We start from the raw sequence: 71,525 nt of genomic DNA, 5'->3' as shown, positions 1-71,525 counted from the left end.
AACTCTTTGAAAATTCAATGAAAAAGATAAACCCTCTCCTCAGAAGAATTCATTTTCTCACACCTACACAATGCAACACAGTTTCAAGAGGGTCACAGACCTCTTGATGCCCCTGAGGACCCTTGAGGAATCTCAGGCCCCGGTTATGAACTTCTGGTTTATACAGTCAAGAAAAAAACGGAAGAAATGCTTTCTGAAATTGGACCGTGACAGTTGCCTGCTAATTCTGGCAGTACATTTTGGGAAGTCAGAATAAACCCGACTTACGTTGGCCATATAGTTGCTCAAGCCTCTGCTGCAACATGGATTCAGTGGGTGGACCTCAGCTTCCCCGATGTCCCCACCTCCATGCCAACCCAAACACAAGTGAAGATCCCAGAGGAGGAGGGGGAGCAGGAAATCACTCGAGACTTTTAATTTTCTGAAATTATTGCTCAAGACTTTTAATTTTCTAACGTTAATTCTCCCTGGCCTTGGAGTTAAAAGAAGACCTGGTTTTAATCTTAGCTTTGTCACTTTGTATTTATGTAATCTTGCCAATTCATTTACATTTTTTGAGTATCAGCTTCCTCATCTGTAAAATGGGAATAATTTTAATACCTACCTCTCAGGGCTGTTCTGAGGACTTAGTGAGATAACACATGTGAACGTATTTACCAGACATCTGGCTCATAGATGGTGCTTGACAAAATGTTAACTGAACTTCAGTTCTCCTAGGGCAGAGTAAGACATTTTAGAGACCCCTCGGTATTGAAACATTGATGGTGGAGGACTTCCCAGTTTCCTGTCTGGCCTGGAAGGAGCTTAGAAATTGCTGCTCTGTGCTAAGAGCAAGTGAAAAGCTGAAACAAAATCAACTTTTCTTAGATCTGTCAAAGAAATGAGGTCACAGGGCAAACCACCAGATCAGTGGATACTGAGATTCACAACTCATGGGAGCAGAAACCTTCATGGGAGCCAGTAGTGGGAAAAGCTGTAACAGACAAAGTGCTGGAGACTCAGTGTGGACAAGACTGAGCGCTGAAAACCCCACGAGGATCCAGTCATAAGGGCACCCCCCCACCCCACACTTTTTCACCAGCGTTCCTCACAGTGAATATTGCAAGAAGGGTACGCATATTTCCAGAAGGTGGAGGGGAAAGAGGAACCACTTTGAAATATGCTAGAGCATTCTGTTCTTATCAAGGCGTGCCCTCAGGAGAAACCGTTTCACCAGAGCTTAACCCACTGGGGTTTTGTCAGAGCCCAGCTTTCCTTGGGGAAGGGAACCACCTAACTGTAGCCCCCTCTAGCCTTCTGTGTGGGAAGAGGGAGATACACGACGCCAGCTCCTCCAGCCATCCTGGCCCAACTGCGAAGCGGGTGGGCTGGGTGAGTGTTAAGAGCACTGGTGAGGTTTACAGTCCATGACCAAGTGTGATTTATTCCAGGTGTGCAAGGCTGGTTCAACACCTGGAAGTCAATGAATGTAATCCATCACATAGCAGAATACAGAAGAAAAATCACATTATTATATGACTAGAGGCAGAAAAAACATTGACAAAATGCTACACTCGTTCATGATAAAAACTCTTGGCAACTAAGAACAGAGGGGAACGTCCTCAGCTTGATAGAGGATGTCTACAAAAACCTACATTTAGTGTACTTAATGGTTAGAAACTAGAAGCATTTCCACTAAGATTAGGAATAAGACGGAGATGTCCCCTCTCACCACTGTTTTTCAACATCATACTGGAAGTTCTAGTTAATGCAGTAAGACCAAAAAAAAAAAAAAAAGGGAAATAAATGTATACAAATTGGGAAGGAAGAAATAAGACTTTTTCAGCAGATGACATGATTGTCTATGTAGAAAATCTGAAAGAATTGATAAAAAAAAGAGTCATGGAACTAGTAAGTGATTATAGCAAGATTGCAAGATACTAGGTAAATATAAAAAAGTCAATTGCTTTCCTATATACCAGCAATAAACAAGTGGAATTTGAAATTAAAAAGATAATACCACTTATATAGCTTCCCCAAACTGAAATATTTAGGCATAAACCTAACAAAATATGTACAAAATTTATATGAGGAAAACAATGAAACTCTGATGAAAGATATCACAGAAGAACTAAATAAATGGAGAGATAACCCATGGAAGGATAGGAAGACTCAATATTGTCAAGATGTCAGTTCCTCCCAGCCCAATTCAATGTAATCCCAATCAAAGTTCCAGCAAGTTATTTGTGGATAAACACAAACGGATTCTAAAGTCTTTATGGAAAGGCAGAAGACCCAGAATAGCTACCTTGATGTTGAAGAACAAAATTGAGAACTGACACTGTCGAATTTCAAGACTTACTATAAAGCTATAGTAATCAATACAGTATGGTATTGGTGAAAGACTAGACAAATAGATCAGTGGAACAAAAGAGAGAGCCCAGATATAGACCCACATGAATATAGTCAGTTGATCTTTGACAAATGAGTAAATGCAATACAATGGAGCAAAGACAGTCTTCTCAACAAACGGTGCTGGAACAACTGGATATCCACATGCAATAAAATTAACCTAGACACAGACCTTAAACCCTTCACAAAAAGTAACTCGAAGTGGATCATAAAGAAATATTAAAAAGTCATCATAGACAGATGTGTAACAGAGAATTTTTTTGTATATGTTGGGAGTCTGTCTGGGATGCAGAGTTTTCCCTCAATTCAGCATCTTCTTTTTTTTTTTTTTTTTTTTTTTTTTTTTTGCACACGGGCTTAGTTGCTCCGCAGCATGTGAGATCTTCCTGGAGCTGGGATCGAACCCGTGACCTCTGCATTGGCAGGCAGATTCTTAACCACTGCGCCACCTAGGAAGCCCTCAATTCAGCATCTTAATTAAAAAAATTAAAAATTCATCAGAAGAAAAATAAGCAGACAAAAAAAATGGATCATAGACTTAAATGTAAAATGCAACACTATAAAACTCCTAGAAGATAACACAGGAGAAAACCTAGATGACCTTGTGTATGGCAATGACTTTTCAGATATATTGCCACAGACATACTCTATTAAAGAAATAATTGATAAGATGAACTGTATTTAAATTAAAAACTTCTCCTCCAAGAAAGACACCATCAAGAGAGTGAGAAGACAAGCCACAACTCAGGAGAAAATATTTGCAAAAGGCACATATTATAAAGGATTATATTCCAAAACATATAAAGAACTCTTAAAAACTCGACAATAAGAAAATGAACAACCCAATTAAAAAATGGCCAAAAGACCAGAATGGACACTTCACCAAAGAAGAAATACAGATGGTAAGTAAACATATGGAAAGATATTCAGCAACATATGCAATAAAGAAATTGCAAATTAAAACGACGAGGTACCACCACACACCTATTAGAATGGCCAAAATTCAAAACACTGACAGTAAAAAGGCTGGTGAGGATGTGGAGCAACGGGAACTCTCATTTGTGGCTGGTGGGAATGCAAAACGGTACAGTCCTTTTGAAAGACAGTTTGGCATTTTCTTACAAAGCTCAACATATCCTTAATATATGATCCCTCCATCACACTCCTTTGTATTTACCCAAATGAACTGAAAACATGTGCACGCAGAAACCGGCACATGAATGTTTACAGCAGCTTTTAACTCATTGTCAGACCTTAGAAGCAACCAAGATATCCTTCAGTAGGTGAATGGATGTATTGTGGTACATCTAGAAATGGACTACTATTCAGCTCTACAAAGAAATGAACTATCAAACCATGAAAAGACATGGAGGAAACGTAAATGCTTATTAGTAAGTGAAAGAAGCCAATCTCAAAAGGCTACATACTGTATGACTCCAACTATATGACATTCTGGAAAGGGCAAAACCATGGAGAGAGTAAAAGGACTGGTGGTTGCCAGGGGTTTGGGGGAGGAAAGCAGGTGAACAGGCAGAGCACAGAGGATTTTTAAGGGAGTGAAACTCTTCTGTACACACTGCCGTGGTAGACACATGTCATTATGTGTGTGTCCAAACCCAGAGAATACACAACACCAAGAGTGAACCCTAGTGTAAACCATGGACTGCAAGGGATACTGATGTGTCAGTATAGGCTCACTGATTGTAACAAGGGTACCACTCTGGTGGGGATATTGATTGTGGGGAGGTTGTGTTTGTGTAAGGAGCAGGGGGCACGTGGGGTCTCTGTACTTTCCACTCAATTGTGAACCTAAAACTGCTCTAAAAAGTAAAGTTTATTAATTAAAAAAAAAAGCAAAAGTGTGGTCCACCTCCACTCCTACAAGTCACTTGAACTAAGAACAACATATAATACATAAATCAGAGGGAAAATATTATTTTTCCTTATGATGGCATCAGAGCTTTTTAAAACAGTATGTCAAATTCCTTTTTTCTTTGTGTGTGTGTGTGTGTGTGTGTGTGTGTGAGAGACTGCCTTGCTGGTATCCTAGGAGACTGCTTCATCTTCCAGCCGGGTAACCCAAGCACTGAATTCCCCAGCTACACGGCTCAAGGTCATAATCGAGGGTGTCGGGAAGGAATAATCTTTCGGGAGGTGTGGGCATGGTAGTCAGGCTCAGAGACACCAGAACAGTCTCCTCCGAGGGCTCATCCTGAGGCCTCCTGCCCACGGGTCGCTCTCCTGGGCTCAGGCTGCCCCTTCCCTCTCCGCGCATCCTGGTAGCAGCCGTATCCGCGGATTTAGAGCGCTCGCACAACCCCGTGTAGCTCACCCCTTGGATGTGTCGGTCACCTTACCTCTCAGGTGGCCTTTCTCTTTCTAAAGCAGAACTGAAATTTCACCTGGGCAGTCAGCTTGAGCAACCACAGAATTTTCATTTCCTTTTCCCCACAGGGAGAAAGTTCTGAGCACTGTAATTTCCCCAGGAGATACCGGGTGCTGGGGGAGTAGAGGCTGAGTGGGGCACCACTCGAGTCACCTGGGGGACTCGTGCTGACGACAGTCCCTGGCTCCACCCGAGACCTGCTCTGGGCAGGAGTCTGTAACTTCCCAAGAGCGCCTCAAGTGATTCTGGTGATCTTCTAGGCCAGGGAACCACTGGGGGTAGAGAAATAAAGCTACCTGCCCAAGAGTATTCAGCCTTCCCTAAACCGGTCCCACGTCTCATGTTTTACAACCTTTGATCACATCTCCTTTTCGCTGCTCCTTTCCGTAACATTTGCACATACCTTTATTTGTCACTTATAGGATATCATGTGTGGTTTTTTCCCCCTTGGCCAGAGGAGCTCCGCAAGGCAGAGATCATGCCTCATTCATCTTTGTGTTTCCTGTACCCAGGGTCGCCACGTGTCGTTGAGAAGATCGTTCACTGTGCAAAAGAGCTCAGTGTGAGGGGTAAGTGGACCTGGAAGTAGTTCTGAGACGCAGCCTGACTCACCAAATCACGAACCCTGATTTTGACCTCTGGGTGTCTCGAGACGGGATGCCTTTTCTAACGGAATAAAGGTGCTCTATGAGCCATTGCTGGCCCTGTCTGCACCTAGCATCACAATAGCATCACAAAAGCTAGTGTTCACTGAGCACCTGCTCCAAGAAAGGCACAGAGTTTAGTGTTTTTGCTAGAGAGGAGGGGATTAAGTCGTGCTTGTTAAACTGAATTACAAGCGTCTTCATCATCTCTCTCTCCTAATCTTCTCATCCTGCAAGGCCCTGCCAAGTATTACTTCTGGGCGAAGTCTCCCTCCAGCCTCACTTCATTGCCCAGATTCAGCCCTCCTTGGAGACACAGCAGCACCTGGTTTATATCTCTAGAACAGCACGTTCTGTGGTCTTACATTGCAGCCGGGGTCTCCCACTGCCCAGGGAGCCCCTCATAGGCAAGGGCTACCTTATTCAGCTCCTAGATCCTGGGTGTCCAGACGTCATAATGAAAGTTTATTAGATGAATGAACACCCCACCCCCGAGTGGCCCTTTAGACTCTGGGTTTCACTGGATCACGTAAAGATACAGTAGCTTTCATCTCTAACCCCTGAAACTGGGAGCCAAGTTTCAGAAATGAGTGTTCATTCAACTCATGGTAGATATGTGTGACTGTGTGTATATATGACACGTCTGTATACGTGTGTACATGCACATGTATGTTAACACCGGCTTTGTGGGCGACACTGGGCCAAGTTAAGGAGATGACGGGCCGACAGCTCTGCTGTTGCTCACGCCCTGGTGGTATTTGAGCGTATGTATTAGGTTATAGCGGTGTGTCAGGAAGTCTGCATCTTGGTTTCATTGATACAGTAGACAGTTCTGGAGTTGCCCTAGGTCCGAGATCTAAAAATGAGCCCTGCCCTGGGCTAATCTTTTTCTCTTTTTCCAGGAGGGAGGTGCAGAAGATGGGGTGACTTCCATAAATGCATGAGTTCCTCCTCATTGATCTACATGAATCCCGAGGTGTACAGATAATGTGCAACATGATAGGAGGAGGTGAAACTTACCCAGATATGGCCAGATTAGGGCATGCTGTCAGGAAAGGTCCGTGTCCACCTTTGGCGTAACTTTATCGATTAGATTAACCTGACAGGCATATAAGCCTCTGGAAGATAAAGGAAGCTCAGGATTCTTCTGTCTTCTGTAGCTCCTGATAAATGGAAATATGAAGGAGGTCTAAATCAGTGGGATACACATTGTGGTATATTTAAAATGTTTACATTTAACAAATTAATATTTCTACCACAAAAAAATTTAATTTTATAATGTTATTCACAAGTTATTCCAGAAGCTCTAAATCAATTCAGAGTAGACTCTAAGTGCTATAGTCCAGAATCAGGTGTAATTGCACTGGGGTAGCACGGTGACTCCAAGTGCAAGTTCTTTCGTACGTGATGCCAGAAGTGAATCTGAGGTTTCTGTCGATGTAGGGGGTCTGGATTAATTGGCTCTCGTCCCTTTCCCCAGCTTGCCTCGTGCCAAAGAGAGAACTTAAGGCCGACTTTAGGACCTGTCTGCTGAGTTAATGGGCACTGAAGGTGCCAGGTATAGAGGTTCTCATTGGTGGATTCAAGTTGCTGTGAGGGCATCAAAAAGGCTGTGCTGGGCAGAGAAGCATGGACTGTGGGAACAGAACCCTGGCCGTTCCATACGCACATCTGCTCGGTCTCCCACTGGAACTGCAAAGGAAGACTGGTTTCAAATTCAGGCTCAGCTGGGAAAGCATGGGACTCGTATGTAGGTATGTACGTAGGTATGTATGTAGGTAGGTATGTAGGTAGGTATGTAGGTAGGTATGTATGTAGGTAGGTAGGTATGTATGTAGGTATGTATGTATGTAGGTAGGTAGGTATGTATGCATGTAAGTATGTATGTAGGTATGTATGCATGCATGCATGCATGCATGTATGTAGGTATGTATGTAGGTATGTATGTATGTATGTATTTATTTACTGGCTGCGTTGGGTCTTTGTTGCTGAGCGCGGACTTTCTCGAGTTGTGGGGAGCAGAGGCTACTCTTCGTTGTGGTGCGTGGGCTTCCCAGTGCGGTGACTTCTCTTGTTGCGGAGCCCGGGCTCTAGGCATGTGGGCTTCAGTAGCTGCAGCTCATGGGCTCAGTAGTTGTGACTCACAGGGTCTAGAGCGCAGGCTCAGTAGTTGTGATGCGTGGGCTTAGTTGCTCTGCGGCATGTGGGACCTTCCCGGAGCAGGGCTCGAAACCCGTGTCCCCCGCATTGGCAGGCGGATTCTTAACCACTGAGCCACCAGGGAAGTCCCAGCCCAGGATTGGTCTTAGAAAGTCATTTTGACTTTTGGACTAAGTCCAGTGCACCCAACTGCATTCTTGGGTAGCCTCCTCTCGGGTTAGATGTTACACACAGAGAATGGAATGTGCCGTGACTATAGAATGGAGTTAATGAGGGTAGTTTTCCGGCAAATCAAGTCCTTGTGTATGCACAATATTTCCTCCCTTGGATATGAAGTCATGTGCTCTTCTGGGGCCCTAAGTCTGCCAGAAGAGGTAGGGATACCTGGTAAAATTTGAGGACAAGCAGATGGAGAAAAGCCCTACGAATGGTGGAATGTGTGGAACTGTCATCTAGGATATAGCCCTAGGCTAACCACTGATCCTGGTGTCAGAATGACCCGCGACCCTGGCCAAAGATAAAAATCAAGGGGGACTTCCCTGGCGGTCCAGTGGCTAGGATTTTGCGCTTCCCCTGCAGAGGGCACAGGTTTGATCCCTAGTCGGGGAACTGAGATCCCACATGCGGTGCAGCACAGCCAAAAATAAATTAAAAAAAAAAATCAAGGGAAGACAAATTATATTGTAGTCAAGGGTCAGCAAACTTCTTCTCTAAAAGGCCAGAAGTAGTGTGCTAGGCTTTGTGTGCTATACAGTCTCTGCTGCAACTGCTCAACCCTGCCGTTGTAGCATGAAAGCAAGTGAATGTGTGAAAGTCATGTTCCAATGAAATTTTATTTCCAGAAACAGGTGGCAGTAGGTTTGGCCCACAGACCATGGTTTGCTAACCCTTACTCTGGACTACCATAAGCAGAAGATTGTGCGTCTTCAAGAAGTATCAAGCCTAAAATACGATCAGAGAGCACTTTTGACTCTATAAAAGGGACCACTAGATTGAGTGGGCTTGAATCTCAGATCTGTGATTCACAAGTTGTGGGACTTTGGGACAAACACATACCTTCTCTCACCCTCAGGCTTCTCATTTGTAAAGTGGAGAGTGTACAACCGGCCCTGCCCACCCCACGATAATCGTGGTGCTCAGGTGAGCTGTGGTGCATCCGCAGAAAGACGCTCTTGCTAGTACCTGTACAGAATTTCAGAAACACCTGTGGAGTTAAAGACTAAATAAATCTGCTTCATGGAGGAGACGGTATTTTTTAACCCGTCATTGACTCTTTAGTACCTGCCACATATTGGCACTCAGAATAAACTTACTGACTTCATAAATGAAATAGATAAAATATTTCCTTCTTTTAATTGGGTCATTTGTAGAGATGTGGATGGACCTAGAGACTGTCATACAGAGTAAAGTGAGTCAGAAAGAGAAAAACATCGTATATTAACACATATATGTGGAATCTAGAAAAATGGTACAGATGAACCAGTTTGCAAGGCAGAAGTAGAGACACAGACGTAGAGAACAATCGTACGGACACTAAGAGGGCAAAGCGGAGGTGGGATGAATGGGGAGACTGGGACTGACACATACACACCGATACGTATAAAACAGAGAACTGCTGAGAACCTGCTGCACGGCACGGGGAGCTCCCCTTCGCTGTACAGTAGAAACTAACACAACGTTGTAAGACAACTCTACCCCAATTAAAAAAAAAAACATTTAAACCAGTAAAAAAAATTTTTTTTTCTTTCAAATCAGTGTGGTATTATTTGAATAGACTGGACACATAAAAGCCCATCATGAAATAATTTGAAACTAAGACATGAGCCATTTAAATTTTGGAGTGTCGCGACGTCTGGGGAGTGTTTCTGGACCAACTTGCCTAAACAACGTGGGACACGGAGGGAAGTGCTCCCATCAGGATATTACATAGACATTTCCAACTGCACTCGGAGGTGTTGGAGGGGTTCCATAGGCAAGGGAGGGTTTTGCCTCAGGCCTTTAAACAGTTCTCCTCCGTGATATCCTCATCGCAAGAGAATCCCGACTCAGGACCCCTGGGTCCTGCTTTCAACGCTGTGGCCCGCGGCCGGACGTGGCCGTGCGCGCAGCCTGCTCAGCCTCACGGTGCCGGCTTGTTAGGCAGGCCAGGGCTCTGTGTGGTGTTTCACAGACGTGTCGTTGCCAGGATAGAGGCTCAAGATCACAATGTCACGAACACCGCTGAGGCCAATAGGAAGAAAATGAAGCCGAACCCTCATGCTTGTGCCCTGCGGTGGTAGCCTGGCCTCACTCGTCTTTCCGTCTTGGGGGCCGCAGTGGACGGCGGGAGGAGGGTGAGCTTTGGAGGCGCCAGACTTGTGTCGAGACCACGACGACAGCACGTTAGAGATTCGAGGCCTCGCGTGCCTGCTGAAAGTCAGTTTTACATCTCAAGGTTATTGTGGGAATAAGACAAATCAATGTGTGTGAAAGCAGCTAACGCAGTGCTGCTGGGATCCGTTCTTGGGTGGGAGTGGGGGAGCATTCTGAGAAGCGGGGGTTGCTGTGGACGGGGTGGCCTCCCCCAAGGGGGGCTCCGACCTCGGCCTTCTTCCAGGGCTTTGCCTTACGCTCATCGTGTGTAGGGTCAATGAAGATGAAAAGCGTTCCTGATCAGGGTAAGATGTGGGGGAGAGGTTCCTGGACCATCTTGAGAGAAGTGACCGAAAGACTGATGGGCAGGAAGAGAGGCCCTGGGTGACCATCCCAGGGAAAGGGGCCACCCCTAATGACCCCTTTTTTCATTTCCTTTCAACATTTCCCTCTGTCAGCTGGTGTAATGGTGTTTGTCTGCATCGAATGTGATGTAGTTGCTTTGGGTAACAAGTTGAGAGGGTGGTGTACCGGCTGGGAGGGTAGGCTCTAGAACTAGACGACGTGCCGGGCAGTTAGTTAGCTTCTCTGAGTCTCCACTTCCTTATTCCTGAGGGTAACCGTCTTCCTTCTCTGTGCTCCAAGCGTTTTCCCTGCCTTCTGGCTTCTGTTACACACAGCTTCTGCCTGCACATCACTGCGGCTCACTCAGGGCCGTCAGGCTAGTTACTGAGGGACCTGAGGAGACCCGTCCGCTTCAGACCCTCAGGGGCTGCCGGCCCGCCTACGGCTGCCTGCCTGTGGGTCAGTTGCCCGCCCCAGGCCCAGGCAGCATGGCCAGCGGGGAGAAGGGTGGACATGGTCACATAAAGGGACTCGGGGCTGGTGCTTCGCTGGGGACAGTAGACGGGGCCTTTTCTCACGGGAGACCGTGGGTGTGATGCGCGCCGTGGTGGGTGCCCGGGACACAGAGAGACGACAGAGCGCTCCCATGCAAAGCAGACAGTGGTAACTGCAATAGAAGAAATGCTGACAAAGAGCTTTACACGGTCAGCGGAGAAGGAAGCTGCTTTCTAGCTGGGGGCATAGGGGAAAGACTGTGCAAGAAAGGGCCTCCGGAGCACCTACTACCCTCAGTCAGTCAGGGCTCACCCCTGCACTTAAAGGCAGGGGTCGGTCCCACCCAGACCTCATGGCTGGGAACTTCCCGGAGCTCCCACGATGGACGTATCCCATTCTCCAGCCACAAGCACTGATTAAAGGGCGGGGGTGTGACAAAGGTCCGGCCAGTCTCGGACAATGAGATCTGCCAGGAAACAGCTGTTCCTCTTGTCCGCGGGATTTGACAGGGAAGCACGTGGTCCTAGAGGCGACTGGCAGCTATCTTACAGGCGCACGGGGACAGGCTTCTGAGAACAGAACCCTCCCTGAGGAAGTGGAGCTGGGAGACAGAGGTGGATACAGAGAAAGAGGGAGGGCGGGAGAGAGAGGGACAGAGGGGAACTGGGTCTTGGGCACATCATTGGGGGAGCATACGGGGAGCAGAGGGCAGCAGGGGAAAGTCACCATTCCCCGGGAGCACTGGAGCAGGGATGCTGTGATGGGAAAGAGATCACTGAGGTCTTGAATGGGGGATAAGAGGCTTTTTTTTTTCTCCTCTATAGGCAATAGGAAGCTACTGTGATCTGGATGGGGTTGTGGGTAAATTAACCAGCAACGTGCGCAAAATAAATGGAAACGGAGAGCGGCTGCGGGTCCGGGGGCCACTGAGAGTTTATTGGGAGAATCTGGAGAGTTGAACGCGAGCAGGTGCAGCGGGGCTGGAAGGAGGAGAAAGGTGTGCGAAAACAGGACCCCCGGTTCCAGTGTCCAGAGTGGGATTCTGCCCCTTTCTAAAGGCTGCGAGAGTGAAGGAGGAGGCCCACACAGCAGCCAAGGCTGAAGAGCGCCACGCCCAAGCTCCGGGGATGGCCTCCTCATCGCCGTAAAAGACGAGACAGCAGATTAGACGAAAGATCTTGGGGAAGATGTTTGTCACAGTGAGCACGGGCCACGATACGATTTTACAACACGGAAAAACGCCTTGTGGTGCTGGGTCGCCCGCGTGCTTCAGGAGCTGCTGCTCGGCAGTGCTAGCCAAGTATCTTTGCAGGGGGTGGCATCGTGAAACACACGTGTCGGTTTGCTGAGATTTGAACTTTTTCTCCAACTAGCTGTGTGACTCTGGTAAACCACCCTCTCTGAGCTGCAGTTTACTTAGCTGTAAAAAAATAAAAAATAAACAAAGAGGGTAAAGCTCTTCCTGGGGGGTACACCCCACCTCGTGAGCCCACAGGAAAACTCCTTGCCAGGACTTCCCTGGTGGCGCAGTGGGTAAGAATCCGCCTGCCAGGAAGCTGGGGCAAAGTGAGAGAGTAGCATAGACATAGATACACCACCAACTGTAAAACAGACAGCCAGTGGGACGTTGCTGTATAACAAAGGGAGATCAACTCGAGGATGGGTGATGCCTTAGAGGGCCGGGATGGGGAGGGTGGGGGGGCGTCGCGGGAGGGAGGGGATATGGGGATATGTGTATAAATACAGCTGAGTGACTTTGGTGTACCTCAAAAACGGGCACAAGAGTGTAAAGCAATTATATTCCAATAAAGAGCTTAAAAAAAAAAAAAGAATCCGCCTGCCAATGCAGGGACACGGGTTTGAGTCCTGGTCTGGGAAGATTCCACATGCCGCAGAGCAACGAAGCCTGTGCGCCACACCTACTGATCCTGTGCTCTAGAGCCCTCGAGCTACAACTACTGAGCCCACGTGCCTCGACTCCTGAAGCCTGCGCGCCTAGAGCCCGCGCTGCAACAAGAGAAGCCACCGCCACCAGAAGCTGGCACCCCATAACAGAGAGCAGCCCCCGCTCGCCGCAACTGGAGAAAGCCCACGCGCAGCAACCAAGACCCAGCGCAGCCAATAACTAATAAACAAATAAATAGATTTATAAAAAACAAAACCCAAAAACTCCTTGCCAGTTCCTAACAAATAAAAAGTAAAATAAATAAAAATATTAAAAATAACAAACAAAAGGCAAGTCTTTCACGGTCCCTCCTTTCTTTCCTTCCTTCTTTGCCGAGACCAGCTCGGTGACTCGAGGTGAGTGACGGGTGCCGCAAGCTTGAAGAAGACACAGACACAGACTGAAGAGAAAGATGGGACCGGGGGACTCAAGACCTCTAGGATCAAGAGCCCCGCTGACTCATCCCAGGCTGCTTTTATTGAGTTCGTGGGCTAACATTCTCAGGTTACACTCATAAACAATCAAAGGCCTCACATGACTGAGGCAATTATCTTTGTTTACTTCCTGGGTCCGAGTTGAGCAGGTGTGGATCTGAGCTGGGGGTGGAGAGCAAAACAGCCCTGGGGGCAGGAGACCTGTCTCAGATATTGGGGGTCTGTGCCCCACCCCTGTTGGCCCCTCTGCGACTGTGCCTGTCTTAGGTTGATCCTCCCTTGAGGAATCTTACCCGTCTCTGGCTAACCAGTCATCCTCCAGGGCCAAACACGGTGATATAAGGAAGGTTCTATGCCCCACCCCTGTTGGCCCCTCTGCGGCTGTGCCTGTCTTAGGTTGTTCCTCCTCTGAGGAATCTTACCCGTCTTTGGCTAACCAGCCATCCCTCAGGACCAAACAGGGTGATATTAGTCTCCACGCCCCGCACCCTCAGCTCCTCCACTGCTCAGGCAGGACATTCTGAATCCCATCGCTCGGCTCCAATACTTCAACATTTTCAAGGTTTCAGAAAGGTTCCCGAATGTCTTCCCACACTTCTTCTCTAGGTATGCTCTGCATGTACGGGCTGCCCTCCCGCAGGTGCCATCCGCGTTGTCACAGCTTGTTTGATAGGTTTCCTAGAGCTCGCATGGTTAAATCAGTAGATTCTAGCGCCATCCGCATTACAGAGTGGGATGGCCTGTCTTCGTCCTGTGTTGTTACAGCCCGCGGTTCCACGTGGACGAACTGAAAGACGGTATTTTATTACGAAGATTTGCTTAAGGGGCTAAAAACTGCCTCTGATGTGTGACAGGGAGGGGAAGGGCGGCGCTTCTCGGCACGGGGTGCGGCGGGCTCTGGGACTGACACCTCGAGCCGGGGTGGGGGGGACACGGGTGGCTGAAACGCCGGGGAAAGTGATGCGGGCCCTAGAAGGAGCTCGGCGGCGTCCCGTGGCCGGGGGAGAGCCGCCACGGTGCATCCGGGGTCGCAGATCTGTGCGCCGCTCCCCGGGTCGCCTCCACCGCTATTCACGGAGCGCTTACGGTGCGCTGTTGGAATTATTCCATTCCGTTCTTGAAATAACCCTACGACGCAGAAAAAGCATTGCTGTTGATCTAAATGAGCGTACTCTGTTAAGGGGACCGATGAGGAGGCTGAAGCTTAGGTCGCTTGTCCAAGGTCACGAAGTAAGTGGCAAGCAGGGCCTGAACCTGAGCTTTAAGGAGTCTGGAGCCCAGGGGGTTAACCGTTGCCGCAGACTGCCTGTGCTGAGATTCCCTGGGAAGAGCTCTCTTATCTTTCCTTTCATAGGCTCGTGGTTTATATCACCCATCTGGAACGGGATGGAGCGAAAAAGGCGATTTGGGAAATATCGTCTATTCAAGATGACTCAGCTCTTTGAGTTCTCCCCTGGGAGCCACGCTGACTGTCAGCTAGAAGGTGCTAGAAAAAAATTAGATTTGCTCCAGTGTGTTCACTTGTATGCAATTTATTATTTCTAAAGATAAGGCCTAAAGAGACCTCACTGCGTTATCTTTCTTCCAACGAATGAAAGCAGAAGGGCATCTGTTTAGTATTTGAGACATGTACCTGCTTCATTTGGGTTAAAAGAGAAAAATAGATATTAAAACACAGCAATCCAAAGAAGGACTCCCTCTGAGGCTGGCTTACCCTCTGCTTTGAGGAAGGGCCTCAAAGGCGATCATTTACATTTGGGGCTGCCAGAAAAGGATGTCTTTGCTCTTGGTTAACTGGGAAGACTACAGATCTTCCGGGGAGAGGGCTTGGATTCCCAGCTAGGGTCCAACCCTTTTAGATCTGGATCTGAAGCTTAGAAAAAGTACTGAGAATCTATCAGAGGGTGAGTTGGAAGGAGAGGTCATCTTCTTCAATACCTTCCTTTAACGGTGGAAGAAGGGAATTTCCTGGCGGTCCAGTGGTTAGGACGCTGCGCGCTTACTGCTGAGGGCCTGGGTTTGATCCCTGGCCGGGGAACTAAGAGCCCACAAGCCGTGCAGCCAAAAAAAAAAAAAAAAAAAAAATTGGGAATTCCCTGCAGCCCAGCGGTCAGGTGGTCTGTGCTTTCAGTGCTGAGGGCCCAGGTTCCGTCCCTGGCGGGGGAACTAAGAGCCCACAAGCTGCATGGCACGGCCCTCCAAAAATAAATGAATCAAAATAAAAAACTGTGGAAGACGTGGACGCCCATTGTGCTGGACACCTGCCCGTTACCCCTCCAGACCTTCTCTTCACCCTCTGCCACTCTGTGCTGTGTCCTGGGAGGCCACCCTGGATGTCCTGTACCACTGGGTTGCCTTATGCCCTGGCCTCCAGTTTGATTCGGTCAAAGGCAAGCACCTCCAGGAGATGAGACGGCAGGAGGAGACCTGGGTGAGCGCGTCACTCCAGCGCCCTGCCCTCCGAGGACCCTCTGCCTGGGCCGCACCCCTGCTCTGTGGCAGCCTCCCATCAGGCCGCCTCTCAACACAGCTGCCCTTTCTGGTCCCAGGGACTTCTTCTTTGCTCCTTCACGGCCGAGCGGTCGTAAGGGGCTCTTTGGGGTCACGAGCCCTGATATACCTACTATCCATGTGTGCACCTATCTTTGTAAATGATTACAAAGCCCTGTTTTTATTCTCTAATCAAATTACCCAGTTTGGATGTGCTGTCTGTTGCCTGCTGGGACGCTGACTGGTACACCCAGGGAGGGTTCATGGCTTGCCCAAGGTCTCAGGAGGATCTGATTACATACCAGTGTGTGCTAATGAGAAGAGATGACACCTGCGATTTTCATGGTTTACAAAGCACATTCGTAGCCATGTTGGGTGCAGGAAAGGCGTTCCGCTTTCCACTTAGAGACTAGGAAATTGAATCTCAGAGAAGAGGAGGGATTTGCCGCAGCTGGTGAACATCAGAGTCATCCTCATATCCAATGCGTGGGCTCTGCCAGTCATGCCACGGCCCGCCCACAGGTCAGGGCTGAGCCTCTGCGTCCTCACCAGCACAGCTCTATAACTTGAGCATCAGAAAAGCAAACACGCTCTGAGTCCCATCTTCCAGGGCCAGAGCTCACGGTGTTACGTACACAGTCCAACAACGTGTGGGGCCGGTGGCATCATCCCTATTTTACAGATGAGAAAAGTGAGGCTCAGAAGGCTGAATATCCTCCTTGAGTCACGCAGCCAGCAAGTGGCTGCAGGTTGAACCCAGATCTGTCTGCCTGCTCTTTCCACTACCCTACGCTGCCTCTTTGTGCAGAGATGTGGATTTCTGAAGGTTCTGCAGGCTGCAGGCCTAGCACACCCATTGTATTTTTCTCTCATCAAACCCGTCCCAGCCTGGCCTTCACGCTAACTCCGGGACCTTGGCCTGGTTTTCCTGCTGGGCAGCCAACGAGGCTTTTGTGGATAAACCATGATAGAAAACGGAGTGGAGCTGATTAAGACCAAGAGATAACAAGGCCAGGCCAGGCCAGCCCTTTGTCTGAGACAGCCTGGGAAAAATGCAGCCGGGATCAGGACCGCCTCTGTTGTTACTACTGAGGGGGTAGGGATGCCAGAGGCCGTTCTTCAGCTTTGGTGAGTGTCCCAGTCAGCAGGGCTGAAGGGTGCGTGTAATCTACCAAGTTAGTAGTAAAAAATTTCCCTGGACCCACTAGCTTTCACGACACAAAAGCAGAGTCAGAGGTTGCTGCTGACTAAGTATTTGGTCACCTACACTCCGTGTGGTCTTAAGGGCTCACTTCTCCCGTTTGGACATCCGTTTCCTTACCTGAGATATAGAGGACACGGGTGAATCCAGGGCTCTGCTACTGTCTTACCAACCTGTCTTTTGTGAGCCAGGAGTCTGCGGACGTATGTGAAGCCTTCCAGGGCCTCCCCGTTCACGCCCCGTCCTTTAGCAGGACATCAGGGCCGCACTGCTAATAGATTTGCATCAGTCAGTTCACATCTTGCCTATTTACTCACATCCAGAACAGCTGCTGTAAACCGGGCAGTGGCCTGTGCTTGTGGAGGGGCGGGATCAGACCCAGGACTTCACCTGCACCGCATTTTCACCAGCCACCAAACCCTGAGTGGTGTTTGTTACAGTCTTGGGTGGTAGTATAGGTGAAGAGCTGGCCCGGCTTCCCCCAATTTTACAACAGTGAAAAGCAGACCCTGGGATGCTAAGTGACTTTCCCAGGACGTCCACTGCCCTGGTATTGGAACAGGACCTCTGTGCACCGCACTGGGATCACCAAGGAAAACCATTGCAGGGCTTGATGAGAGTCTCCATCTGAAGTTACCGCTTTGAGGATTAAACAGAAATGATAAACATCCAACTTAGGGGGAAAAACAGAAAATGTAGACAAGCAAGAAGAGGAACATGGAATGGGATGATTTGATGTCCTGCTGTTTTGGCTTAAGCAGAGCAGGGATTTTGTGAGATGTACTGGAGCCTGGCTTAAGACCCAGCAGAGATTGAACTTCTTGTTCTTGCTGGCAGGTTCAAGGGCTAGTGGTCACTCTGTTTTCTGTCTTGGGAGGGCCCTTGGCCAGAGTTTCTGAGTACTCAACTCAAGCCAAGCAATGACATACTCACCAGTAGACAGAGAAAGGGAAGTGTTTCTCCTGGCTGAGTGGGGAGGTGGTGCCTTGGTGGTACAGCCAAGAGGATGGGGTGGTCCCCAAGACAAGTGGGTACATCTATAGAGACACTTGCCCTGTGGGAAGATTTGCTACCCTCTAATGCCCACTTTTAGGGGGTGGTCCTCCTTTCACATATCCTAAGAAATAGTTGCATGCAGCTGCGTTTTGACTCTGAAGACTGTGCTTCCTATGGCCAATTTAAAAAACTCGGTTATAGGCTTAGACTTAGAATTGCAGAGTGTCTCAGCCAAGAAGGACCTTACACCCCATCTGGTCCCAACCAACTTACTTGACCCATGGGGAAACTGAGGTTCAGAGGTAGACACTGGCTCACGGCATGTCATACGGTAAATTATTGGCCGTGCCAGGCCTGCGACATAGGTCTCCTGGTTCCATTCTGTGAGCTAGACATCAACTTCAGACACGTGGGAGATGTGTTCTCAGCCAGCATGGGCTGGTGAAAGGGAGTCAGTGCTTATAAATAAGTAACTAGCAGCCGTGATCCCATAAACATGATGACAGGGCGCTGAAATTTACCCAGCGCTGGCTGTGCGCCAGCGACCCTATGGTCAGTGTCCACAGTAACCTCTACAGGAGATGCTGTTATTGCAAGTTTTTCAGAGGAGAAAACTGAGGCTTGAGGGGTGACATCATTTGCCCAAATCCACGCAGCGGGCGAAGAGCTCAGAGAGGGTTAGAGCTCAAGTCTCACGCCGCCCACTCCCTAGATCCACCTAAAATGATCCCGTCAAGTGTGGTCTGAAATGACACAAATTTAAAGCATCTTTTGTCTTCATATGTGAATGTTGTAATAAGCCCAGATGGGACTGAGTCAATGGTTTAAAGCAGTAGTTCTCAAGCTCTAGCAGGCGTCCGAGGGAGCCTCTGCAAACCCCAGACGGCGGGCCTCTGCCCCCGAGTTCCTAATCCAGTAAACCTGGGCGTGGCCTGCGGATCTGCACTTGTAGAAGGTTTCCAGGTGATGCTGGTGCTGCTGACGTGGGGACCACACATCGAGAGTCGCTGATTTAAAGGGATCATTGAACGATTTTGTGTCAGCTGAATTTTCTTGCCCTAGGTCTCATTTTCCAAGTAAATACTCAGGAACAAAGCTCTACATCTCAGTAAAAGATTCTTGTCAGGTGATACAAGAAATGATATTATCACTTGATTTCCTAACTACCCTCTCAAAAGGGCTGCTGAGAGATCATCAGCTGGGATGAATTGTCAGGAAGGTTAAAGATTTAGGTTAGAAAGCACAGGCTGGACTTCCCTGGTGGCACAGTGGTTAAGAATCCGCGGGGGACAAGGGTTCGATCCCTGGGCCGGGAAGATCCCACATGCCACGGAGCAGCTAAGCCCGTGCGCCACAACTGCTGAGCCGGAACTCTAGAGCCCCCGAGCCACTAGTGAGCCCACGTGCCACAGCTACTAAAGCCCACGTGCCTAGAGCCTGTGCTCTGCAACAAGAGAAGCCTGTGCACTGCGAAGAAGGGTAGCCCCACTCGCGGCAGCAAAGACTCAGCGCAGCCAAAAATAAATTTATTTAAGACAAAACAAAAACAAAAAAGAAAGCACAGTCTGCGGCAGCAAAAACAAATATCTCCAGGCATTTCTTCTGTGCTGGAGGCAGTCTTCTTAAGACTGAGGGTCCGGAGGGAGAGCGTGTGCGTGGCTGAGCTTAGGCCACACGTCCATTCCTGAGCCAGTCGCTGTGGCCAGAGAAACGTGATGCTCTGATTGGCCAGACCTGAGCCCCATACCTGAGTGGGAAGCGAAATGGACTCCTGGAAATGGATTCCACCCAGGTGCGAACCTGAAGGGGGGTTGGGAGTAGTCCCCCTGGAGTGAGCCTGGGGGTGAGGATACAAGAAGGAAGGGTAAACGGAGGCCAGGTGCACACACGCCCACCTTTCTGGTTGCCAAGCAACCTTTTACCTTTTCGTTCTGGTTATTCTTGTTTCCCACAAAGTTTCCTAGCCCAAGGGCTGGCTCTTCCGTGGATGGAAGAAGGCCAAACCCAGGAAGCCTTGAGTGAAGTGGAAAGAGATCTAGGCTAGAGATTTGGGTTTGAGTCCTGTTCTGCCACGAACTTCCTTCCGTCTGTGAGTCTGTTTTCCTGTCAGCTGTAGAATGAGGAGACTGGATAGGATTTCTACGGGCGCTTGCAACTCTAGTAGACTGTGACTCTGGGCAGTGTCTCAGGCAGTGGGGCCCTCCCAGTGCCTTTCAGTATCTCAGAAATGAAGGCGGTTTTCTCTAAACATGGGCAGTGCCTGCCATGAAATGACACAGCTTGCTAGAAAGAGCCTCAGTCTTGGCTTCAGACAGACTGACCCCTCACTTACCTGTGTGACCTAGGCAAATTAGATTAACCTCTCTGAACCTCCTTATATAACGTGGTGTTAATGATAATCCCTTGCTGGTATCAAAGGCTGTTGAGAGAATGAGACAGTGATGTGAAGGTGCTTTGTAAGCCCCCATGTGCCGTGTAGTTGGAGTTGGAGGGCCTTACCCACCCAGGGCTCCAGCCTCCCAGCCAGTGTGGCTCAGGGACTCAGGGCCCCGAGAAAACGCTCGTGCCCACGTTCACTGAGCAGGAGCCCTTCCACAAGGCACGTCTGCTGCTCATAGGGCGTTTGTCCTAAACCCTTTCCTTCCGCCCGTGACCGCCGCAGCGGGTGGTGCACGGGGGCACGTGGGAGGGTGGAGTCGGGGTCAGAGCGGGCGAGGCCTCTCATGGCTCCAGATCTGGCAGGAGGGCCTGTCCTGGCGCCTCCGTGTGGGCCCCGGGGCCCCGCGGCTCACGAGACTGGGGAGCCAGGCTCCGCCCTCTTTTCTAACCATCACGTCCCTCCGAGGGGGCCCGTGCACAGGAGCCTCCCTCGTGCTTGTGTCGGGGAGAGTGGGTTAGCCACCTCCGCCCTGACACCGCACAGTCGCCTCAAGTTAATGTGTTCAGAATCGGTTTCTTCATCTCACCACGGACGCCCCTCCCTGAGACACTCATTCCAGGAAAGGAGGACATCTATCAGGCCAGCGTAAACGTGCCAAAATGCAAACCTGATGGTATCACCATCCCTCTTACACGTCTTCGGAGACTACCTGCTGCGTTTGGAATGGAAGCCGAGATCCCCGGTGGGTTCTCTCGGTCCTGCAGGAACGGGCCTGCGCCCACCTCTTCCGCCCCCTTGTTCTCTGGCCTTCGTCCGGCTCGTGAACAGGCCAGGCTCCCGCACACGCCAACACCCCGATGTCCTTTCCCAGGCTGTTCCCCTCCCTGGTCTGCCCTGCCTCCTTTCTGCACACGTCGCTGCTTCCGTTCATCCTTCAGGTCTCAGCCGAAGGGTCATGGTTTCAGAGAGGCCTGCTCGAACGGCCCCGTCGCCGTTTCCCACCCGTTACTCTCTCTTGGCGTGCACGCCCTCTGGGACACGTACTGCCATCCATATGTGTCATTGTGTCCACCTAGTTGCTTACTGCCTGGCTCCGCTGCCCTGTACGCTCATGAGGACTTAAGGGCAAAAGCCTTCCTGTGGTAGGTCCAGCACCTATTTGCTCAATAAATATTTCTGGAATGAAAGGACATATGCAAAAATGAGAGGCCTTGCCCCTGCGTCTTCTTCAGAAGACTTTCCTCAGATGGGCTGCCCCGTGAACCAGTGACTCTAGGCGCCCTACGCGAGCCAGGAATGAAAAGAATTGCCGGCGGCGTCTGGCCATACGACTCAAGTTGTTGGAGTGGCCCACCCTGCCCCTTGACCTTGACCTCGCCCTTCCCCTCCTGCATGGCCACTGTTGCACGTATCTGGTCCCTCAAGCTCTCCTACAATGGCTCTCAGGAAAGGATCTGATAAGCCCAGGTACACTGGCAAATGAGAACAGACACGGTGCATTTCACAACAGACAGTGAGCTGGGACGCCTGAGAGGACAAGGAGGTTTGTGACCCTTCCTGTAGGACTGACTGAAGAATTTGCAGAGTTCAGTACAAAATGCAAAGGTCGGCTGCTTGTTAAAGAATTGTAAAGAATTTCAAGATGGTGACAGCAGAGCCCTGGACCGAGGGCAGGGCTCCTACGTGTGGGTTGCACACCCGCGAAGCTGGCCCTGCTTTCTGCCTTTAGAAGTTGGGACTGGATTTGGATTCTCCGAGCTGGCCTGGCTCTTTCTGGATCCTGTGGCTTCGGAGAGACCCTTTTTCCATGAGCTCAGGAATGAGACGGAGTGCAGACAGGACTCCCTCTGTCCGCGGCCAGGATATACCAGGTGCACAAGAGGCTGCCGCCACTCCTCCCTCCCCGTTTCCCGCAGACTCTGTGGTTTCAGCTAAGCCAGCTGACTCAGAGCACAGCCACCTTTATTTGCTCTTATCTAGTAGTTCAAGGAAGCAGGAAAGTTGTTTTTGTAAAACTCCCTGGAAGGTAAACATAACGACGTTCTTTTATTCTGTTTACACGAACACCTCGGCAGGGAGGGGATCTCTGTTGCACCACACGCCACTGTTCACCTGTCCTCCGCACAGCTCCAGGGAGAGCGCCAGGCAGCTCCTGTGGGGGCCCAGCTTCAGGATGGCGGCCTCACGTAGTGGAGGGGAGAGCTGGGGAGGGGACGGCCGAGGGCGGCCCGGGGTCGCGCCTGTGAGTGAAAACGGGAGGCACGTTGGCCTCATTTCCTGAACGCCACCGAGAGAAGCTGAACTACATTCATCAGTTTATTCAGTCAATATATATTTTAAATAAACATAGTTGCGAATTTAATTGATTTTTTTTTGACTAGGTGACACGTTCTTATGGTTCAAAACTCAAAAGTTATAAAAAAATTCATGGTGAAAAAATCTTCCCTGCTGCCCAGTAATCCAGTTCCCCTCCCTGCAGGTTGTCATTCTAACTGTTGAAGAGTTTTTGGGTACCTGGTAGAAATGCTGTTCGTATAAACAAGCAAATATAAATATATTACCTCTCTTTTTTTTCCCCACCATGAATAGCATACTTTAACACTGTCCTGTACTTTGCTTTTTCACTTCAGATTAGATTAGATCCAGGAAAAGGTGAAAGCTTTAATTTGAAAAGATACATGCACCCCAGTGTTCATAGCAGCACGGTTTACGATGGCCAGGACACGGAAACAACCTAAATGCCCATCAATAGATGAACGGACAAAGAAGATGCGGTACATATTTACGATGGAATATTATTCAGCCCCAAAGAGGAATGAGACAATGCCATTTGCAGCAACATGGATGGACCTAGAGAAAATCATACTCAGTGAAGTACAGGCAGAGAAAGACAAATATATGATATTGCACATATGTGAAGTCTACAAAAAAAAAAGATACAAATGAACTTATTTACAAAACAGAAATAGACTCACAGAGGTAGAAAACAAACTTATGTTTACCGGGAGGGAAAGGAGGGGGAAAGATAAATTAGGAGTTTGGGATTAACAGACACACACGACTACATATAAAATAAAATAAACAGCAAGGACCTGCTGTAGAGCACAGGGAACAATACTTAATACCCTGTAATAACCTATAAGGGAAAAGAATATGAAAAAGAATATACGTCTGTATATCTGCATCACCTTGCTGTACACCTGAAACTGTCACAACATTGTAAATCAACTATAATTCAATAAAAAAAGATTAGATTCAGGAAAGCTTTCTATATTAGTTCACAAAGAGCATCCTTGTTCTTTCACAGGTATGTGCGGTATCCTCACTGCATAACCAGGTAGACATTGAGGTTCTTCCAATCTTTTGTTATTATAAACAGCAGTATAACGAATTACTTTGGTGATTGAGGTTCAGAGAGTCTCTTGGTTCCTTTAAGGAAGATGGAAATCAGGTTCACCCTTCTGATCTCACTTTCAGTCACCGTGAGTTGAGAGCACGTGCATTTGTACATGTTGGCTTCTACCACTCCGCCCTCTGTGCACTTCCGCGATACTTATCGAGCGCTCACTTCAAGCTAACCGTGTTGCAAGACACAGGGGACACTGCAGGGCCATGACAGGTGCTGCTCTTCTGGGGACACAGTCTGGTGGGGGCCATGGTAAGAGACCAGTGATCAGTTAGAACCCAAGTGAATGAAAAAGAGAATTTTAGATCGTGGTTGATGCTGTGGGAAAAAGAAAAGTCAAACCTAGGTGGTGTGACGGAGCATGTGCAAGGTACCCCTGCGACGGGGACCAGGTGTGACCTCTCTCGGACGCCTGAGCTGTGCTTGGGGGGATGGTTCCAGAAGAGGTAGAAATAGACCCAGCCCTGAATCTGTGTGATCTGTGAAGCTCTTTCAGACTTTCCCCCTCGACTGGTTCCCTAAATAGCAGGAATGACTTTCTTGGGGTGGAGATGTTGGAGACGTTTTCTTTTCTCTCTCTCTCTAATTCTGCTTTTGCAGAAGAGAAAATACTCTTCAACTATCCCCTCCAAGGAGGATGGCTCCTCACACTGAAGAGGACAGACTGTGGGGCAGTGGCCTTGCGACTGTCCCAGGGAGGCCTTGGCTCCATAATTCAAGCCACCTGAGCTCAAGGTTCTCATCTCATCCAAGTGGCCCGCAGACTACAGAAATCGTCTCGTGGAAGCCACCAGGTGGTGGCAGCTGGCCGCGGGGACTCCGGAGCGTCCCTCTGTTCGTCAAGCTTTCCTCCTCCTACCGTCTCATTCGGACGCTCTCAGAGCCAGAAAGCCCTCGTGTTGGGAACATGGACAGGAGTCCTGGGTGTGGAAGTCGGCATGCATATCCCTTCCGTTCAGGAATAATAATAAAACCTTGGAACCATCCGTCCAGCACCAGCGGCGACCAATCGGGCCAAAGCCGGTTGCTTTGCCAAATGGGTGTGTCTCTCCTACTCCCTGCCTTTCCATTTCCTTTCCTCCTGTGGCACAGGAGGCCGTTCCCTGTTGTTTCTGCCTTTTGAAACCCTTCCATCCTGCAAGTCCCAGATCACGTGCCCCTCCTCCGTGGGACCCCCACCTCCTTACAGCTTAGTTGAAGGCTCCGAGGTCGAGGCGGACGTCGTCCTTACTCCTACAAGGTCCTTTGGGGCAGGAGCCTTGACAGCCATCCCCTCTCCTACGTCCCCCAGAACCTGGCGTGATGGGACCTTGCCCCTAGTTGAACCCCAACACACGCGTGCTGTCCGAGGAGTAAAAGGGCTGCCCCTGGTTTGTGAGGTGATACCGTGTCCGTAAGTGGGTGAGCTGGCGATATTTAGGGGACAGCGATTGGCGCGTTGTGACTTGAAGTTGTTTTAGCGGATCTATTTCCCATCCGCGTCAGCACTCTCTTGTTTTCTATTTTAGTCCAGTTTTACCAGAATGATTAAACAAAGGGGAAATCATCAAAAACCACATCAGAGCCTGAAGGGGCGGAGGAAAAGGTAGAAATAAGCACGTGGGGTTGAGGGGAGGGTGATCAAAATGCAGTGAGCGAGAGTCCTAGGGACGGGGCAGCCCGGTCACAAGCTAAAGCAAGCAGCCCCTGCAAAACCCGACCATCTTGCAGAGTCTTCGGGGGAAGAGCTTTACAGGAAGGGGGGCTGAGTCCAGATAACTTCACCCTGGGAACCGGTCAGCTGTCCTGACTTGTAAGAGAGGAAAGCCAAAATTGCTCCAGAATTTTTTTTTTCCTGCATGAACAGAAATTCCAGCTGAAGGGCCGGTCCCCCCCGCCCCCCCCCCCCGCCCCATTCCTTGGGCTGGGCACACAGTCCCTCTCCCTGAAGAAGGGAACCCATGCATGCACTCCATTCCCAGGGCTGCTGGGAGGGAGCGTCTGTTCTCCCGAGTTCCTCCCCTCGGGGGAGGGGGCTGACCTCGGACATGCTCCACTGCAGAGAGCCTGGGTCCCTGTGGGTCACGGGAGTGTCACGGAGGGGGATGGAGCCCGGGGAGGAGCAGGAACCCACAGCCCCCAAGGGAGATCCCAGAGCCTAGAGTGGCTGAGGGCAGGGCTGGGGGGAAGGAGAAAGAAGGAGGCCTGGCTGCTTCTGGAGCTTTTACTGATGCGAGCTTTTTTACCAGCCCTTTTGGTCAGAGGCCCAAAGCTCTTGCTCTGGCACCACAGACCCCATACTCTCTCCTCCAGGGACTGCAGAGCTGGCTGTACCCCTCACCACGTGTGGCTCTCGCGCCCTTTAAATGAGGCTGGTCCAAGTGGAGAGGTGCTGTGGGTGTGAAATACACGCTGAACGCCAAAGCCTTTGTATGGAAGGAGAACATAAAATATCTCATTAATAATTATTACAGGTTGAAATGACGATATTTGCATTATTGTGTTAAATAAAATACATAATTAAAACTAATTACTTCTTTTAATGTGGTTACGGGTAAAGTTAAAATTACACATGTGGTTTGCATGCGATTTCTGTTGGCCTGTGCTGCTCTAGGGAGTGTCTGTGCCTGCGGCCGAGGAGAGGCCAGCAAATTTTAAACTGTGATGTGTCACTGCTTTAAATATTTAAAAAGATATTTTTAATATCAATCACCTGCAACCAATGACAAAAATCAGGGGGTCTTAGGGAGAAAGGAGTTCTGCTGCATCTCCTGTGCCAGTGGAGAGCTCAAAAATCAGGGGGTCTCAGGGAGAAAGGAGTTCTGCCACATCTCCTGCGCCAGTGGAGAGCTCCCAGGTCTGGAAGAGGACTCCCAAGAGAGTGCCGCTCAGCGTTCATCATTATTATTTAAAATAAATGAATGTATTTATTTATTTATTGGCTGCGTTGGGTCTCTGTTGCTGCACGCGGGCTTTCTCTAGTTGCGGAGAACGGGGGCCACACTTCACTGCAGTGTGTGGGCTTCTCATTGCGGTGGCTTCTCTTATTGCAGAGCACGGGCTTCAGTAGTTGTGGCATGTGGCCTCAACAGTTGTGGATCACAGGATCTAGAGCACAGGTTCAGTAGTTGTGGCGCACGGGCTTAGATGCTCCTCGGCATGTGGCATCTTCCCCGTCCAGGGGTCAAACCCTTGTCCCCTTCATTGCCAGGCGGATTCTTGACGACTGTGCCACCAAGGAAGTCCCTCAATGTTCATGCTACATTTATCAAAAAATATATAAACATTGAGCTCTTTACTATGTGCATGTTCTAGGGGCAAAGGATCCAGCAGGAAACAAAGCAAAGATTCTTGCTCTCAGGGAAAGGGTAAACTCTAGATGGGAGACAGACAACACACAATCTAAATGCATGTGATAAATGTAAGGAAAGACACAGCGTTGCAGACAACCGGTTTGCATGGCAGGAATAGACACACAGATATAGAGAACAAACATATAGACACCAAGGGGAGAAAGTGGGGGTGGGATGAATTGGGAGATTGGGATTGCCATATATACAATACTAATAAGAAAAAAATGTATATCAAATTGTATACTTTAAATGTATGCAGTTTTTGTATGTCAATTATATTTCAATAAAATCTTAAAAAAAAATGACAGAGTGTTTGAAGGGGATGAGTGATGGGAAGAAAAGTAGTGCAGGTAAGAGGGGTTTGAATTTAAATATGGTGGTCAAGGAAGGCTTCATGGAGGTGACACTGGAGGCAAACTTAAGGAGGCAAGGGAGTGAACGGGCAGGTCTTGGAGGGAGTGTTTCAGCAGAGTAGGCTGGAGGCTGGGGGGTGTGTGTCTGACATGTTTGGGGACAGCAAGGAGGCCAGCGTGGCTGGCATGGAGTACCCAGGGGAGAGCAGAGGAGACGAGGTCAGGAAAGTAGCAGGGAGCAGACCGCTTCGGACCTTGTTGGCCATCACAATGGCTTTGGGTTTTACTCTGAGTGAGATGGGGCACTTTGGTTTTTTTTTTCTTTTTCTTCCAAATATTTATTTATTTGGCTGTGCCAGGTCTTAGCTGTGGCACGCAGGATCTTCGCTGCAGCATGCGGGATCTTTAGTTGTGGCGTGTGGGATCTTTAGTTGTGGCATGGGAGCTCTTGGTTGCGGCATGTGGGATCTAGTTCCCTGACCAGGGATCCCAGTCCCCTGCATTGGGAGCACAGAGTCTCAGCCACTGGGCCACCAAGGAGGTCCCAGATGGGGCACACGGGAGTTACGCACGAGGCAGGGCGCACGGACTTAGGTTCTAACAGGGTCAGTGTGGCTGCTGAGTAGAGAACAGACTCCAGGGGGCGGTGGCGGCAGCAGGGCGATCCCTTAGGAGATCAAGCATCGCTAGGTGGGACTTCCCTGGTGGCGCAGTGGTTAACGATCCGCCTGCCAGTGCAGGAGACACGGGCTCGAGCCCTGGGCCGGGAAGATCCCACATGCCGCGGAGCAACTAAGCCCGAGCGCCACAACGAGGGAGCCCACGTGCTGCAACTACTGAAGCCTGCGCGCCTAGAGCCCCGAGCTCCGCAGCAGGAGAAGCCACTGCAGCGAGAAGCCTGCGCACCGCAGTGAAGAAGCCCCCCGCTCCCGGCAACAAAGACCCAGGGCTGCCAATCAATCAATCAATAATAATAAAGGGCAGCTCCGTATATGTCACAAATATGCGAACCTCCTTAACAAAAGGGGACACCCTTTCCCTTCACTCTCTCCGCTCCTCCACTTTCTCCTTCCTCTTGCTTCTTCACATCCAGTTATTGTGCTTCCGTTGCTGTGTTTCTTCTCTTCCGGCGGCCTGGGTTCTCTGGCCTCAGCCGAGGGCCGGCTGCCGGGGAGAAAACCGCGCCGGCCCGCGTCTCCGCGGGTGTCCAGGGACACGCTGGCCCCGGCTCAGGACGCGCTCCCTGGTCTCTAGCTGCAGTTAGCACAGAGCCAGGCGGCACCACCCAGCTGTAAAACCATGAGTTTTGGAGCTGGGAGCTGCCTTGGAGGTTGTCTGGTCCAACCCCTTCATTTTATAAACAGGGAAATAAAAACCCAGAGAGGAAGTGACAACCAACACCAGGACTCCTGGCCCTTAGCCCTCTGCTTGCTCTAGAACTCACAGCGGACAGCCCACATATGTTCCCAATTCTTTTTCTTGAAAACAAAAGCAATTAAAACTCAACTACATGAAACCAAGCCAGACTTTTACATTTTGTTTTTCTACTTCTAAGCCGTTTCGACAGATCTAAGTAAAAATTTTTAGCCTTGATGCATGGGAAAAGAATTAAAGACATCCTCTGAGTTCCTTTTGAACGAAGAATGTCTGTCCTATAAGTGTTTTAAAATGCTGCATCATGTTTAAAATCCTTATTGTAAATAAAAGTACTGAATATTGGGACTTTGCTGGTGGCCCAGTGGTTAAGACCCTGCACTTCCACTGCAGGGGGTGTGGGTTCAATTATTGGTCAGAGACTAAGATCCCGCATGCCGCACGGCATGGCCAAAAGATAAAAATAATTTTTAGGACTTCCCTGGTGGCGCAGTGGTTAAGAATCCGCCTGCCAATGCAGGGGACATGGATTCGAGCCTTGATCCAGGAAGATCCCACATGCCGCGGAGCAACTAAGCCCGTGCGCCACAACTACTGAGCCTGTGCTCTAGAGCCTGTGAGCTACAACTATGGAGCCTGTGTGCCGCAACTGTTGAAGCCATGTGCCTAGAGCCCAGTGCTCTGCAACAAGAGAAGCCACCGCAATGAGGAGACTGCGCACCGCAAGGAAGAGTAGCCCCTGCTCTTTGCAACTAGAGAAAGTCTGTGTGCGGCAGCAAAGACCCAACGCAGCCAATAAAATAAATAAATAAATAAATAAATAAATAAATAATTTATTAAAAATAGTAATAGTTTTTTAAAAATTACTGAATATTGCCTGGTGATTGTAATTTATTTTGTGACTTTGCTTTCTAGAAGAAAAGCCCGTGCCTAAACGTTATGAAAAGCTACTCACCTAAGTAGTCATGAGTTTTCACGTCATTTTCAAAGCGACTAACCAAAGCATACCACCGCATTTTTCATATTAAACACTCACCCGAAACGGAAACAAACCTTTAACAAACAGCATGCAAAATATGTAAATTTCGCGGAGTTTGCAGACGAGTACCTGTTTCCCTAGCAGTTACATAATCGTGTACTTAGTGGTTAGTTACAGCTTTAGAGTAAAATCCTTGCTCTGACACTGAGAAGCTGTCTGGAGCTGAGCTGAGTCTGTTTCTGCACCTTAGAAAATGGGTTCACAATAGTATTGCCCTCAAAGAAGAGCTGCAAGGGTTAAAAGGTAATCTGTGGAGAGCTTACAGTTTGGGACCTGACGCACAGCAAGCCTTCCGCAAATCGTCACTCACTTATTACAATTGCTACTATGAGATAATGTGAGCTGTGCAAATTAAATGCTGTGCAAAGGAAAATTATTTTAATTATACTGATATTCTGAAAACATTTTCATGACTAAAAATACCTCAGATTCTTTAAAGGAAATTTTGAAATTCAAACTGTGGAAAAAATTAAGATCACTGATAATGTCAACATTCAAATGCAACCACTGACACCTTTTCTAGTTTATTTCTTCTCATCTTTTTTCTAGACACAGTGTAGGTTTTTAAAAAAATTATTTATTTATTTTGGCTGTGTTGGGTCTTTGTTGCTGTTCTGGGGCTTTCTCTCGCTGTGGTGAGTGGGGGCTACTCTTCCTTGTGGTGCGCAGGCTTCTCACTGCGGTGGCTTCTCTTCTAAAGCACAGGCTCTAGGTGCTCGGGCTCTAGTAGCTGTGACTCACGGGCTTAGTTGCTCCGCGGCACGTGGGATCTTCTCGGACCAGGACTCAAACCCGTGTCCCCTGCACTGGCAGGTGAATTCTTAACAACCGTGCCACCAGGGAAGCCCTGACACAGTATAGTTTTACCTTGTATATATCCTTTTAAAACTGGGTCTCTGTCTTTAACATTATTTCATTATCCTCAAGTTGTTTGTTAGAACAAATTTATAGCCCATTCAAAGCCAGCCTATGAGACCATGTGTGTCCTTCTCCTACTGAATGTCCCTCCCTTCTAGCAATTTAGCTTATCTTCCTGTAAGCTTATGGGTCTCTGTAATTTGTCTAATAGTCTTTTTTGAGTTAGCAGAGTAGAAATCAATGACTCTCGATCCTGATTGCCCATTAGAAGAATCTGTACAGCTTTAAAAAATACTAATATGCAAGCAGTATCCCAATTTGATAAAAATTTCTAGGGGTAGGGCCTGGCATTCGTACTTTTCAAAAGAGCCCAAGTGTTTGTTTATGTAAGTAAACAAATACATACACGATTGTAATAATTTCTAGTGTATATCATGATTGCTTATCCTTCCTAAACACATACTGTTTTCTTCTTTAATTCAACCTCCTCCCCACCCCCGCCGCCTCGTGGAATTCCATGGGCTCCATGCTTCCACTGCTGGGGCCTGAGCTCCATCCCTGGTGGGGGAGCTAAACAAGGAAACAAACAAACCCCAGACTCTCATGGTATTGGGTTGGCCAAAAAATGCATGACAGGAATCTAATTATTAGGAAACACCCGACAAAACCAAATAGAGGCATATTCTACCAAATACCTGGCCTGTGGTCTTCAAAAATATCAATGTCTTGAAAGACAAAAAAAAAAATTGAAACTATTTCAGAGTAAAGGAAACTAAAGAGACAGCACAACCAAATGTAAAATGGGAGGTAGGATTTTGTTCTGCTCTAAAGAGACTGTTGAGATAATGTGAGAAATCCAAATAAAGTCTGAAGATTTTATATCACATCATCATCAATAAAGTATTTAGGGATAAAAGGGCTTTGTCTCTGTAGCTAATGATTCAGAAAAAAATATGTGTGTATTACATACGTGTGTGTGTGCACGTGTGTGCGTGCGTGTGTACAGAGAGAGAAAATAATAAAACACATGCGATCCGTTGTAAATACCTGGGGAATCTGGGTGAAGATATAGTGTAATTCTTGTGCTATTCTTCCAGCTTCTTTGTAAGTCTAAAATTATGTTAAAATAGATCATTTTTTAAAACCCTAGCCTTTTACAAAGTCCTAAAAATGGAATGAAGTAGGGACAGAATTTAAAAATGCAAAAAACCCTTTTTTTGTTGTTTTAAAAATAATCCACAGCTATATGGAGCGAGATCTTACTTGAGAAGAGACTGCCGCCGGCACGCAGGCGAGGGGCTTCTGGGCTAAGGCATCTGCTGATGCAAGGATCCGACCAGCGTGCCGGCGGAGCGCCTCCAATAGAGGGCGCTGCAACCCTGTGAAGAGTGAGTCACATCCCTGGGTCTGGGGCAACATTCCTGAAAGTGGATTCTAAAGCGTTCACACACAGGACAGAGGCACCGAGAACGTCAGAGCTGAGTTCTGTCTGCATCCCATTTTACAGATGCAGAAACGGAGACTCAAAGAGGGGACAAAAAGCTTGCCCAAAGTCATAGCCACCAGCAGCACGACGGACGTGCAAACAATAACCACGGCTATGATGTACTGGAGGCTGACTCTACGCCAGGCACTGTATGTGCGAAGCAGGGCATGTGCATTACGTATTGAATCAGACCTCCACCTCCATCTTTTTCTTTTTTCAGTTATGGAGTTGAGGCTCACAGAAGTCAGTAACTTATCTGATGAATGTCACTAATAACCGCGATTCTGGCTGTGCTCAGAGCTAACATGCCATCTGTCCCGTAGTTTTGCTGGTGTACCTGCCCTGCCCGCGAAGAATCAGTCACCTAATGCGGGAGGGCAGAACACAGCCATCAAAAGAGAAATGTATCTCCGTGCTACTGATGGACACACGCACACACACACACACACCACCGCAGACTGAGTGAAGGCTGCGGAAGAGGAAGGCGCCGTTGAAGTAGTGGGGCGTGAGTGGAGTGTGAAAACGGGTAAGTTTAGAGATGGTGAAGAGAAAGCAGAGAGTGGCGTAGAGGTGGAGAGAAAATGGGGGCGGGGGGCACAAAGCCTTGCTGGGAAGGCAGCGCGTCTAAAACCGTGACTCCCCCACCTCTGCTACCCTATGTGCCCTCTGATAACTCCGTCATCAGGTGGGTTAGACAGATCATGTTAGCTCTACTTCCGGAAGCATCTAGGACCCCTCCACGTCTCTCCATCTGCACTGCCTCCCCCTGGCTCAGGCCCCATCACCCCGCACCTTGACTCTTCAAAAGCCTCTGAGCTGGTCCTTGCTTCTTTTCTTGTCCTCTCCACAACTCACTCTCCACACTGCAGCCAGAGTCATCTTTTAAAACACGTCTCAGTTATGTCACTCTGCTACAGACATCTTCTCACAGCTTCCCGTGAACTTAGAAAAAAATCCAAACTTCTCACCAGGCTCTGCTTGAGCTAGCCCTGCCTACCTCCGTGACCTCGTCTCCTCCCGATCGCCTCCTCGCCCACGTTGCTTTGGCCATACTGGCCTTCGTTCCACCCTGGGCACATGTGAAGCTTGATGCCACCTCAGGGCCTTTGCACTTGCTCTCGCCTGTGCCTGGAACACTCTTCCCAGGTCTGCATACGGCTGTCCCTTTCTTCTCGCTCAAGTCTTCCCTAAATATGGCCCCATAAAGAGGCCTTCCTGACCACAGGATCTAACGCAGTCCCATCCTCTCTATCACTGCATCCTGCTTTGTTTGCACTATTGTACGTGCTATTGTCATCAGAGCACAAGAGTGACGTTATCGGAAATAACCTCGTTAACTTTGTTTGTTGTTCATCTTTTCCCCTCTAGAATGTCCTCTTCTCGAGGACAGGAGCTTGTCCGTCACAGCAGTGCCTAGAGCTGTGCCTGGCACACAGTAGGGATGTAATATGCGGTTATTGAATGAATGGATGAAGAGTTGAATTAATTGGGGCAGAGGATTCCTGTGCAACAAAGCAGGGTGGGGTAGGGAGGTGTCAGATGGAGGAGGGGCTCGAGGCTGCCCCCTCCGCGTGTGTGCTGTGGGCAGTAGGGAGCCACTGCAGGCTTCTGATCTCCTGAAAGCAGGTTCGTTCACTCAGTTTCCAAGTGGTATGTAAGACGGACTGGAGAGGAGAGCCTGGAGACAGACAGTTGAGTTAGGAGACTAGTGGAAACCCAGCCAAATGCAGTAATTTTTAAAAATCTAAATAAATTGCCTGCTTTGAGCATATTACAAAAACAACTACCACAACTCATTCTTTTTCTTCAGATCTTTATTGGAGTGTAAGTGCTTTACAATGTTGTGCCCGTTTCCGCTGCACAGCAAAGTGACGCAGCTGTACGTATACACATATCCCCATATCCCCTCCCTCCCGAGACTCCCTCCCACCCTCCTCGTCCCAGCCCTCCAGGTCAGCACCAAGCATCGAAAAACGCACTGCTGTACTGAACTTACTGTGTCTCAGCAGACCACCTGCAATGTCCCTCAGCGGAGTGAGGTCTGAAAGGAAACTGGAAACGGAGTCAGGTGGATAGAGGTGTCAACGTGTCCTGATTTTGCAGTTAGCTTATGGGTAACATCATTTGGGTCAGTCTTTAAAGGATTAACAATCGGGTCATAGCATTTAAGAATTTAAAAGTCTGAGCCCCAGAAGGGAACGACTCTACATCTTGTCATTTTTTACGATAAGGAAAAATGAGATTAGAGAAGGGAAGTGACCTGCCCAAGGCCAGGATGCCAGGAGAGCTTCCTCTGTCTTCCAGAGATGCTTCATGTCTTAGTTGAGGTTTCTTCACCTAGAAAAGTCTTCTGCACGGGATCAAATGGGTCCTGTGAGAGGGCTTTGCAAACGGTGAAATGAAGAGCCCACGTGATGTTTTATTATTATCTGGCCATAACTGCCAGCTTGGCTTTAACTCAGGTTCAGCTTCATTCTTCCGACACATTTTACTTAGTGCCTACGGATGGCAGGGCGGTTCTCAGCCCTGGAGACACTGCTGTGAGCGTCGCCACCGCAAGCCCTCATCCTGCCAGGGCCTGCATTCTGGGGAGCCGCGTGTGCGGGTGTGTGTCGCGTGGTGATAAGTGCTATGGAGAAAGCAAAGCCGGAAGGGGAATGTGGGGTGGCCAGAGGTGGCAGGGGGGCTGGACTTCTCCTCGGGGGGTCAGAGGCGGGCCTCTCCGAGACATTGACCCAGATTCTGGCTGCACCTAGCACAGCGGAGGGGAACTTTTAAAATCAAAATAAAACATTTTTCTGGAAAGAAATATATTTGTTCTTGGGCAGCAGAGTCTCAAGGGAGAGGCCCGTGTTGCTCGGGTCTGCGGTGGTGACCCTCCAACGCTGGCTCGGCGTGTAGGCTGCAGAAACGAAAGCTTTGCTGTCAGCAGCCTTCCTGACCACCAGATGTTCTGCTTCCTTCTCACAAACCAAACCCAAGCAAAAACCTTCAGGGGTTAGCAGAAGTAATTTGCATAAAGACATCCTCAAATCTTTGAGTAATTAAGGAAGGAGGCAGGAACCCACATCGCAGCCCTGTTATGTCCTAAGTGCCGTGCTAGGTTCCTACACACCCGTCTCTTTCCATCCTCCAGGCAGCCCCATGAGGGAGATAGGATTTTTTCCATTGTGTAGGTGAGGAAGCTGAGGCTCAGAGTGCCTATGTGACTTGCCCAAGGTCAGCATAGCTGAGAAGTGACAGACCAGAGGTTGAAACCCAGGCCAGCCTGAGTCTGTATCCCGTGCCCTCTCTGTGAGGTCACACAGCCCCTTTCCCTGGCCTGAGAGCTGGAGTGGTTTTGATAGCACCTACGGAAACCCTTTCCCAGAAAGGATTCAGAAATCACACAGGGCAGCTCCTTCATGTGACAGATCAAGCGCGTTAACAGCACGAACGTGTGCCCAAGCACCTGGGTGAATGGCTGTTGGCTTCCTGTCTTTGCAGATTAGAAGCAGCGGTTTAGAGAAAGAAGTTACAAAGCCCCTTAGCAGCAAAGCTCACAGGCTGAGACAGCCTCAGGCCTTCTCCATCTTTCCACTACTGTCTGAGCCCCTCAAGGCTTAGAGGTCAAAGGCCGTCGTGTCAAAGACAAAGAGGAAGAGGAAGAACCGTCAGGCCTGGAGAGCAGTGGTCTTTTAAGGCTTCTCTCAGGATGGTTCCTGCGGGGAGACGCCGGGCCGGGGGCGGCCTGGGGCCAACAGCACGAGGCAGCCGGGGGGGCTGGGGGGCTGAGGCGGACGTCCCTGCGGAGACGGTCGGGCTCTCCCTCGTGCTGCCGAGACTGGCACCTGCCACACAGGACTTGCCCTTGAAAGTGCTTTGCTCTGAGAGGCAGGGTGGTGGAGGGCAGTGCCCGCTGACTGTGGGCTGCTTGTCTTGGTTCCGCATTCCCCTTCAGGCCGTGAACCTAAATAACAGTGACGGTGGCGACAGCTAACATGTAAGGAGTCTACACGCCCGGGGCAGGGCTGGGGAGCTGGGGAGGGAGAGGGAGGGGGAGGGGGAGGGGGGAGGGGGAGAGGGAGGGAGGGGGAGGGGGGAGGGGGAGAGGGAGGGAGGGGGAGGGGGGGAGGGGGAGAGGGAGGGAGGGGGAGAGGGAGGGGGAGAGGGGGGAGGGGGAGAGGGAGGGAGGGGGAGAGGGGGAGGGGGAGAGGGAGGGAGGGGGAGGGGGGGAGGGGGAGAGGGAGGGAGGGGGAGGGGGGGAGGGGGAGAGGGAGGGAGGGGGAGGGGGGAGAGGGGGAAGGGGGAGAGGGAGGGAGGGGGAGAGGGGGAGGGGGAGAGGGAGGGAGGGGGAGGGGGAGAGGGAGGGAGGGGGAGGTGGGGGGAGAGGGGGGAGGGGGAGAGGGAGGGAGGGGGAGAGGGAGGGGGGGAGAGGGGGGAGGGGCAGAGGGAGGGAGGGGGAGGGGGAGAGGGAGGGAGGGGAGAGGGAGGGGGGAGAGGGGGGAGGGGGAGGGGGGGAGGGGGAGAGGGAGGGAGGGGGAGAGGGGGAGGGGGAGGGGGAGAGGGAGGGAGGGAGGGGGAGGGGGAGAGGGAGGGAGGCGGAGAGGGGGGAGGGGGAGAGGGGGGAGGGGCGGGGAGGGGGAGAGAGGGAGAGGGAGAGAGGGAGAGCGAGAGCGCAACTCCGGTCAGAGCCTGGGCTGAAGCTTAGGGGGAGGAGCGAAGTCAGGAGGAGGCAGGCTCTTCCCAGCACCCAGTCGGGTCAGCTGGTTTTTCTTCCCAATTCACAGATGAGAAGGCAAAGAAAGGCTCAGGGACCTTCAAGGTCACATAGTCAGTAAAGGTTAGAACTCTGGTCTGTTTAAGCTCCACGTCCCCATTTTACATTGGGTGTGTGAGTGAATATGTGGGGGGGGGGCCTTAATTCCTTCTTCCATGTTACGGAGAAAATGCCTCGGGGGCCAGGGCGGAGGGAGGTGGGGAGGCAGGGAGGGCTCTAGGGGTAAAGTCTCCCTGCTTCTGGAGCCGTCTCTCTTTGTTTGGGAAATTCACCAGGATGGGCTTTTTACACAAACATGAGGCAAGTCACCGCCCACTGTCCTTGGGGAGGAGGTGGGGTCACCCCTATCTCTACACAGATGGAGCCGAGTGCACTGAGTTCTCTTTAAGGATGGGAATCTGTGTCTTTTTCACCGTCTTTTACCCTTGAGGAGTCGAGAAATAACCTTCCTGCAGAGAGATTCCACCTGCCCATTAGCTGCCTCCTGGGGAGGTTTTTGCAGATTGAATGATGGAGATGAGGAAGGTACCGCGGACCCTTGTGGCTGGTGGGTTTGAGCCATCCAGTCATTCATTAATTCACCCGCGCTCTGCTAGGCTTTGGGAATTTACTGGTGAGTTGCCCGCAGCTGAACTCTGGGAGCGTTAGAAGGGCAGCAAAGCAGCCCGAAATCAGAGAGCTAGGATTGGAACTGACTGCCAGGCCCGTGAAGTCCACCTGGAGTCTTGATGCCAGGGTGGGGGGAGCATGGGGGCCTCTGGGTCATGTCAATATTCGGATCTTTTAAAGTCAGGAGGATCCGGTGGGTGATAAGATAAAGTTACACTTAGAGTCTGGAATCAGGGAAACACCGCTCAGAGAAGTGTTTGGTGAGGTGACGTTATTTTTTAATTTGAATTTAAATGCCTTTAGGCGGGGATTGGTTTCCAACTTCCCGGGTTCTCAGCCCTCCTTACCGGCCCCATCGGATTTACATATGTACATTAGCGGCCATCTGCCCAGCCCTGTGGCCAACCGAGTTTTCCACGCTCACAGTGGACGTCTCCAAGTTTGGAGAGTCTGTGAATTCAAGTACAGACGGACTCAAGGCAGACGTGCCGAATCTGGCGCTGGTTTTAAACGTGGCACTTTTCTCTGATGCTCACTGGAAGGAGACGACACTGGTGAGCTTCCCTGGCGACAGTAATAACTGGTGACGAATGATGGTGAGCGCGTTGGCATTCGTTCCCATTCATGCCACACGTTTGCTGAGAACTGCTCGTGTCAGCGCTTTCCCAGGTCTCGGGAATACAGCAGTGAGGAAAACGGACAGACACGGGACTGGAATTCCAGGCTGGGTGGGGGGAGACAGTGGAGAAGAGGCATGATGGAGGTGCTTGGGGCGTTAGACGCTGAAAACACTATGCAGGAAAAGTGGGGAAGAAGGTAGGACGTGTTGGAGGAGGAGCGGTCACACAGGGCGGCCAGCGTGGGCTTCGCTGGGGAAAACGCATCTGTAGTAAAGACCTGAACTAAGTGAGGCGGCTGCCATCGGGGGCAAAAGCATAGGCAGAGAAAGTCGCAAGTGCAAAGGTGCTGAGGTGGGGGCAGGCCTGGAGCGCTGGAGGAGCCCTGGCAACACGCCACGCGCTGTTCTGAGCCGCTGCCCTTCAGTGAGGGGGGTACCGTTATCGTCCCCATTTACAGATGGGCAAGCTGTGGCCAGAGAATCTAAGAAACTTGCTGTGCGCTCAATAAGAGGTGGAACCAGGCTTCTACCCCAAGCACCCTAACTCCAGATCTTGTGCTTTTAAATACTAAGCTATGTTAAGGAAATCAGACCCAGGTAGGGAAGATTCACACCTCCAGCTATAAGCAGCCTTCCAAGCCCGGGAGGAAAACCCTGGGTGTGGTGGCAGGGGAGGGAGTGACTCAGGCCTTGGCTGGCTTCCTGCTGAGTCACTGCCATGGGGCCGTGGAAGGAGGCGAGGGCACTCAGGCTTCACCTCCTCGTGCTGGTGGGTTCCTGCCTGTCGGGGGAGATGCTGGCAGAAGGCCCGTATCACACGTCGGCGGCGGACACACTCGCCTGGCTTTCCTCACAGCTCCATCGTGGAACTGTGGGTGGGCTCCGTCTCCCGGTGTGGCCCGGCAGCCAGCAGGAGGGAAGGGCCCTGGAGGTGGATTTCCGCCCCGCCTGGCTCCTGGTGTCCTCCAGCGTGCCCTGGGGGGACCCGTCCTGTCCCTGGTCAGGCTGGCTGGCTTTCACCTGGGGCGAGCTCTTCAAGGGCAGCAGGGTGCTTGCTGTGCCACTCCGGAGAGCAGGTGCAAAGGGCGGCCAGATGCAGCGCCCCAGGCCCGTGAGGCTCACCCACTTGACGTATTCAGGAAGACAGCCAGGAAGGAATGCTGAAGTACTAGAGCACGCATATCAAGTTCGCTAAGGTTTCAAAACCGGGATTGACGAGTAATAGCGGCGGGCACTTACTGAGCGTTGATTATGTGCCTGGCAGCATTCGAAGCGCTTACCTCGGTTTATCTCATTTCTGTAGTTCTCACAGCACCTAGTAAAGGAGGTGCTTCCCATTGTACAGAGAAGACAACAGAGGCTCAGAGAGGTCACACCTAGGAAAGGGCTGGAAGGACAGTGGGAGTAAAATCCTGGAGTCAGGATAGTACAGGCTGGGGCTTCCCTGGTGGTCCAGTGGTTAAGACGCCAAGCTTCTGCTGTAGGGGACACGGGGTTTGATCCCTGGTCGGGGAACTAGATCCCGTATGCTTCACGACGCGGCCAAAAATAAGAAAGGAAGTACAGGCCGGGGTTAGGGAGCTGTGAGGAGCTGGAGCAAAAGGATGGAGAAGGGGGACAGCGACAGATGACGCTGGAGAGGACCCATGGGACCAGACCATGAGGTTTGGACTTGAGTTCACGGTGGCAGGGAGCCACCGAAGATTTTCCAGCATGGCTCTCCTTGGTGCCCCAGAGGCATCGCGCCTTCGTGCTTTGGTTTAGGGTCACCTTGGAGCGTGAGCAGTGGAGACTGAGCAAACACAGCGGGAAGAACTCAGACTGTCTGCCTGGCGAGGTCCCTCGCTGGCTCCTCGCTGACCAGGCATCCTCCGTATTGGTGAACCTTTGCTGCAGAATAGCCTTCGATGGGAACCGTGTGTTCCAGGAATGCGCTGTCCACAGCTGCCGGGTCCTCCCCACTCCGTCCATGGCCGCCTCCTCATTCACCTCTTTTCCTGGCCTTCACCACCTTCCCCTCCAATTCTAATGTGCACATAAGTGGTTTTTAAAGTCTAGCTGGCATTTCCACTGCTTTTGTGAGGCTTCTCTTCCCTGTGCTTCTTATGCAATCTGGCCAGGTTGCCTCACAACACTTTCTTGTGGTGGACACCATTACCTACCCAATCTAGTCTCCTTCCTTCCTGGCTTAAGAAATACCAGTTCTGTTCAGGGTGGCCATGTGGCTGGCCCTGGACAGCCCTGCTTCTTACTTTTCTAAACTCCCTTGCAGCTAGGGTAACCGTGTGATCCAGTTGTTGCCAATAGGACATGCGGGGAAGTTTGCTCTGGGGCTTCTGAGAAATCTTTCGATTTTTCGACAGAAGGAAACAGACTCTTCCCCATGACAAGCCCTTCCTACTGCCTCCAAGATAAACCCAGTCACGGTGCGGCTGGAGCTCTCTGCAAGCTGGGAGGATGTCGACTGAGGTTGTTCAGCCGCCGTCATTTGGAGGAAGCCTGCCTTCTGAGCAGAGCGTACCATCAAACACAGAGAGAAAAGCCTCAGAGCAGGGAGGGAGTGGAAGAGAAAAGCTGATGTCTTATTGGAATGTCTTGATTCAAGCCTGAAACCAGAACCACCCCTGGAATTCCAAGTTACGTGGACAATGCATGCCTTTCTTTTTGCCTTACTCGTGTGGAGATGGGTTTCTATTATTTGTAACCAAAGGCCCAGGTCTCCCATCTTTGGTGGTAAATGTTCTGCAGGACTGCCAACCTCCCTCTGCCTGTAACACCTGTGACCTTGACGGACTGTTAGGATGTCACATGTCATCCACCTGGCCACCCTTAACCTCAGCACCCCCTCGCCAACACCCCCCACCCCCCACCCCGATCTCTACCCTCTTGGTAAAAACTGGCCCAAGGGAATGAGGAACGAGGAACAGCACCCTTGCTTGAGAAACACTGGAGTTAAGAAATGGGAGTCAGAGAAAAGCGGGCTGGGTGGGCAGGCGGTGGTGCACGGGGTCTGTGTGATCTGGGAGGGAACTTCAAAATCGTGCAGCTGTTCTCTCCTTCATTCGTAAAACACTCCTTTTGCCTTTATTTATTATTATTCTTTTTTTTTTATATTTCCTTAGTTTTTTTATTATTTTTTTATTTTATTTATTTATTTATTTATTTATTTATTTATTTTGGCGCACGGTCTTAGTTGCTCCGTGGCATGTGGGATCTTCCTGGAGCAGGGATCGAACCCGTGTCCTCTGCATTGGCAGGCGGATTCTCAACCACTGCGCCACCTAGGAAGCCCTATTTTTTTATTTTTTTAAAATTTTTTTAATTTTTTTGGGGGGTACACCAGGTTCAATCATCTGTTTTTATACACATATCCCCGTTATTCTTATTCTTATTGTTAATTGAGATAGAATTGACATATAACTAGTTTCAGGTGCACAACATAGTTTATTATTAGTATATATTATGAAATGCTCACCGTGACCATCTATCGTCACATATAGTTACAAATCTTTTTTTTTTTTCTTGTGATGAGAATTGTTAAGATCTACTCCCTTAGCAAGTTTCAAATATACAATAGTATCATTATTTATTTACTTCTTGGCCGCGCTGGGAAATGGGCGCTCGGTTCCCTGACCAGGGATTGAACCCATGCCCCCGGCAGTGGAAGTGTGGAGTCTTAACCGCTGGGCCACGAGGGAAGTCCCTACAATAGTATTATTAACTGTACCAACATGCTGCACATTACACTCTATGACTTATTTATTTAAAACTGGACGTTTATACCTTTCGATCCCCTTTACCCATTTTGCCCACACCCCCAACTCCCCCCCCCATACCACCCATCTGTTCTACATGCAACACATCTTTCTGTTGAGCACCTACGTCGTGCCAGAGTCTACAGTGTACCCTGCTTTCTCTCCATTGGGGAGGAAATGTGAAGTACAGTGTAGGGAAGATACAAAAGAAAGAAACTGACTGGTGAGTCTCCATCTTCTCTCCTTCTAAAAGGGGAAATGACCTTCAGATAAAACAGATGAAGTCCAGACTGGCAATGAGAGAGCCTTGCTGTTGAGTGGGATTTGGGATGTTAAACTGAGCTGTCACATTGGGAGTGAGAATCTCCTTTCCTGGAAACCTTCAGGATGGAGATCTAAACCACCGACTCGTCTTTACTAGGCATCTCCGTGGGGATGATGCATGAAGTGAGGGCTTCTGAGTGAAGAAACTTAGGTTTGAATTCTGAGTCCTTTCTTGACGTGGGTGGGCTTTGACAAACTGCTAAACCTCCCTGAGTCTCAGTTTTCTCTGAGTTATGTGAGAGTTGCATGAAGATAATACGATGTGTGTTTTGAGGGCTGACCATATTCCGGTTCTGATCTAAGCAATGCATGTGTCTCAACGCATTTAAACGTCACAACAAATGAAGAAACGGAGGCTCAGGAAGGTCAAGTGCCTTGCTGGTCGGTTGCAGAGCCTGGCTTTGAACCGAGGGAGTCTGGCCCCGGAGCTTGCGCTTACGGCCAGGTCACTTACCGCTGCCCTTCTTGGTAAGAAGGAGGTCACTCAGCTGACTCGTCTGTCTCAGTCACCGCACAGCTTAGGGAGGAGGGGAGATGCACGGGCTCTGGAGTCACCCTGCCCTGGGTCTCATCCCAGGTACCACTCCTTGGCTGAGCGGTCGTGCCCAGGTCATCTCACTTCTCTACCCTGTCTCCACGTCCCTGTTTGTCAAACGGAGCTGATGATGACGTCCTCGGGTTTTTTTGTGAGAAGTGAGTCAACACTGTCCACTTTGAATCGTGCCTGGCGCACGGTGTGTGCTTAGCGAACGCTGCCTGACATTATCTTTCGGGTCTCTCCGCCTCCTCAGGGGGTTCCCCTCCCCACCCCCACCCGATCTGAATTATGCTCCTTCTCCGAGCGCCCGTCCCTGTCCCACACGGCACGTAGAAGGACTGCGGTCACGTGTGACTGTAACGGCCCACAGCGCTGTTATGGTGATTAAATGAGATAACGTGAGGGAGGCACACAGCTTCTTGGCAAGTGTAAGTCGTTATGTTCTTATCACTATTGTTTACACTGGATGCCTTCCTTGGTTGAAATCACTGATGTTCTGATGCACTGACACCAAATGGACACCACTGACACAATTTCACCATATCGAAGACACCCACTGATAATAACCCCCACCATTACGGATGCATTTCTACGAAATACAAAATCATGACACAAAGCTTTCCTATCACTTGGAATTTCCATTTCGTGCATATTGAAAGAGCTCTTTTAAGTCATTTAGACATAGATTTTTATCATGTATCAAGCTGCTCTGTTTCCTTGCCTTTTTAATACACAATAACTTTTCATTTCAGTGCCAAATCAGCATGGAATCTTTTTGAAGACATTGTTAGTGGTGACTAAACCAACAACTGTGGTGCTAACAGTGCACAGAGCTCAAGGGAAAGGATGACAAGATGGAGAACTCTGACCACGTCTGTGCACGAGCAGTCAGCTGCAACTACGTCACAACCATTTCCCGGCTGGCTGCAGTTTGAGATGTCGATTACAAAGCACCATCTCATTTCAGAGACGTAAACGTAAGAAACATATGAAAACAGTGTCATAAGTTTGATGGAATACAATATTAAAATTTAGGTGTCCTCCCTAACAGTTGTGTGGTTCCTTATTTGGTTTTCCAAAAGCCACTGTGGTTTAAATCAAACCTACGTAGGTTTTCCTCCTAAGCGACGGCTTTACCTTTAGCATCCGGCCTTTTGTTGGTTACAGCGATGCCAGCTGCTGTGAAAGATACACCCTAAGGGCTTCCCTGGTGGCGCAGTGGTTAAGAATCCACCTGCCAATGCAGGGGACACGGGTTCCATCCCTGTTCCAGGAGGATTCCACATGCCGCGAAGCAACGAAGCCTGTGCGCCACAACTATTGAGGCTGTGCTCTAGAGCCTGTGCGCCACAACTATTAGGGCCACGTGCCACAACTACTGAAGCCCACGCGCCTGGAGCCTGTGCTCCGCAACAAGAGAAGCCACAGCAATGAGGAGCCCGCGCACCACAATGAAGAGTAGCCCCCGCTCGCAGTAACTAGAGAAAGCCCCTGTGCAGCAACGAAGACCCAACATAGCCACATAAATAAGTTTATTAACAAAAAAGACAAACCCTAAAAACCACACTGGTTAACACGCTAAAGGTTTATTTCTCGCTCCTGTAAAGTCCAAATCAGGTGTCCCTCGCCGTCAGCAAGGCCTTCACTCCGCGTGCTCATTCAGGGACCCAGGTGCACAGATTTTGCCCGTTTCAGCAGATGATTTCAAGGGCTGCCCTGCGCCTGTGACAGAGACGGTCTCGTGGGCTGAGCCCGGAAGTCCTGCAGGCGCACGTTTTCTCACCTTCCACGTGGCCGCACCCAACCACGAGGAAGGCTGGGTCGTGTCCCCCAGCCGTGCCACCAGGGGGAGGAGGAGCTGAGTGTGCTGATCAGGGACCAGTGTCTGCTCCGGGCTCTGTCGGAAATTCGAGCCCTGTGACTAGACGCGGTGTATGTGAATTCATCTCCAACCCCCCGAATGGTTACTGTCTTCATGGTACAGGCAGAGAAGCTGAGGCTCAAAGAGATGAAAGGACGTGCCCAAGGCCACATTGCTCCACAGTCAGGGAGCCAGGGTCGAGATCTTTCTACGCTGTGTCCTTCCGTTACACGCATCTGGCACTCTGACGGATCCAAGGAAGGCAAGGGGAGAGAGGGTCAGTGGTCCTTCCCAGACGGAGCCGATTCACATAGTTTGACTTTTTCCAAGGCCGGCAATTTCACCTGTAGTTCGTCACCTCTTCCTGGTGGATGGGAGGGGACCAGGTTACAGGGTTTGCTCCTCACCAAGAGCCTGGGTTTCTCTTGGCCGAGTCCAGCTAAACGGGGTACGTGACTTTTGGGAGTGATCTTTTTTTTTTTTTTTTTTTCTGGCTGGGTCACGAGACATGCAGGATCTTAGTTTCCCTACCGGGGTGGAACCCGAGCCCTTGGCAGTGAAAGCACAGAGTCCTAACCGCTGGACCCCTAGGGTATTGACAACGGAGATCTATCTATATAGATGCTGATGCAGATGAGATTGTGGATGTAGACATTGAAAGGAAACTTGAAAGTGAGAACAAACACAATGTGTAGATGCTGATGGGATCCCAGTTTGAAAAACCAGCATTAAAAACAGATGGGAGCAACTGTATGCATTTGCGCACGGGCAGAGTGTGTGCTTCTGTTAGGGAATGATTATTCATTGTGTTGGGTGTGGGAATCACGTGGCTGTACAGACTGTTGTCTGATTTTTAGAGATGTGTACGGACGCATTCAGGGGTGACATGTCACGATGTCTGTACTTTAAAACACATCAACAACAGACACAGCAGCAGAAAAATACACGAAACAAACATGGCAAAATATGAAGAACAGTTACGTGTCGGTGATGGTATGAGGACGTCCACTGCGTTATTTTTTTCCCCGTGACATTTACTGTTTGAAGTAAGACGATGGGGATGTTTGGATGCGGCTTAAAAGTGAACGGTACTTACCGCTGTCAGGTATTTTTCCTGCTGTGTTTATTGACTGACTCAGTCAGTTTCCTCCCTCCTCCCATTTAACTGTAAATCCATGAAAACAGGGACCTTGCTAGTTCTGGCTCTGTCCTTAGCACCTGTATCCCTGGCACTGAACCTAGCACACGGTTGGATTTTAACTTTTTTTTCCTGCTCAACTCAGTTCTCACCGATGTTGTTGGCTCTTATCCATCAGGGCCGACCTTTCTTCGCTTCTCCCTGGTTCTGGCTGCATCTCTGGCTCTCTAGGTCCCCCTTCCACAGCTCCGCCCCCCCCCCCCCCCCCCCCCGCCCCGCCTTGTCCTGGCCTATCCCTGGTCACAGGAAGGAAAAGACTGCTGGTGGCCCTGTGCCCACCAGAGTCTCAGCGCCAGCCCGCAGCCATGTCCCACCCGCCCCTGCGACCTGCTGCCATCACACTGTCGACTCCTGGAGGCGGGGACGTCGCCCCGCACGCGACCGGGGCTCTGAAATCAGTTGTCCATTGATCATTTGTATTCGTCCCCTGCTTGGCCCCACTTCACTCCTTTTTGGTGAGAAATATTTCCATGCATTACTTTCTTCTCTCTCTCTCTCTCTCTCTCTCTTTTTTTCGGCCATGCAGCTTGTGGGATCTTAGCTCCCTGACTAGGGATTGAACCCTGGGCTCTCGGCGATGAGAGCTCGGAGTCTTACCCACGGGATGGCCAGGGAATTCCCTCCCCTATTATTTTAAATTATACAAGTAACACATGGTCATGGTATCAAATTTAGAAGATGGAAATAAACTAAAAGAGAGAGGATTAAAGTGATCTGAAATTGTATCTGAAAATGATAAATGATTAGCTCTTTCGTACATTACTAACTTTTCTTTATGCATATATTAAAATGTTTTTCTCGCTATAAGATGGCATTGTTTTTATCCTGCTTTCTTCCCCAACAAAATATTGAGAATATTCTTCCAAATCAAGAGGTTTAGGACTTCCATGGTGACGCAGTGGTTAAGAATCTGCCTGCCAATGCAGGGAACACAGGTTCGATCCCTGCCCCAGGAAGGTCCCACATGCCGCGGAGCAACTAAGCCCGTGCGCCACAACTACTGAGCCTGTGCGCCTAGAGCCCATGGTCCTCAGCAGGAGAAGCCACCGCACTGAGAAGCCCCAGCACGGCAACGAAGAACAGCCCCTGCTCGCCACCACTAGAGAAAGCCACGTGCAGAGACGGAGGCCCAATGCAGCCAAATAAATAAATAAATTTTAAAAATTAAAAAAAAGAGGTACATATCTAAGCTATCCTTTAAAATATTTGCGTTCTTCTATAAGGCTCGATACCAAAGTCTAACTAGTCTCCTATTGGCGGGCATTTAGGCTGCTTCTAATTTGCTGCTGTACTGAACATCCTGGCTTCTCTCTCTTTACACACATGTCAATCATCTAGTCATCCATTCAGCAGGTTTTTATCGAGCCCTTCTGTGCGTCAGGCTCCTTTCCAGGCAGTGGAGAAATAGCCATGGTGGGTTTTCTGAGGTAAAGGTGCCTGTATCATTGTTGTTTTTATTACTAAGAAAGAGTTTCAATATGTGTTGCCAAACTGCCTCCGAGAGACTGGATTGGCTTCAGCCCACCTGCGGTGTGCGTGTCCCGTGCCCCATCCCACCACGGCCCTCAAGGGCCAGCTCCACACGGCCGCTGCAGGGAGGCGGCCAGCCGTGTGTCCAGCGTCCGTCCTCTGCTCTCCCCCTGCTCGGGGTTCTTTCCTCGGCGACACCCCCTGCCTTTTCAGTATCAGCTCTGCCTTTCGTGCCTCCTCTTCTGGCTCCGTGACCCTGGCTTCCTGCCTGCCCTTGAGCAGCCCTTTGATGTCGAGGCTCCCTGCAGGTATTTCCTCCACCTGCCACGGCCCCATGCTGTGCTCCCCACGGTCCGCACCGCTCCTAGGCTCCTAGATAGAGGGCTCAGACAACCAGAGGATGAGGAGCGGCAGGCCTCTGGGGCTCCACGGCTGATGGCAGGTTTTCTCCTTCCTCTGCTTCTCCATCTAGTTTCATCAATACCCTCAGAAGCCAGTCAGGGGCTCTCCCTCGGTCTGTGTGCACGAACAGCTGGAATTGAGTCTCAGTCCTTGGCCTAAATCCTCCCAGGGCAGCAGGCACGTCCCTGGGCATCCAAGGATTCGTGCCGAGAGCACCCGTGTATTTGGACGTGGCCTTGGGAAGAGGGATCAGAGGTCCTACGGAAAGGCATTCTGTTCTGAGAGTCCAGAGGCGCGCGTCTGAGCCCTGGCTGTGTGTCCTGTGTGACCAGAGTAGACAAACTTTGGGGTGTCTGCTCAGCTCACTGCTGTCCCTGTCTGTGCATCTACTCCCCAGTGGGGTGGCCTTTGGTAGCAACCATTGTATAAAATGACCCCGTCTCTTCAGCCACCTTGACTGGACCGGGGCGGGCATGGGATCCAAGCTGGGCTAATCAGATTCCTTCTGAGAACCGGGACTTGAGATGGTCTAGGAGTCACTGAAGAACATGAAACAGAGGTGAGAAAAACTGGAAAGAAGTGCACAGAGATGCAGTGAAGGGCGGCCCGCAGGAGAGAAGCAAGAGGCAGAGACAACGGTCCTGGGCTCTCAGTGGTTTTCCAGTTCTTGGTGCCAGGCTGGGGGAGGTCCTGGGTACTTCTGCTGTGGGGGGAGGGGTCTGTGATAACCGCAGTGTTCTCATAATAAAACCCCCCTTTTGCTTAACTCTCTGTAATGTGTGAACAAGCAAACACAAATCTTACGATGGTGAACAGAGCTAAATGTCAATCTTTCTGAGCCCCCACCTCCTCACCTGTATGATGGAAACAGAAACAGAGCCCACTTTTCAGGAGTTTCGGGAGGGCCAAACAAATTGGCTGCGTTGGATCTTCATTGCTGCACACGGGCTTTCTCTAGTTGCAAAGGGCGGGGCTTCTCTTTGTTGCAGTGTGTGAACCTCTCATCGCAGTGGCTTTTCTTGTTGTGGAGCACGGACTCTAGGTGCACGGGCTTCAGTAGCTGTGGCACATGGGATCAGTAGTTGTGGCTCATGGGCTCCAGAGCACAGGCTCAGGAGTTGTGGTGCACGGGCTTCGTTGCTCTGCAGCATGTGGGATCTTCCTGGAGCAGGAATCGATCCCATGTCCCCTGCATTGTCAGGCAGATTGTTAACCACTGCATCACCAGGGAAGCCCGGGATAAATGGATTAATGTTTGTAGGGCTGTGGGCCTGACAGGTTAAACTATCTTGAGTATCATCCTTGACTGTATGTGAAAGAACTTTGTAAACTTTAAAATGACTTGACAGGGGGCTTCCCTGGTGGCCCAGTGGGTAAGACTCCACGCTTCCACTGCAGGGGGCCTGGGTTTGATCCCTGGTCAGGGAACTGCATCCTGCATGCATGCCCACACTAAGAGTTCGCATGCACAACGACAGGTCCGCATGCCACAACTAAAGATTCACGCATGCCGCAACAAAGATCTGGTGTGCTGCAACTAAGACCTGGTGCAGCCAAAATAAATAAATACTAAAAAAAAAAAAAAAAAAAGCATTACACTATGTGTGTGTGTGTGCACGTGTGTGTATACCTCTCTCTCTACTCCACTCCATCCCAGTCCCTGTCCTGACTTTTCTCTACAAACCTCTCCCTGGCTTTAGACAGTCATTGACCTCCTTTGGGGCCTTCATTTACTTACTGGTAAAAACAGGGGTCGAATGCATGGCCTCTAAACTCCCTTCTAGCTCTTCGAGCTGGCTGGCTAACAGCTGGGTATGATCCAGGTGCGTAGAGAACACACCTGCCTCAGGTTGGTGCGGAGAGCCAGGAGGCTGGGAGCCAGGGATCTTCCCAGGTAACAAAGGCCAGATTGAGCTAGAGAGCCAGGCAGGATCCCTTCACTGCTTTGTCCTGTCCTGCTATGTGGATGTCTTGCTCCAGGCCCAATGAATGAGTCTCCAGGTTGTCACTGTGTCAGCAGGGACTGGGGTAAAGAAAATCTAGCTTTGCCAGAAAAGCCAAGACCTTGAGGACAGCGGTGGTAGCCTTACCTACACTGGGATTACAGCTGGTGTACAAGCTCCTTTTTTTCCGCTGGGTTCCTCTGCTTCAGGCCACGGACAGAACCAGGCCCAGGATCAGCCCAGCCCAGCTTGCTTACCCAGGACGCAGAGGCGCAAGGCAAAAATGCTTCATGTTCTGTATGTCTTTGGTGACTGCAAACTTCAAGGCTTGGCTAAATCGAGCATACTGACATTTATGAACAGCCCAGAAATTAATGGAGCTTGTTTGAGAAGGGTGGAGGCCCAGAATGAGAGAGCTCTTTCTTTCCTGTCAGTCGCATAGAGGAGAGGGAGAGCATCAAGAAAGACTGCAGAACAGAGCCTTCTTGCTGAAGCACTGCTGATACACAGACCAGCTGTGTTACCGTTCACAAGTCAGCCTCCCTGAGCCTGTTTCTTCATCAGGTTCTTCATCTGTAGAATGAGCAGGGTGGACTGGGTGGCCTCCAAGGTTCTTTGCTGTGTGTTGCATTCTGCAATTCCCCGAGTCTCAGAATGATAAACCCTGACAGCGGCAACAGCATCTTCCAGCAGAGTGGATGCAAGTCTCAGAAGAAAAAAGCCTGATGAAAATAACAACAGAGGAAAGTGAGAGCAGTAGATGAACAGGATTCAGGGGAGTGAGGCACTTGTCTACGTGGCCCTGTCTTGAAGTCACTCATTTACTGCACGTGTGCAGGGAATTCGGGGGTCTCTGTACCATGCTGTCCTTGGCAACACGCTGGAGGTTAAAGCATCGAGTGGGAGACACTGAGGGTAGGGAATGAGGTCTGCAGAAGGACCTGTGGAGGCTAGGGATGTCTGCCCTGGTGAGCAATCACAGAGCAGTTAACACAGGCTTTGGCTTCAGCCAGATTTGTGTCTGCCTCCTGTGCAGCCTCCTGTGTGTCTCTGAGCAAGTTACTTAAGACTCACGTGCTGTTGGTTCCTTAAACATAAAATGGGAATCATGGCGACACCTCCGGTGTAGGGTTGTGGTTATAAATATGCAGGTAAATAAGGATTAAATGAGAGAAAGCAAATAAAGTAGCTTGCACATAGCCTGGTACATAGTTAGCTGCCAAAGGTGGAAGTGGATCTTATTACTTAGGTTCTTACCATCTCTTGATCTTGGATTATAGTTTCTAAGTAAGTAAAATGAAACTCTTTAACCATATTCTGTTTATATGTGGTCTTCTAGGCCTTTTAAAATTCTTTTGCTTCATTGGAAAAAATATCACATAGGCTCAGAACAAACTTGAGTGTTTTCCCAGAGTGTGGCTGGAGGACCGTTAACTGTCCCAGGGCATCTGTGTGCTTCTTAGTGCGGGTGCTGAGCCCTAGTTCTCATTAGAAACAGAACTCCAATTCCGAGTCTCTGAGGGGGGCCCAGAAATGAGCATGGTAACCAAATCACTGATAAAGGCTGAGAGCCAGCTCTTTTTTTTTTTTTTTTGGCTGTTAGGCATGCGGGATCTTAGTTCCCCAGCCACGGATTGAACCTGGGTCCCCTGCGGTGGAAGCGTGGAGTCTTCACCACTGGACCGCCGGGCAAGTCCTTGAGAGCCAGCTTTTTTTCATTTATTTATTTATTTATTTATTTATTGGCTGGGTTGGGTCTTCGTTGCTGCACGTGGGCTTTCTCTAGTTGTGGTGAGCGGGGGCTACTCTTTGTTGTGGTGCTCAGGCTTCTCATTGTGGTGGCTTCTCTTGTTGCAGAGCACGGGTTCTAGGCACATGGGCTTCAGGAGTTGAGGCACATGGGCTCCAGGAGTTGAGGCACATGGGCTCAATAGTGGCTCACGGGCTCTAGAGCGCAGGCTCAGTAGTTGTGGTGCACGGGCTTAGTTGCTCCGCAGCATGTGGCATCTTCCCAGGCCAGGGATTGAACCCGTGTCCCCTGCATTGGCAGGGGGTTCTTAACCACTGTGCCCCCAGGGAAGCCCCTGAGAGCCAGCTCTTGAGGAGCTTGCTGTCCTGCCACCCAAGTGACCAGGTCAGTGCTTCTCAGACCTCAAGGTATAGAGGAATCTACTGGCTACCTGGTTAAAATGCAGATTCTGATTTAGTAGGCATGTCAGTCTGTGTTCTTCAGAGAAACAGAACCAACAGGGAAAAAATATATAAAATATATGTTACAATATATATACATGCAAATGAAATAAGGTGTTGGCTCATGTGATTACAGAGATGGAGAAGCCCCACGACCTGCCATCTGCAAGCGGGAGACCTCAGAGGCCTGAGGCACCGAGCCCAAGAGCGAAGAGGCAGAGTCCAGGCTGCGTCTGAAGGCCTGAGACCCAGGGGCAGCAGGGTGGCAGAAGAGCACTGTCCAGCTCGGTCAGGCAGGGAGAAGATTCACCCCTCCTCCGCCTTTCGTTCTATTCAGGCCCTCAACAGATTGCATGAGGCCTGCCCACACGGGGGAGGGCCAGCTGCTTCACCCGGCTCCCAAATTCAAATGCGACTCTCTTCCGGAAGCACCCTCCGTGTTTAACCAGATATCTGGGCATCCTGGGGCCCATTCATCAAATTAACCATCTCAGTAGGTCTGGAGTGCGGCCAGACATTCTGCACTTCTCACAAGTTCCCAGCGTACGTCATGCTGCTGCCCCGTGGACCACACTCTCAACTGCCAGGTTTGAGAGGCTCTGTCCCTGTGACAGTCATGAGTACCGTTCACTAGACCTTTCTAGCTCCTCTGCCTGGGTACCTGGTAGGATCGTACTTCCTGGCCGCCTTGAAGGTGGGTGGAACCATCGCCTAGTTCTGGTTAATGCTCTGTGAGTGAAACAAATTAATGTCCCTCCAGGACAGAGGATTTAATTGCCTGTTTGAAGACTCTCCAAAGCTCTTTTTCTCTTTGCCACAGCAATTGGTAATGTTTCCGATAGCATCTGTTCTAGCAGGTGGCTCCTGGGGTAAGCATAACGTGGAGCCCTGCCCTCAGCTGACATGTTGAGGACATGAAATGAGAACAAGACATACATGTTTGTGGTTTTCAGTCACTGAGATTTGGGGAGATGTTTGTTACTGCAGCAGAACCTAGCCCATTCTGACGGATACACTAATCTAACCCCTGTTTTACAAAACAGGAAACCAAGCCCAAGGGCAGTGGCTTGTCTGTACTCTGACACTTGGTTAACGAAATACTAGGGTTCTGACTCCCAATCTCCTTTTTTCCCCCCCATCAATTACTACACCTTCAGCACTTGGATCTCCTGGAATATGTGCCAGGGACTTTGCATGTGACTTTTCCTTCCATCTTCATGACGATGAATTATCATCCCATTCTTTACGTGAAGAAATGGAGGCCAAAATTACATAGCAAGCATAGGACTTGAATCCATGACCATCTGATCCAAAGCACATATTCCATTACACCACCCTGCCTCAGATCTGTAAAAAGATATTTCAATAATGGCAAACACTTACATGGTATTTACTTTATTCCAGGCAGTATTATCAATGCTTTAACTACTGTAATACTTGTAAAATTCTATGAGGCAGATATTATAATCAAGAACATCCTCCTTTGTAGATAAGGATGGTGAGGCACAGAGAACTTGAGTAACTTACCCAGGGTCACACAGCTGATACATGGCAGAGCCGGGATTTGAACCCAGGCAGCTGACTCCAGAGTCCAGACTCACACCCACTACACTCTATTGCCACTAGCAAAGCTCATGCTCGTATCTGCCTAATATGATATATACTACTAACAGGGTCTATGTGTACACATGCTTATATATCATTTATATACATAATGTAACTATAGTTCCGTATATGACTTCTATTTCCTCATTTAGATTTTAGGGTGTTTTCTTCTCTGCTAGAGGATTCCACTATACAATTGTTCCCACACGCGCTGATTTCTTACCCTAAACTGCAGGGACCCAGGTATTGTCCACATCCAGCCCAATGTGACTAAGATTTTCTTTTCAACCAGAAAAAAAACCCCCAAAAACAAAAACAAAAAAACAAACAAAAACACCAAAACGAACAAAAAAACAAAACAAAAGAAGAACATTTCTTTTCAAACCGGAAAAAAATTAATTTATTTTTAGCAAGCCTGGAAGGACCCAGCTGCCAAGAGCCCTGGGACTCTGGGCCTCCTGCCCACGCTCCCTCTTCTCCACACCTGCCAGCCCTTTCTTTGTTGGAGGTGATGTTTCTGCTGCAGGCTTGACTGCCTCCCTGCTCCCTGCCTGGCACTCTGGTCTTTGTGTGGAAGTTATTCTCAGGCCCTGGACAGACGTCTCTTGTCCCTAGGCTCCAAGTCTCCTTGCCACACACTCCCTGTGTTCCCGGGTACCCCAGACCCTGGGTCTTGTGTCTGTTCTGCCAGAAGGTGAAGGTGCTGGGCCCCCTGGGAGCCTGACTCAGGATCTAACCGCTGGGAGTGCAGAAGCCACACTCTGAAAATCTGGCACGTGCGATTGTTTCTTTGTAAGTAAACTGTGTTTGCTCTCTCAACATACAACACACAACACACACACACACACACACACACACAGGCGCGCACACACACACGAAAAGAAATATGAACATGCTTCGTGTTGCAAGTGCTTGAAGTCAGGAACAGAAACGGCCTTGCCAAGTCACTCCCTGGCTTGGTGCAGGGGCAGGTGATTAAGGCGCTGTTCTGGGAGGAACTGAGGTCTGGTGGACAAACATGGAGTTCTAACCACAGCCCAGTTATTAGTCCACAGGAAACATCCTGTTACTATTATAAAGATGAAGTGCTACTTTTTTTTTTTTTTAAAGAACTTTCTAAAAGTCTTCCTTTCCATTCTGATTCATTTCAAGTCTGTGAGGCAGGAAGGTCTCAGAGCAGCCATGCCTGCAACATTAGCTAATCAGACTCCCAAGAAACATTCCATTCCGCTTAGGAGGGCTTTGGAGAATGGTTTGCTCATGGTGGCTTTTAAGATAAACGGAGGGTTGCCAGGCTGAATGAACTCCCTGCGGGGCTGCTGACCTGGTTCCACGCTGGTGCCCAGCAGGCCTGCCTCCTGCTGGGATGGTGGCCCTCTCATTAAACATGGCTGCTTTGCCTGTTCCCCATTACTGGGGGATGAAGTGGAAAGTCTTGTACCGTCTGTCCCTGCCTATTTTAAAATTGGGGAAACTGAGGCCCAGGAGCGTCATGATAAAAGTAATATCAACAGGGCTTCCCTGGTGGCACAGTGGTTAAGGATCTGCCTGCCAATGCAGGGGACATGGGTTCGAGCCCTGCTCTGGGAAGATCCCACATGCCGCGGAGCAACGAAGCCCGTGCGCCACAACTCCTGAGCCTGTGCTCTAGAGCCCCCAAGCCACAACTACTGAGCCCACGTGCCACAACTACTGAAGCCCGGGTACCTAGAGCCCGTGCTCCGCAACAAGAGAAGCCACCGCAATGAGAAGCCTGTGCACTGCAATGAAGAGTAGCCCCTACTCTCTGCAACTAGAGAAAGCCCGCACGCAGCAACAAAGACCCAACGCAGCCAATACATTAGAAATAAAATAAATGAATAAATTTAAAGAAAAAAATTTAAAAAAAAAGTAATAGCAACAGCCAACACATAAGACACTTTATATTAACTAATCTAGAAATGTCAAGGGGAGGGGCGCCATGGCATAGTGGCAAGAAAGGTAGAGTTTCAGATTCTGCATTGGCAGGTGGATTCTTAACCACTGCGCCACCTAGGAAGCCCGAGTTTCAGATTCTGGTTTTGCCCCTCGGAAACTGTGTGATCTTGTGTAAGTGACTAAGCCTCTCTGAGATGTAGTTTCCTTGTTCCTAAAATATTGATCATGATACCTGTTCTGTTGGGCTGCTGTAAGGAGTAGAAATCATGGCTGGAAAGTACCTAGAGTAGTGCCTGGACCTAGTTAATGCCTAATCAATGGTCTTTATTATCAATAGGGTCGCAGCGCAGGCCAGCCACAGGATACGCAGTGTCTTCTAATCCTGCTTCACAGCGAGATTTACCGCAGTTGCTGGTGATAAATTCAGATACAGTCCTCTGCAGTCTAAGGAAAGGCCTGGAAATGTATATTATGACAAGCCACTGGGTCCTTCTTGGGGGCAGTTTTGCACTTGATCTTGACCAAAAGGCCGAGAAGCGATTACTGAGGTCTGGTGGACAAACGTGGAATTCTAACCACATTTTTGCCCACAAAATTACTGGGCAATTTTGGAACACATCCAGGAACCCTCCCCTCCAGCCTCTTGCTCTGACCCTTTCATTCTCTGTGCACCTGGCCCCGTACGCAGTGACGCTTCAGCGTCTGCTTGAAGGTGGACATGATTAAAAGGTCAAATATCATCATATACTACTCTCAAAGAGAATGTGCCCCGAAACTTGCACAGGAGATTGATTGCTGAAAAGCTGTTTGCAAATGGAATTTGGTGTGTGTGTGTGTGTGTGTGTGTACAGATGTATTTAACACCTTAGTTTGCTATTCAAAGGAATGCATTCAGTTCAGCTAAATAAATATGATATGCGTGACTATTATGTGCTGGGGATACAGTGACAAGGAAGATGCAGGCCCTGTCTTCCAAGGCCTGGTCAGAGCCAGTGTGGTTAGGTAAGGTTAGCACAGGTTGCTATAAGAGCACAGAGGGGGAAGGTACCCAGCTCAGGGTTGGGGCATCTGGGAACGTCTAGGGGAGGTGACATCTGAGGAAGAGACCTGTACACTGGAACGTAATCTCAAACCCTTTTGCAAAGAGAATGATCCTTCCCTAATCTATCCTTGTGGAAAAATGAACTTTCACACCGTGCTGCCCAGGATTCACGTATACAGTCAGGCAGCTGCGTTGAGTACTGAGTTCCTGCAAGGGTGAGGCACTGGGTGAGGTGCTGCAGGGCAGCCGAGGGGAGAAAGGCCTGATCCCTGCCCTCAGGGAGTTTATACCACACCTACTCAGGATTACTTTCACGTCTCATAGGTGTCATTAATCCAGTGTGATCTGTTTATGACTGAACAGGTAGTTTATTGTTCAGGTCGTAACTCCCTTTACTGAAATATGGTGTACTCTCTTTCATCACCCTGTTGTGGGGAAATATGGTTCCAACCAACACAACCGTGAGCATATATTTCATCCAGCAGAAAATCCAAGCGCGTGCTGGCGTTCCCAGAGCTGTCTGCACGCACGTCGCGGAGCTGTGGAGGCCTGGACGGGCCCGGACGGTCTGTAGGGTCTGTGAGCAACGCGGGCCGCCTGAAGACGCAGCAGCTCAGGCAGTCCCGCTTTCCTTCCCTCTGGCTGTCACAGACTGGAATGCCTTGCAAACCACCTGTCTCTGCCCCAAGAAGGGGAGGAGTCAGGAAGGAACAGAATTCCTGGTGAATTACGATAATTACACTTGTTTACACAAAAGATGGGGAGGTGTGTAGGTGAACAGGTGAGGTTCCCTTGCCGTCTGTGCTTTGTGTGTGCGGTCCCGGTAGGAGCCACTTAGACCGGTTAAAAAGTGTGTTCCCATCTCGCAGACGGGGGGCCTGAGGTATAAGGGGTGCCTGGGGGCCTGCAGTCTGCTGCTCACGGAATGCAGCCTTTCACAGCCTCCTCTCTACATGACGCCCTCAACCTCCCATCCCCTGCTTCCCAGAAAGCCAAACCTGAAGGCTCCGCCTCCCGTTTTTTGCCAAGCTGCTCCCACGTCCTGAGCCACTGCCCGCCTCTATCTGCTGGTGAAATTCAAGCCATCCTGCAAAGCCCAGCTCAGGTGTCACCTCTCCCTCCGGCTGGAGCTCGTCTCGCCCTCCCCAGCACTTCTGGTTTTGGCCCTTTCTCTCATTGCTTTTCCTTGGGCGACAGGCTTAGCCTTCCAGATCCTCAGTTCCCCTCTCCGGGCACGGGCACGATAGTAACATCTGCAGGAATCTTTAACCCCTTTCGGGCCGAGGACGTCTTTGAAAACGTGAGGAAAGCTGCTGGGAGAGCTGCTGTTTACCGAGGCCCACTATGTGCCAGGGTCCGGCCCGGGCGTGTAGGACCTTCCTGTTCATTTTTCTCATGTAATGGTCCAGTCTCTGCAGCCAGGTGCTGGTACTACCCTCGGAGGCCCAGAGAGGTGAGATGCCTCTCCCGAGGTCACACAGCCACTGTTACCGGCAGAGCCCGGTTTACCATGCGGCAGAGCCCGGGTCCTCGTCACTGGACCCGCTCCAAGGCCGGCCCTCTGCCCCCCGGCTCCGGGCGCGGGGAGAAGACAACGCACCGCACGTCCCCTGCAATCTTGGGGCTCCTGCCCCTCCAAGCCCACCCACCGGTCGGGTCCATCGGGCCTTCGCCGGGTCGCCGTCTTCACGCAGGCCCGGCTGTGCCCTCGGCAGGGGTCCCGGTCAGCATCCGCCGCCCCAAACTCGGGGCCCTGGAGCGGGGCCGCGGGGTCCGGGCTGCGGGCTCGGGGGCCGAGGCCCAGGAATGCGGGCGGGCTGCGGGGGCGGGGTGGGGGCGGGGCGGGGGAGCCTCCCGGGCGCGCGCGGGGCCGGCCCAGCGGGGGCAGGCGGCGAGGGGCGGCGGGGCTCCGCGGCCGCCGGGCCGGGCGGCGCGGTGGGAAGCGACGAATATGCAGAGGGGGCGGGGCCGGGGCGGGGCCGGGGCGGCTGGGGGAGGGGGCCGGGCGGGGGAGGGGCCGGGGGAGGGGAAGGCCGGGGGAGGGGGCCGGGCGGGGGCGGGGCCGGGGGGAGGGGAAGGCCGGGGGAGGGGGCCGGGCGGGGGCGGGGCCGGGGGGAGGGGAAGGCCGGGGGAGGGGGCCGGGCGCCCGCCGCGGCTCCCTGCAGCCCGAGCCGCCGGGCGCGCGCAGGAGGCCGCGCGAGCCGCCATCGGGGCGCCGCGCGCGGGGGTGGGCGCCGCTCGCTCGGCCCCGCGAAGCCCCCGCGCGCCCGGGAGCGCGTGGCCCCCGCCGCGGCCCTGTCCCCGGGGCGGCCCGGGGCGGGCGGAGCGGGGACGGGGCGGGCCGGCCGGCGCGGGCGGGGGCGGGGGCGGGGGCGGCGACTGGCGCGGGCGCTCGGCGGGGCCGCACTCGCGCGTCCCGGGCGCGGTCCAGGGCGCGCGGGGCATGAAGCCGGCGGCGCGGGAGGCGCGGCCGCCCCGGTGTCCGCCCGGGCCGCGCCGGGCGCCGCCGCCGCCGGTGCCGGTGGCGGTGCCGGTGCTGGTGCTGCTGCTGCTGCTGCTGCGCGCGGGCCAGGTGAGCCGGCGGGCGGGCGGGCGGGGAGGGACGGCGGCCCTGCACCTGCCCGGGCGCCCGGCCGCCGCGGGGGAGGGGCGCGCGTCCTCGGGGTCGCGGGGCCCGGATCCGCCGCCGCCGCCGCCGCCTCCCGCCCGGCCCGGCCCCGGGCTGCCCGGCCTGCCCGCGGGCCCGGCGCGGGGGCGCGAGTGCGGGGGGCGCCCTGCGCGGGGCGGCCGGCCTGGCCGAGGCGCGGCCTCCGGGCGGGCGCGGGGCGGCCGGGGCGGCTCCGGGCCCGGGCGCTGCTCCTGGGGGGAGGCCCCCTGCTCCCGCCGCAGCGGCCGCGCGCCCCCGGGAGGCCTCCCCCGGGCTTCGTGGGCGCCGGCGCCCGCTCCCCGCCCCGCGCTGCAGCCTCGCGCTGTGCCCGGCGCTGGGGGGGGGGGGGGGCAGCTCTCGGAAAGCCCGCTCCCCCCTCGCGGTGTGCCCGCGGGGGGCCGGCGTCCCCGTTTCCCAGCCGGGGAGCTGCAGGGAGGGACGGGGAGGAGCGGGGTCGCCGGCCCCGCGCGGGCGTCCCCGCCGCCTGCCGGCAGCCTGCCGGGGGCCTGAACCCGCGGCGCACGGGGCCCCGCGGAGAGCCCGCTCTGCGGCTCCTGGAGGGAGAGCCTCGCTTCGCTCACGCAGACGGCAGCTCGGAGGACACAGCGTTTGAAATCTGCGAAGTGACTTATTGGCTGGGGTTGAAACCTGGCTTCAGGGAAAACTTTTCTTTTTTCAGGGTCCTTCCTTTCTTCCCCTTTTCTTTCTTTCTTTCTTTCTTTCTTTCTTTCTTTCTTTCTTTCTTTCTTTCTTTCTTTTTCTTTCTTTCTTTCTTTCTTTCTTTCTCTCTCTCTCTTTCTTTCTTTCTTTCTCTCTCTTTTCTTTCTTTCTTTCCTTATTGAAGTGTAGTTGCTTTACAATATTGTGTTAGTTTCAGCTGTAAGCAAAGTGCTTCGGTAATATACGTGTATACATCTGTATCTGTATATTTTCAGTCCTTTTCCATTATAGGTTATTACAAGGGGAAACTTTTCGAGCACGATTACAAAGACTGTCTGAGAGCAGGAGCAGCAGCCTCGGGGCAGCAATGCAGCCCAGCAGGCAGGACAGGAAGGCAGCTGCGGCCTGGGGGCTGTGATAGCTGCTGGCACCCAGAGGCCGTCTTGGTTGGTGACGGCCCGTCACAGTTTTCCTCGGCAGGCTTTGCTTTGAACAGGCCCTCCTGAAGGCCTGGAAGGCACTGTGACCTCCTGTAGAGAGTAGTGGGTTAGGTGTCAGAAGACCAGCTCCAGGGCCAGCTTCAGGTTGGACGTGCTCCTCTTCTCCTCCATCCTCGGTGAATACCTTCTGTAGGATGGGACCACCTGCCCATGGGGTTGTTTGAGGGGCTTTCACTGGCCAGTGTCTGAAAGAGCTTTGTAGACCTTACAGGGGGTCCAAATGGGGTTAATATTAAGGTAGAGTATGTGTGGACTGCCTTCTCCCTGTCCCTGTAAGGAAATTCGTAGAGAAGAACATACCAGATTAAGAAAATATTGCCTCATATTGAAGGTCTCTTGCACCAGAATTAATGCTGAAGAAATACTTCATGTATTTTTAGTTTACTTTGGTGCATATATATTTTATCGTATTATTTACTGTCTTGCTTGGGCCGTGATGGTTGCTAGCTGTGTTTTGAATCAGCGAAAAGTTTCTTGGGTAAATTTATTTCTTGCCCAATCCTTCCTTGTATTTCAGTAGCATTTTGCCATGCCACACGTGTCCCCTGTTCAGATATTTCCTTCCTCTCTAATTTGTTCTGTAGAAACTCAAGAGGACTCTTTTTATCTCTCATTTTTGGATACATTATGAAATAGGAACTCTAAAAGGCTCTCTGAAAAAGCATCTTCAGAATCCACATTTGACAGTTCATTTTGATATTGGATATTTCAGGGAATCAGTGCATTTTTGAGCTGAACCAGACTTCAAGATAGTTCAAACTCCCCCCCCCCTTTTTTTTTTTTTTTTTAAGATAAGGCTGTTGAGATTCAGGGAAGACAGTGATTGGGCTGAGGTTACCTGGCAAGACAGTAGAGGAACTGGGCCTGCCTGTGCCTCAGAGTTTCATGATGCTTTTTTTTTGGGCCGTGTTTTCACTTTGCTCTTTAATTTTACTGTAGGCACAGTGCTGCCTCACTGTGTACTCCTGAAACTGGGGGTATAAATTGAGTTTTTCAAAGTTGAATATATTTGAGGTTGAAAGTCACGTGTGAGATTTCTGAAGCTCGTACAATACATTTAGGAAACGTGGGTGAAGGTATCGGACTGCCTCCCTAACACTTGGTTGGTTTTGTAAGGCTTGGATTGTGTGTGTGTGTACATATGTGTGTTTTAAAATGGAATCAACTGTAGCAGCTTAAAAAATGGGCCAGTTGTGGACAAGATGCAGCTCTGTTTGGGCGTTAATGAGGATGGGCACAGAAGCCGGGAAGCTGAGATGCTGGAAGACTCAGTGCTTAGTAGGGCCGGAAAAGCGGTTTTTGGACCTGGCGTGTCATTCCCGTTCTCCCAGACAGGAAGGATGGCCAGAGATGATTCCAATATGAGGACTTTGCTGATTGCAGTGACCTCACCCGTTCTGGTAGCATTTTTGCACACCAATTTTGGTTTCTGTGTATGTTTTAGGCGATGTGACAAAGCAGATGTGCCCCTTGCCTCCTTCTCTTGAGAAAAGTAGTCCTGAAGGATTCTTTATAAAATCAGCTTCATAGTGGGCTGCTTTAAAATGAAAAAAAGCCGGTGACTGATAGCTGTTTTGTTGGTCTTATAGTGTTTTGGATTTGCTTTCCCTGTGTTTTCTTGTTTCCTGGTGAATAGTAAGTGTGTTTATTACCTACTGTAGCTAATCCTTAAGCCTGCTTACCTACCTGTTTCATCCAGGGTACAAAAAAATATTTTGACTCTCCTTGAAATTGCTTGTTAAATTCTCATGGGGTGACTTTAGATATTTTTGTTTCGCTTCAGAACAACGGAAAAACCGAACAATTAGGTTTCGTTTGCAGACAATTTAAGAAAACAGAGCAAATTGCTTTCTGGTTAGACTGTGACTTTGAGCTGACTTCAAGTTTAGCCCCACGATAAAGGTAACCACGGAATACCCAAGATTTCCTAAGCGGAGAGAATCCTGGCTCCCGAGCGAGCAGTTTCGGTCAGCAAAGAGGTTATTTAGCTCCTGAGAGTAATTTCTGCTTGGGGCTGAGGCCCAGCACGTCATCCGCAGTTACTTACTTGTTCATTCACTGCTTGGCCAAGGGAGTTATTTTGAGTGTAGGGTAGAAGGCAATTTTCTGTGCATTTCCCTTCTCACAGAATGCTGCTGCCCACGTGGTCATTAGTAGTAACTTCACGCGTGACAGGCCCTGTGCTAAGGCTTTTAACGCATTATCTCATTTGACCATTTCAGAACTAACTGAGAGGTAGGTGCTGTTCATGGTCGCGTTTTATTTTTAAAATTTTAATTTATTTTATTTTTTAAAATTTTTGGCTGCACTGCCTGGCTGGCGGGATCTTAGTTCCCTGACCAGGGATTGAACCCGGGCCCCAGCAGTGAAAGCACTGAGTCCTAACCACTGGACCGCCAGGGAAGTCCCTGGTCCCGTTTTATCTTGGAGAATGCTGAGGCTCAGAACGTACCAAAGATTCATAACTCGTATGTGGCAGCAGCAGGTGTGCCGTCTCCATCGCCCCCGTGTACCTTCCTGTGCTGGAAGAACGCATGTGTTTTCCAAAAAGTCTTCGGTGTGCAGCGAAGAGAGGAGGTGACACCAGTGAACTTATTTATGACACAGAAACAGGCTCACAGGCACAGGGAATAGACGTGTGATTGCCAAGGAGGGTGGTGGGGGAGGAATAGGTTGGGAGGTTGGGGTTGGCAGATGCAGACTCTGGGATGCAGGATGGCTGACCAGCAAGGGCCTACCGTATAGCACAGCGAACTCTGTTCAGCATCCTGTGACGAACCATCGAACCCTCGTGGAAGAGAATTTAAAAAAGAACGCATGTGTAGGTATAACTGAATCACTGTGCTGTACAGCAGAAATGGACACGGCATTGTACATCACCTATACTTCAATTGAAAAATTGAGCGGGGATGGGGAGGAGAAGAGAGGAGGTGACTGCCTTGTGGTGAAGGACAGGCTTGTGGGGCCTGAACCCCTGTGGGGCAGGGAGTCCCTTTGGGTACTCTGCACCCTAAACCCTGTAGAGTCTGCTCCGCTTGTGACGTGGACAACCCAGGAATCCCTTTTCCTGCTCATGTTTCTTTGGGAGCCTGAGTCTGCGAGGTAGGCCTGGCTTTAGTGGAGACAGAATGGGATCTGGGATGGGATGACCTGGATTTAGGTCCTCAGTCACCCGCTTAGTGGCTGCATAAACTTGGGCAAGCCACTTAACCTCTGTGACTCCTCATTTCCTTATCTGGAAAATGGGACTAATACTTCCTGCTTCGCTGGGTGGTTGAGAGGATCAAGTAAGATAGAAGAGGAACTGCTCTGTAAATTCCAAGGCTCAGTTGTTAATTGTGGCTGCTGCTGTTATCTGGGGAGAGGATGTGGGCTTCACATCATTAATTCACACAAGAAATATTTATTAAGTGTTTCCCACAGAGCGGTGCAGAATAACCCTAGGGTGTGCAACATGAACCTGGCTCACAAAACATTAAAAAAACATGTTACTGATTATTTCTTTCGGGGAAGCATTAGTAAAAGAATTATAAGTGAGATGTCAGACCCATAAGGGTCACGGTAGATAAATGTGTGTCAACAATAAAAAGTTGAGCTAAAGAAAAATATTAAGTAGACGCTTGTGTAAAGATGGTATGGCTATAACACATTTGTAAATGGGATAACTTGCTTGAATGGGGGCATGCCGGATGTGGGACAGGCACCGCGTGGAGGCTCTGGTGATGCGCGCGAGAAGCAGCCGCCTTTGTGACCCTTCCAGGCTGTGGGGCTGACGTTACTCCCGTCACCCCAGCGGACCAGTCGCGGTTGTGGTACAGGCCGTGCGTGTGATGTCCTTGCTGCCCCTCCAGAGAAAGGGCCGGCAGTGTATTTGCCGGGGAATGAGTGGTGATGAGAGGGGCAGAGTGTCTCTGAGTGGAGATCCCTGGAAGTTGCGGGTGTCTCAGACCAGAGACGTCCACAGCAATCTTGTCCTCTCCTCATGTGGCTTTCCAGTGGCTTTTCTCGTGACCCGTTGGAAGATGGGAGCTGTGGGGAATTTGTTATTACTTCCTTATCAGTGATAGGATTCCTCGGTAGTCATCCTGTTGTCTCAGAGTCTCCATGTCATGTAAATGTCTGGGTGGGAGGTGGTGGTAATGAGACACAAATGGGGGGCACTTTGAAAGCGAAGTAGAATCAGCTCCCACAGAAGGTCTCATTTTAAGCATGCAAATAATTTTCAGTTCCACTTTTCCTTCTTCCTGTTAGAGGGAAGCTGTCCCCTGGTGCCATTTCTGAGGCTTGAGCAGACAATGTGGTTATTATGCCGCAAACTGTCTCCTTCTCCAGGGCAGGAATAGGGTGGTGTGTTTCTGAGCGCGGGTGCTGGTCCCAGCCCAGGGTTATTTCATGGCTCCTGCGTAAAGAAGTGAGTGAATATTGAAACTCAGCACCAACACAGAGTCTGACACAGTGGTGCTTGATCTTTCAGGGGAGCCAGAGGTTTAAGACGCTCACAGAGTATGGTAAAGCCAACAATCCTCTCTCTGAAAGAAATGCCCATATTTACAGTTTTGTATCCAGTGTCCGGGGTTTCACACACTCTTTCAAATAGCCCATGGGAAGCCCAGGTTAAAAAACCTTCAGTCTGGGACTTCCTGGGGGTCCAGTGATTAGGACTTCACCTTCCAATGTGGGGGTTGTGGGTTTGATACCTGATCAGGGAGCTAAGACCCCACATGCCTCACTGCCAAAAAAAAAAGAAAAAAAACCCAAAACATGAAAAAAAGAAGCAATATTGTAACAAACTCAAGGAAGACTTAGGAAAAAAACCCCTCCAATCTAAAACTGTAACATTTAGAAAAGTATCTGGCCTCCTCAAAGATAACCTCTGTGGGTATCCTTGGTTTCCTCCCAGGAAAAAAAGTTTCTCTGTAACGTATATAAGTATCTATGTTTATCTTTTTAAAAAGTTGTATTAACTTTGTTCTCTACTTAGCCTGTTAATTGACTCACTTGTCTTGGAGATTATTTCATATCTGTACCCATAGTTTTAACTCATTCTTTTAGATGACTGCCTAAAATGCTGGCGTGTGACTTTACCGTAGTTTATTTGGCCGTTCCCCTGTCAATGGACACTAGTTGTTTTTAGACAACCCCCCCCCCCCCCCTTTTTTTAACAAACCATTCTTCAGAGAGTGTCTTTGAGACACATTTCTTGTAAGCTTCATGAGGAGATCCATAGGGTAAATTTCTAATGTTAGGCTGGCTGGGTTAGAGGGTACATGCATTGAAAAATTTGATTGCTGTTAAATTTTCCCTAGTTTGTACCTGTACCCATAGGCTTGGAGAGTGTCTGTTTCTCCATACCATCAGCTGAATTGAGGATTGTTAAATTTTTAAATGTGTGCCAGCCTGAGGGGTAAGAAATTGTATCCTGTTACTTTCAGTTATATCTTCAATTTAGAGTTGAGCATTTTTTTTTTCTTGTTTTGGGCTATTTGCATTTCTTCCTTCCTTTTTTTGAGGGAGGGGTTAACTCCCTGGTCATTTAAAAAAGAAAAAGATTGTCTTTTTGTTATCAATTTGTATAAGTGCTTTGGAAATTAAGGAAGTTAGTCCTTTGTTTCTAGTTTGTATTTCAAATATATATATATTTTCCAACTGTTTTATATGCACCTCTTGTCCTTAGGACCTCAGAGATAAATAAGACCCCTGGGTGATGAAGCGAGTACGGACCTTAGAGCTAGCCTGCCAGGTTGGAATCCTAACTCCATCATCTAACTAGCTGTGTGATTTGGGCAGGTGCCTTAACCTTTCTGACCCTTGGCGTTCGCATTTCTAAAATGCTAATAATAGCAGTGGTGCCTCTCACGCAGGGTAGTTGGATAAATTAAATGAGATCACATATTAAATATCCATTCCTTGTCAATGGATATAGAAGTATAAGAACATTATTTCACTTACTCAAGAGTTAGAATTTTAAACTTAGGGCAAAAGGCCATAATTATGAATTGTAAAAATTGTGTTGCAAAAAATTTTTAATTGGATTTAAGAGATTAAATCCACAGTGGATTGTGTGTGTGTGTGTGTGAGTGAGTATTAAAATGTATAGTGTGAAACAATGTAGGCTTCTCTGCTAACAGTTTAAATTATATTTCTCTTTTGACAAATGAATATACTCGAATTAAAATAGGTTAAATGACCACAAGATGTGACTGAAGAGTGGCCAGTGTGGTCCTTGCCCCCAAAGAGCACAGGAATATTGACCATGTCCCTTAAAGAAACAGGGTCCTCCTTGAGCACCTGTCTTTCTCTTATAACCTGGCTAACTCTGACTGTGGCCACATCCTATCTCAGGGGACATTTTCTGTAGGACCAAAAAGAGTTATTTTATGCCACCCACTGAAAGTTTAAAGACATAATCCTTGGCTGTAATTGCGGGAGATGGGAAGTCGAGAGAGTCTGTGCAGACCATTCCACCCTGTTTCCATGGCAGCAAGGTGATGCTGCATTTCCTGCTACTGGCTGAGGGGACACCATGTTTGCATGTCCTTGTGTCACGGGGGTTATTCCTTCCTCACTAAGTGTGGACCACACTCGCGGTCTTATTTTGCTAACGCTGGCATACTTTACTACTTATGAAAATGAAAATATTATTTTTACCTTATAGTTTGCAAAGCCTTCAACATATATGGGCTCTTTCAATTCTCACAGCATCCCTGTCAGTTTGTCACTGTTATTCCCATTTAAGGTGTGGCCCAGGCTCTCAGTGACTTCTCCAGGCCATTTTAGGTGCTGTCTGTCTTTTGCACAATAATAATGTACAGTCATTGTGTATCCCAGTTTTCAACGTTGGTCACGTTTGGAATTAGCTTTCGAGAGGCAGTTGGGCAGTCGAGTCCCCTAGTTTGGTTCATACTTAATGATTAGGTTGAACCATAGGGAATTACTGTTTTTGGTCCTTTGAATCCCGGCAGTTGTATACGGTTCTACCTAATATGTTCCAGAAAATGTTCTTTTAAAGTGAAGTTTAGAAAACCAAATCATACACTTGCATGTTGTAAAGCAGTATATTTAGAACCATGGGTCATAACATCAGTTTAGTGAGGGATGACCAGCATTCAAAGGTGATAGAACAGAAAATATTGGCATCTATTGCATGTTGGAAGGGTCAGTATTCCTTTATGAAACTTGTTTCAGGCGTGTGTGTGTGTGTGTGTGTGTACATGTACTGCATTGCATATAAATTGAATTAATCCTGGCTTCAATCATTGCTAAAAAACCTGAAAGCCACTGCCATAGGGAATGGAGTGGTGGAAGGGGTGTGGTGGGGGTGGGGTGGAGGTGGTTTCTGTTTCCAGAGACAGTGGAACACTCGCATCAAGTCCCCAGTGTGCACAGTCAGTGCCCCCGTATGTGGTCGAAAACCGCCAGGCAGCGGCTGGTGCAGGAAGGAGGCCTTAGCAGGAGAGTGGGCTGAGCGGCAGCTGCGGAGGCCTGACTTTACGTGGTTGCCCTTCTGGAAACGTGGGGGGGGCCACCCCAGTGGGACAGGCTGTTGGCCGTGCTCTGCGTTCTTCGGTGACTAGGTGTGTCGGGGAGCGAATGCTTACCGTCCAGTGGGTTGTCCACTTTGAGAGTTTAGGACCTTCTCGGGCGAGCTGAGGCTCCGAGGGCTGCAGCCGTCTGGTGAAAGTGGAGGACTCAGCCTCACGGCTTAGACTTGTTTTTTTAACTAAAAAATTGTTTTTCGTATACCGCCGGGCCACGCCGCCCTCATCCCACTCATGCTGGGCCGCGCTGGGCGCGCTGCCCCCGTCTCGGGGCTGGGAGCCCCCTCGCCGCGGGCCTCCTGCTTCGGGGGTTGGTTTGATTCCCCTCTGAGTCAGTTCAGGCTTTGTTCTGTTTGTTCTGTTTTGTTCTGTTTCGGCCCAGATCAAAGGAATGAGATAACGGCATTGTGTTGGGGTCTTGGCCCTCCCGTCGCCCGTGAGTTGGGGTCTCCTGGAGCTTGCGATCGGGCGTGGCCGACGTGCCTTTAGGGTGTCCCGTGAGGAGGGGAGCCCGGGAAAGGCGTGGGCTCCGGGGGCGGCAGGAGCTTGGACCCAGCGCTGTGTTCTTCGCTCCAGCCGTGCCTTGGAGCTTGGTACGTCATCTGGAAAATGGGTGGTCATTGCTGGGCTCCGTGTTCTTAGGGTTAAATGAGGGAAGGTGTGCAGAGAACCCAGTCCGGATTGTGGCCTCAATGCTCAGTCCCAGTTCACTCACGTTAACGCGGTGCCTCCCGACTGGGGCTGCAGTGGCCCTGTGCCCGAGGTTGAGCCGATTTGCTGTGCAGGCGTTCACGCAACTTCTGCCTTGGTGCCCGGGGGTGTGTTGTGCAGAGCGGTCACCACATCCTCCCGTGAGAAGAGAGATTGCAGGGGTGCAGGACGGGAGCCCTTATTTAAGATGACGTGTTGGCAGGTCTGAAGATGTGGGGCTGTGTTCACTTTGAATCATAGTGATCTCTAAAGGTAATAATGTTAATTGAGTTCGAGCAGGAGGGGAGAGGGGGGAGAGAGAGAGAGAGAGAGAGAGAGAGAAAGGGAACATACACCAGCCAAAGCCAGCCTTTCCTGGAGGAGAGTAATGGTCCTGTTTGACTTTTCTCCCTGCTGGTGAGGCCATCCCACCCAATCGATCAGATCCATGCTTAAGGGAGGAAATAGTTAAAAAAAAAATTATTTATTTATTGGCTGCAGTGAGTCTTCGTTGCTACACACGGGCTTTCTCTAGTTGCGGCAAGTGGGGGCTGCTCTTTGTTGCGGTGCGCGGGCTTCTCATTTTGGTGGCTTCTCTTGTTGCAGAGCACGGGCTCTAGGCGCGCAGGCGCAATAGTTGTGGTGCACGAGCTTCGTCGCTCCGTGGCATGTGGGATCTTCCTGGCCCAGAGATCGAGCCCGTGTGCCCTTTGGTGGATTCTTAACCACTGCGACTCCAGGAAAGTCCCAGGCAGGACATATTTAACAGGCGCTAATCCCGTCTTTTAGCTCCAGTGCTCTGCAGCCTGGCCGGTCTCTCTTAGGTTGCTATACCTGGGCCTGCTGCATATAGCTTGGCCTCATCATCAAGTGCCCATCTTCGGACTTCATGCCTCAATGCATTCCTCGAGGCCATCTCCTCCTGCAGACCACTCTGCCCAGTACCACCTCTGATCCTGCTTCCTCATTGTAGTTAGACCTGATGCTGAAATTGTTTTCATAGCTCAGACCTGTGAGTCTCTCAAATCAATCATAACCTCCAATTTAGCTTCCTTGTATCTGGCTTCTGGGAGTCCGTCCCTGCGAGGGTGGACATCAGATGGCTTGAAGTCACTTTGGTTGATCGTCTCACTCTGGGCCTGTTCATGGAACGGGGAGACAGGGTGTGCCGTGGCGAAGAGCTAGGGCTCTAGAGGAAGACGCCTGCATGGGAATGCCTTGCTTTCCCACGTTGTCTGACCTCTCTGGGCCTCACTGTGTTCATCTGTAAAATAGTGTCAGTTGTCTAACGTAGCCCCAGGGCTGTTACAGGAAGTACCTGAGATAAGGTGTGTATCACAAAGAATTTTTCAGCACATGTTAAATATCAGTAAACACTACAAAAGGAAAATGACCATGTGTTGGGTGGGGGTAAGACTCAGACCCTCAGCCTCTGTCTGACGTGGAGTTTGACCAGCCTTTCGATTTCCTTTGGAAGAGGCACTTAGCCTGTGCTGTCCCCTGGGATCTAGCCTGTGGACGTGGAGGCTTTGTCTCCCCGTGTGGTTGGGGTGAGCAGGGACCGCGTCATTTCCTTTAGACCAGAGTTTCTCAGCCTCGTGTGGGGCCTGGTAGCGGCGGTTGCTTGTTCGGGGGGTCACGTGCTTGGCAGCACCCCTGGCCTCTGCCCGATCGATGCCAGTTCCCGCCCCCCAACTTGTGACACTCAGAAGTGTCTCCGGATTGGCCCCATGTCCCCGGCCGGGGTGGGGGGTGGGAGGGAGGGTAACAGACTCCGGGTAGGGGGGCCCCAGCCGTCCTGCCACGTCCAGGTGATTGTGTCCCTGACTTCCTCTTGTGAGACAGCAGGTCTGAACTCACGAGAGCATTTGTAGACGTGACACATAGCCACGTTGCCAGGTCGTGGGAGAGGATTCGCGTTCGACCTCTGCTTGTTCAGGGAGTACGTTTCAGGGATGCCGCGATAGGCCAAGTGCTGTGCTGGGCGTCTCGGCACCCAGGGGTCGACGCCCGCCCCAGGCTCCTCCCCGTGTTCTCAGCCTCGCTTTCCTCCTCCGCAAAATGGGAATAACGGACACTCCCCCCCGCCCGGCGGGACAGGAAGCCGGTGTGAATGGGATGTGTGTGGTGCTCACGCGGACGGCAGGGGAGGTGACGTTGAAGGGAAGGCTTCGTGTTTATTAGCCGTGAGGCCAGGTGTGCCAAGTTCCACACGAGAGAGAGACCTGGTCAAAGGGAGATCCCATTACAAAGGGATTCACTGCCAAGGTCCCCTCCCACCACCCCCCTGGAGCAGTTTTCAGCTTGCAGAGTGTCGGGAGGCCCGCGGCATACGCCTGGAGGTCATGCCTTGAGAGCTGGTGACGGGGAGCCCAGCAGGAGCGAGGCCGGAGGAGGAACCCGGGAAACCCACGGAAACGATGGTGCCAGCGCCGGGCGAGGAGGGTTGGCTTTCTGAAAGCTCCATGTTCACGCCGCTGTGTGGGAACACATCGCCTCGTGAAGGCGAAACAGGGTTCCTGGCTCAGTGTCGGTCACCCCTGGTCAGGACACACGCATTCTAGAGGGTCTGGTCTCCTACCCGGGTTCCAGCAGGGTCTCCCGAGCCGTCCGCTGTGCTGTCGTGCCCTGTGCTGGGCTCCCTCTTCCTTCTCTGAATTGTGGCGGTTTTGCAGCAGCGGCGGAGCAGTGAGGGGCCTGGCCCAGGGCCGGGGGGGGGGGCTGCTCCGGCGTCTCCTTTCTCCCGCTTTGTGAGCCACAGCCGTGTAGTGGCTTTCACGGCCTGAATCTTCCGTTGTGCCCAACGGGGATAGGGAGGGTCTGTGAGACGATGCGGGGGAGCCCCCAGCGCGGTGCCTGGCCCACAGAGAGGGCCCCGTACGTGCCCGCTGCGGCCGTCGTTGCCGCCGCAACCGTCCCTAACAGCGCCGGGCACCGGCTCCGATGAGCTCTGCCGGGAGCGGCGCTGCTTCGCTCTCTCCGGTCCTACCGTCTGTCGCAGGCCCTGTGCGTTATTAACTGTTTGGGGGTGCAGCTACCCGCAGTGGGGCAGAGATGTCACCTGGGGAGGACAGGGAGACGGACGTTGAGAGAATAGAGCACCGTAAAGCAAAACCCGTGCTCGGGGATAGAACATGTGATGTCTCCGTCAAACTAGCTGAGCTCACTGCCGTGCAGCTTGGTCGTTCGTC

This window comes from Hippopotamus amphibius, chromosome 9 (assembly GCF_030028045.1).
Source record: "Hippopotamus amphibius kiboko isolate mHipAmp2 chromosome 9, mHipAmp2.hap2, whole genome shotgun sequence".
NCBI lineage: Eukaryota > Metazoa > Chordata > Mammalia > Artiodactyla > Hippopotamidae > Hippopotamus > Hippopotamus amphibius.
The sequence above is the reverse complement of the archived record's forward strand: the minus strand, read 5'-3'. Positions refer to the sequence as shown.